The sequence below is a fragment of the Mirounga angustirostris genome, unplaced genomic scaffold (genome assembly GCF_029215605.1).
Source record: "Mirounga angustirostris isolate CCGP_5_RB_7025 unplaced genomic scaffold, mMirAng1.0.hap1 SCAF_1, whole genome shotgun sequence".
Classification (NCBI taxonomy): Eukaryota; Metazoa; Chordata; class Mammalia; order Carnivora; family Phocidae; genus Mirounga; species Mirounga angustirostris.
Window position 1 is genome coordinate 101468753 of NW_026991709.1, and position 65017 is coordinate 101533769.

General features: G+C 38.2%; 1 protein-coding gene across 2 annotated transcripts; it reads right to left on the reverse strand.

The window, feature by feature from the left end:
• Positions 1-27130: 27130 nt before the first annotated feature.
• On the reverse strand, positions 27131-60393 carry NMD3 (NMD3 ribosome export adaptor). Of its 2 annotated transcripts, none has more exons than XM_045903443.3 (16): positions 60241-60393; positions 59645-59692; positions 58621-58755; positions 56133-56229; positions 50001-50081; positions 49109-49237; positions 48746-48836; positions 39694-39772; positions 38912-39008; positions 36712-36829; positions 35468-35613; positions 33058-33170; positions 32219-32291; positions 30225-30331; positions 29198-29268; positions 27131-28762 (listed from the first exon to the last, which is right to left on the reverse strand). In XM_045903443.3, exons 2-16 carry the CDS (start codon positions 59686-59688, stop codon positions 28629-28631), a joined length of 1515 nt encoding a protein of 504 aa, XP_045759399.1. In that variant the 5' UTR covers positions 59689-59692; positions 60241-60393; the 3' UTR covers positions 27131-28628. The 2 variants fall into 2 exon arrangements, with proteins under 2 accessions (XP_045759399.1, XP_064441814.1); XM_064585744.1 differs by lacking the exon at positions 60241-60393 and adding an exon at positions 60080-60145.
• Between the last annotated feature and the right edge of the window lie 4624 nt (positions 60394-65017).

The window sequence follows — 65017 nt, forward strand, 5'->3', positions numbered from 1 at the left end:
AAAGGTAATTCCCCGCAGATTTTAGGTGGCATGTACTGTTTTATATCCTTAGGGTGAGTTCAGAATCAGCGATTAAGAGTCACTTTCAGCAGGGGCACAGCTAGATGGAATAGTCAAAATGCGGAGTAAGAATAAAGCATTATTGGAATCAAATCATCACTCTGTCAGTTCTTAATGGAGCCAGTCCAAATAAATCACAGGTGTTATCATCCAGTTCTCTCCTGACAGCAAAGCAAGGACAGGAAAGCCAGTTATTAATGAGGACATCTTATTTCATGCATCAAAGGAACTCAAAATCCTATGCTTCCTAACACAAAGGCAAGTGTTAAATGTGCAGACCTTGGGGAGAGACACCAGGACACGTGGGGCTCCCACTTAGCACTAATAGTTCCATGTCTGCACAGGCCTCTGCGGTTAGCAGCCATCTTTTCAATCAGTAGAAGGCAATCCAGCAGAAAGAAAACATGCCTCAGAAAGAATAACAGAAGTCAACAGATCAACGAGGTGAGTCAAGCTCCAGGTGGAGCTGGGAAACTTCCCAGTCCCAGAGGCAGATTGACCCGTGTCATCCACTTGTGGTGATAGGCCAAACTCAAGCAGTTGCCATTTCTGTACACCACTTTTTAGCCAAACTGAAAGGTGTGGGGAGGTTTTGGCTTTCCCATGGCTGCAGTATGAGAGCTAAGAATATTTCCATGATAAATGAGATTTCTTTATAAGGTATTCAGAAAAAGAAAGTTGGATTGACTAAGGCCGCATTCTGAGCATTCTGGGGTTGTCCTTATCTTTGTTCATGTCAATTGTGGCCTGAGCACAGACCTCACTGAGGTTCCCAACACGAGAGAGAACTGTGTGGCATGAATGGATGGTTGTGAAAGCACCTTGCTTCACGGCCCACAAAGCCATCCCATGTCCTCAGCTCACACCAGCCCAACCTCTTTCCGCTTGGGCCTCTACTCCAGTCTTCCGACCCTTAGTTCAATTCAACCTCATCTACTCCATTCTTTCTTTTTTTTTTAAGTGTGATTCTTTTCTCACAGCTAAGCTCTATAGCTTAAGGGACAGGGACCTCATTTTACAATTCTTCTCTTGCACCCAAAAAACTGGGCACCATTGCATTAACATAGAACATTAACATAGAACATTGTGAATTTACACATAACATTGTGAATATAACATGTAACATTCAACCATTGAATTAACATATAACATACATGTTATATAACATATAACAAGTTTAAGGTATACAATATGTTGATTTGATACGCTTTTATATACCGTGATGTGATTATATTACAGGAGCATTAGTTAACGCCTCCAACGCTTTTATCTTTTCACAAAAACCAATTCAGTTTCATTGACTTTTTCTATTGTTTTTCTAGTCTCTATTTCATTCATTTCTGCTCTGTTATTTCCTCCCTTCTCCTAACTTTGGGCTTGGTTTGTTCTTCTTTTTGTACTTGCTTGAGGTGTAAAATTAGATAAAGATCTTTCTTTTTTCTTAATGTAGGTCTTTACTGCGATTAACTTCCCTCTTAGAACTGCCTTTATCGCATCCCATAGGTTTTGGTATACTGTTTCCATTTTTGTTTGAAGATTTTTTATTTTGCTTTTGATTTCTTGGATCCATTGGTTGTTCACTAGCATATTAATTTCCATATATTTGTTAATTTTCGTATTTTATTCTGTTGTTATTGATTTCTAGTTTCATACCATTGTGGTCAGGAAAGATACTTAAGATTTCAATATTCTTATATTTGCTAAGATTTGTTTTGTGACTTATCATATGATCTATCCTGAAGAATGTTTCTTGTACACTTGACAAGAATGTGTATTGTGCTTCTGTTGGGTGAAACATTCTGTATATGTCTGTTAGGTCCATTTGGTCTGAAGTATATACAGTTCAAGTTCAGTTTCCACACTGATTTTCTGTCTGTATTCCATTGTCGAAGGTGGGGTATTGAAGTCCCCTACTATTATTGTATCACTGTCTATTTCTCCCTTCAGTAGTATTTGCTTAATATATTTAGGTGCTCCAATGATGAGGGTACATATAATTGTAATATCATGTTGATGAACTGACCCCTTTATAATTATATAATGACCTTTTGTTTCTTGTTACCACTTATGGCTTAAAGTCTATTTTGCTGATATAAGTACAGCTACTCCTGTTCTCTTTTAGTTTTCACTTGCATTAAATATCTTTTTCCATCTCTTCACTTTGAGTCTATGTGCATCCTTAAAGCTGAAGTGAGTCTCTTGTAGGTAGAATGCAGTTGGGTCTTGTCTTTTTATCCACTCAGCCACTCTGTCTTTTGATTGGTGAATTCAATCCATTTACATTTAGAGTAATTATTGGTAGGTAAGAACTTACTAATGCCATCTTGTTTATTACTTCCTGGCTGGTTTATAGTTTCATTGTTCCTTTTTTCCTTTCTTTCTGCCTACCTTTGTGAATTGATTTTCTGTGGTACTCTGCCGATTCCCCTATCTTCTGTGAATCTACTATAGATTTTTGCTTTGTCGTTACCATGAGGCTTACATAAAATATCTTGTAACCAAAACAGTCCATTTTAAGCTGAAAGCAACTTCAATTGCATACAAAAGGTCCACTTTTCCCCCTCCTTTTGTTTTTGATGTTATAATTTACCTTTTTATATTATATATTCATTAACAAATGATAGTAGCCATAGTTATTTTTAGTTCTCTTGTCCTTGGACCTTATACTAAAGTGTTAACATACCACGATTCTACAGTATTAGGAATGGTCTGAATGTGACTATACACTTAGCTTTACCAGTGTGTTGTCTATTTTCATATTACTAATTAGCATCCTTTTGCTTCAGCTGGAAGAACTCCTTTCAGCATTTCTTGTAAGGCAGGTCTATTGGTGATAAACTCCTTCAGCTTTTGTTTGTCTGTTAAACTTTCTATCTCTCCTTCTTTTCTGAAGGGTAACTTTGCTAGATACAGTATTCTTGATTGACCGGTTTTCTTCTTGCACTTTGAATATATCATCCCACTCACTCCTGGCCTGTAAGGTTTATGCTAAGAAATGCACTCACAGTGGGGGGCATTGAAGCATGCAGAGCACTGGGGGTGCCTATGGGCCAAATGAAGGGATCCACTAGCATTCATGTCCCTTTAATGCCCCCCAAGAGTTCAATTTGCTGCCCTCCCAGCTTTTTCCTACCCCCTGCCACCCCCAGTCATGGAGTTCATGACTTAGTACTCTGGATAGGGTGAGAGAGAAATGAGCCTCTGTGGCAGGGTCCCACACAGCTGGGGAAACCAGATGCTCACTCACATATTCCTTTCCCTCCACAGGAGAGATCACAGGCCAAGAAGATCTCTTGGCCCTAAGCTGAATTGCCTCGGGGGAGGAGTGATACAGGTAAAGTCAAACTGTTCCTCTTACCCTTCCAATGCATCCAAACTCCTATTTTGTTTGTTTGTTTGTTTGTTTCAATGCCATGCTGGCACTTCACTGAAACTTGGCTCTTTTGTTTGTGGATGATTGTCAAGGACAGTGTTTTCCAGGGGCTCCTGGACTGCAGCCAAAAGAGGCTAGGTCACTACAGAGTCCACAGCCGGGACCAACGTCCATATGCCTATTACCTGTACACAGATGGGCAAGACTCTTCCCAGATCCCGTGGCATATGGTACTGGGTACCAAAGCTCCTACCAAGGCACTCTGATGGAGGTTAAATTGTTGTTGTTGGGAGAGAGACACAAACGAGGGGGATCTTAGTCAACCATAAAGCTGACATCACTCCCCAAACAGAGCAGCCCTGTATCTCTCAGCAAGCTGGGCAATTCAAGAACAGAAAACTATAGACATCCCAGCTCTCTTTACCACAAAACTATTGGATCCATCAACTACCTAACTCTTAACCTCCAGCTCCATTTCTTCAACTTTCAGCTTCATCCTTGTCCAGTATTTCTTCTAAACTTTGAACTCTGTCCCCTGTTTTCTATCTCATGCTTGCCCTTTGGATTTGAAATGGACTTGGCTTCTCTGATTTGATTCCCTCCTTACTCTCTGCTCCATTCATCCTAAGTATTTACTCTAGGATGTCAAGCCCAGGCTCCTAGGACCCAACCTGTCATTCTCCACCACTCTTGAGCTCATCTAGAGTTCCCCTTGGGGAGAGCTGGGAAGAGAAGACGATGGTTGGACATGCTACAATTATGAACACAGTCAGAAGGGGAGGATACAGTTCTCCTCCCTGTCTGCTGTTCCTACCATCAGCATCAGCAGCACCTTTCCTCGTCCTGGATGAGTGAGAAGGAACAGTGTAGCTGAGCTCACCACCACTGGGGCAACATGGCATGAAAACAGAGAAGACTACAAGACTACAAAAGCTCTGTGTGTCTCATTCCTAATTGCTTCTTCAGCACATGCCAGGGTCTAACATGTTAGTAGGTTCTTGATAAATTTGTTGAAATAATTAATCAGGAAAAGAGTGGTACTATTTTTGATCTCCATCTCATTGTCCTTTAAGAGAATTTAAGTCAATAAACATGTATGTTCCAATCATGATATGAGGCCCTGCAAATACACAAATAGATCAAATGAGTTACATGTGGTCTTTCCTCTCAAGAAGTCTACAACTCCCTTTAAGCACAAAAGTAGACCCATTTTAGACACTGTGTGTTAAGAGTTTCACTAGAGGTATGGATAAAGTACTAAGGGCACACAGATGGCACTGCATGGTATAGTATGCATATGTATGTATAGTAATTTATTCTGTTCAAGTTGGGAGCCTGCAGGGGGGAAAAAAAAGTGACATTTGAGCTGGGTCTTGAAATATGAAGCAGTATTTCAAAGAAACTTAAAATGATGAGATTGAAACTGACCACATTAGGACTGTATGAGCAACAGCCCCACCCTGACAGAAAAGTGGCGTTCAGGGCGGCTCGTGACCCTGTGGCAGACAGAGCTAACTGCTGACAGCAGTCTCTAGCACAGAGAGTCCAGGACACACTTGAGATGTCCTGTCAGAACCATGGGGAGCACAAGGGGACAACTGCAACTCTCCCCAAAGGTCGACTAATGATCCATGCAGCTCAAACTGGAAAATGTCTCAGGACACTCATCAGTTCTAAGGCTCTCTCCAGGGTTTCTGGGCTGTTCTGAACAGTCCCTGGGGATCTAAGTTGGACGAGGACAAGTCTGGTTCCTCAGAGAGTACCTGGAACCATCCGAGCCTCTAGACATGGTTGGCTCTCTACGGTCACTCCAGGAAGGGATCTCCTGTAGCAATTCCTCAGCTCCTGAGACCACCAGAGAATAGAGCTTCCCTGGAGACCCAGACTGGTCTGCACATGTGTAGACATAAACTAGGGGATACCCTCTTACCTGCAGCACTTATACAATCAACAGGATATAGGCTGGGATCCAGATACTGATGCCCATATGGAAAGAAAAAGTCTATGACCAGTAAGAATGTGATGGGGATATATTAAAGCCAGAAGTTTCTCTCTCTTGAATAGAAAATAGCAACTCCACAGAGCAAGAAGCTAATTATACATAATTAAAAGGAAATGAGACCCCAAGCAGCACTGAATGCAGGTGACCTGGAGACCCTAGGAAAGCACCCCAGGCTATGAATCAGGACATTCGTCTATCTCCCCAAACTTCATCAGGGCTCCAGCTGCAGCATTGCTACTTACTGTTTGCCTATGGACAAATCACGTTTTTGTTAAGTAAAAAAGTATTATCTACTTAAAAAGATAAAATCTTTAAAAAAAAAAAAGTCCTGGCTGACTCGATGGAGCGTGCAACTCTTGATCTCAGGGTTGTGAGTTCGAGCCCCATGTTGTATGTCGAGCCCCATGAGAAGTTACTTAAAAAAATAAAATCTTTAAAATAAATAAATATTATCAATAGTATTATCATAACAGAGGAATGAATCCATTCGCAAAGGAAAAATGAGCCTCATTTAAATTATCTCTATTATGAACTAGAATTGATGAGTAACAACAGCTTCTTTAGTAGTATGTAAGTTTCAGTTTTCAAGATACTTTCCCATTCATCATTGTATATAATGCTCATTATCCCTGGTAAGGTGGGCGAGTAAGGCACTAACAGAGAGGCTACCTGGACCTCCCACTGTTTCATAGCAAATCAGGAGACAAGCCCAAGAATTCCCAGTTCCATGGTTTCTTAATCCTGGCCGTGTGGCCACCGAGAAAAGCACTGTGATCCACTCATTTTACTTAGCTATTTCCAGATTTCATCTGTGAGTTGCTTTCCATCTGGTATTTCTCTGGTGACAAATTGCTATTCTCAGCATTCAAAATACCTAACTTCTTAATACCTACTACATACTTTATGAAAATGTTTTGTGGTAGCGTCTGAAACAAATAATACTCACCTTTATTCTGTGTGTTCCCTTTTGTATCTGGTAAGAGGAATATAAAATAAATGATCTTTGTATCAGGCTTGTCTGAAATCACAATTTGGATAAGTGTATGTTTAGGGTAGATAGGACATGCTTGTTCAGGGAGTTCTGAGGAACAATTCATCACAATTCAGACTTGTAAAAAATTCCATATATTGCCTTATTTTAAAATCTGAATTCAGGGAGCACCTGGGTGGCTCAGTCATTAAGTGTCTGCCTTCGGCTCAGGTCATGATCCCAGGGTCCTGGGATTGAGCCCCGCATCGGGCTCCCCGCTCAGCGGAGAGTCTGCTTCTCCCTCTCCCACTCCCGCTGCTTGTGTTCCCTCTTTCGCTATGTATCTCTGTCAAATAAATAAAATCTTTTAAAAAAAATCTGAATTCAGGAATCAGGAAGGATGCCAGTGAAGTCTTTAACTGTTTGCCATTATATGGGAAGTGCCTGGTGCCCACCCCTGAGCAAGCAGGCACTCTGTCAGGGAATGCCCACTGGCCCACAGCACACCTCGCTTCTGGTCACCAGCATGCTCACCATCATCTCCAGTCAGGCTATGTGCCCCCTTCGCCACCTGGTGTTGTACTTGCAGCTTTGTCTTGTCTAAGTTCTGGCTTGGGTCTCTGTAATCAATTAGCACAAGCTTGAAAAGAAGCATCGGCCCACATGTTGGATGGGTAATAAACACAAAATCACAGAGGGATAAATGGAAAGCCCAGCAACACAGCTTCATGAAACTTGGCAGCAAGCATCAAATAAAAATGTCCTGCTCCTCTTTTTAAATCTATTTTTCGTGGACCTTGCTGCTGATATTATTTGGAGTGCAGCCATAGCAACGCCAAAGAGATGAGGAAAGGAAAAGGAAGGAAAGAAAGACGGTAGCTGGCCAGGAGGCTCTAGTCTCACTGTTAGTTTTGCTCAAAATGACGAAGTCTCTCTGTCACTCAGTTTAATACATTAGTCTTTTAAGAATATATGTAACAGTTGAACCCAAAGAAAACTCAAAGGTTTGATATGTTAGTAGATAGAATTTAAGAGACTGTGACACCTAAATAAAGAAACTTAGAGGTAGGAAGTTTCTTGTAAGACCTCTTACACCATGACATTCTTTTTAGATTTAAAAACAAATCTCAGGCACCTGGGTGGCTCAGTTGGTTATGTGTCTGCCTTCGGCTCAGGTCATGATCCCAGAGTCCCAGGATCAAGTCCCGCATCGGGCTCCCTGCTCAGCGGGGAGCCTGCATATCCCTCTGCCCCCCACACCTCTCTCTCAAATAAAATCTTAAAAATAAAACAAAGCTCAAATTTCATTATAAATTCTCAATAAAAGTTCTCACAACTCATCCTATTTATGTATTTATTTATTACATTTTTTTTAAAGTGAACTCTACCCCAGTGTGGGGCTCGAACTCATGACCCCAAGTTCAAGAGTCATATGCTCTACTAGCTGAGCAGCCAGGTGCCCCTTGCAATCCTCATCCTAAAAGAAAACCGTAAGACTCTACCTGTCATGTTCTGACTACACCACAGTCCATTCCTCTTTGGTAATCCATAAACTTTTCTCTGATGCCAGACCGTGCAGATTCCAATTGGTTCTGCCATTTACTAGCTGAATGACTTGGGGCCAAGTACTGACCTCTTTTTCACCACTTACTAGCTATATAACCTGGAATAAGTGATTTAACCCTCTTTCACCTCAGTTTCCTCATATGAATGGAGATAATCCTATTACCCACTTCATAAAGTTTTTGTAAGGCTTACATGAATTAATGTACATAAGGTACCTAGAATGATGTCTGACATGCAGTAAAAGCTGTTTGCCATTATTATTTCCTTTTAAGAACAGACATCCTATAGGCCTGTGATCTCAACTAGCGTCGGTTATGCAAATACCAACCAGAAGCCCTGGGAAGTACAGAAGAAAATAAGAAAACAAATACAAAGCAATGCTGAATCACAAATTCCACACTCCTTCTGCTAGCTTTAACCAGTGAGCTGCAGTTTCACTTTCTCTCCTTTCCTTTGATCACCCTTTTGATCTAGCGATACAAGAAAGGTGATGAACTTGGAAGGCAAACAGCAAGAAGTAGGAATCAGGAAATAAGCTGGAGGGCTTCAGACTGGACAGGCTGCCCTTGGTGTGGAATGCCTCACCTGCCCCAGTGCCCCTCCGACGCAGTTCCACCTCTTTCCTGCCTACTTCCTGCCTACAGAGGCATGGACCGATGGAGAGAGGACTCTGCTAGGACTGGCAAACTTTCAGAGCCATAAGATGCAGAAAAAAGGGCATGGATCAGGGAATCAGGCCTCTCGTCTGTGGCTCTGTCACCCACCTTTGAGTGTCCTGGGGTGAGTCACCTGAATTCTCCTGTTCTATTGCATCTACAGAATGAGAAGACCTATGTTGTAGACCTCATAAAATGTGAAAATAAGTTGTAATAAGGCATGTGAAAGCATTCTGAGAAATATAAGGTACTAAAAAAAGTTACATTAATGACAGGGTTTGCCTTAGTACAGTTTTCCCTAATGTTAACATGTTATACACAAAAAAGGTTCTATTATCAAATTAATTTAGCAAATGCTGGGGTTAAGAAAATTCTCCAGATTTCTCTACTTAGGATAGTGATGCCCAACCCAATTAGATCCAATGTGCCTTTGTTGTAAATAAATTATCTTTGTTAACACCTCCCTTACTACCCTGAAACAAAATTCACAGACATATCCTACATAAACGATTTCCAAAAGGACCACCACCAATAAAATATGTATTTTAATACATAAATGCTTGAGAATAACTAAACCAAAAGACATAAGCAGTGAGACACTTGTAGAGAGAATCATGAATATGACAGCTCAAACAAGGCTACAGAGTTGTGCTGTATCAGGGACTCAATACAACCAGTGGCGTTTGCTCATGATGTGCTTTTCTAAAATAGTAAATAATTCTTGGCAAAGCTCCAAACAAAATACAATCCTCCCTGGATTTACATGGTCGTTGTACTCCTAAGACATTCAGTGTCTATTATAAAAATCACAATTACTTTGTATTTATATGTAAAACAGAGTTAGGACCTACCCTAATTATAAACAGATTTTTCAGCTCCATGGCCACAAGGACAAGAGGAAGCCCCAGAGGGCCAGAGACAGCTCTTGCTTTTGTGGGACTGTCTGTACACTGCAGGCTAGCTAGTGTCCATAACCTCTAGGCCAATCAGTATGACAATAAAATACTCCCACAAACTTATAATTTATAAAACATTCCCTAGGGGACAGTACCTCTCCACTGAGAATCATCGGTGTAGAGCTGCAAGAATGAGAAATGGCAAGCAAGACAGAAGTCACACATCTTTTAACACGGCAATGTGACCAATGAAGAGGAAAATGTTAGAACACTTTAAAACAGAACACTTTTCTTTCCCAAATAGTTTCTAAGAAGACTATGGTTTCACTAATCACACTTTGGCAAATATTGGTATTGATCATTTTTTAAAAAGGAAGATTTACTAGAGAAAGCATACTAAGTAACCTGCCACAGGTGATATGTTTTCCAGGAAAGTCTGATGCTTGGCTGGACCTCTCAATGTGTTACCATCTTGGGTCCTTGGGCTCTCCAAGCAATCGAAATTGACTGGGGCCAAGCAGGAATTTCAGGCAAGACTTTTATTGGGGCCTATGCTCAAGCACAAGGGAGATAGCACAAAGGAAAGGGTCCTTCAGGTTGACTGCTCAAGCAAAGGCCAGGGAAAGTTTTTAAAGAGGCTAAGGCAGGAGAGGGAGGAGTGCCGGTTAAGCACGTAGGGGTGGAGAGAGATACAAAAATTGGATGCACAGGCGCAGTGGACAGCCCATGCTTCCTCATGCATCTCATGTCTCATTAGCATGTTTAAATCCACTTCTGGGTGTGATTTTCAGTATTAAAATGAGGGAAACAGTTGGTGAAAGATCAGCACTGGAGTCCACCTTGGCATAGATTGGTTTGGTCTTCGCCGGTCTTCCTAGTCAAGTCTCCCCCTTGGTAAGCATACTGCTTCCGCATTCCTACAAGATATGCTACTCAAAGGGGCATAGTGTTTCCATTATCAAGGAACCTGGGTTTTGCAGTCAGGATGGAGGGGACCCGACTCCAGTCCCTGCTCTATCTCAAATGTATCAATAACAGGAAAAAATATCATCTCTTCAAACACAAGAAAGATGGAGCTCATAGAAACTTTTCTAGGACACCTAGACATCACAGACACAGAGCCTGAATTTCATTAGTGCCATTCGGGATAAATGGTATGAAAGTTTGATATTTGGAGTCCAGACTTTTGCTTGGAAGTCACTTTTATGGTCCTTGGACAGATTAATACATTAATTTATTTTTCAAGGCCTATACATTTCTCTTCTGTTTATTTCCCAAAAGTAAATGGGATTTCTAGATCAGTCCAGTGAATGAGGCAGATAATGTTAACTATTTTTTCATTATCAATTCAATATATAAAATTAAAACAATGAAATATTTATCTCCATTAGTTCTCCAAACTTGCATTTATAAGCATTGAAAGATACATTTAAATTGTAAAATCTACATTTTAGATTTCACTTCTTCCAAACCTGGCTTTAACTCATAACCTAGTGACTACTAAAAAAATGACAGCCTCACTATTTAGGGCATACTGAGGCTAAAAATGTCTCAATCTCTACCTAAGTGGAAGAAATAGGGGTGGGGCTCCCTGCTCAGCAGGGAGTCTGCTTCACCCTCTGCCTCTGCCCGTTTCCCCCCCCATACTTTCTCTCTCTCAACTAAATAAAATCTTAAAAAAAATAAATAAATAAAATGGAAGAAATAGACTCCAGTACATAATTACAGAGCAATCAGGTGAATGCTATTAGCTACAGGACTCCAGAGGAAAACACCTCACCCAACCAACCTGGAGACTCAGAAAAAGTTTCTTGAAGACTAATTTGTAGGGAGTCAGAATTATCTCCTTAATTACATGGTCAATACATTTTTAGCAGATTTTAAGAGAAGCGTGAGAACAGTACATCTGATTTTGTAAGTACCTAGTGTGCACTGGTGCCATCTGGTGGACCTTTTTTTGAAAGCAAGCAGAAACTATATTTTGCAATATAGTTTATCTTATAGTTTCTGTAACTTGGGGACCAATGTATCAATTTACTTCTAGGTTTCCCTATCAACCTAACTCAGGTTACTTACTACATGACCACATGTCATTTTCATTCAGATTTGTGGATGAGTTAAGTTACATTATATGCAAAATAAGTACTTGACAGTGGTGTAGCAAAGGAAATTCATATGAAATGGGCAACAAAATAATTTTTTTCCATAGTTCTAAACCCACTTCAATTCATCCAAGAGTTTTTAGAGGAAAGACTTAAAAAGTCTAAATTATGGATATCAATGGTCCTACTTAAACAAGATCTAGAGAAGCACAAACCTTAAGGAGAAATAAATTATGATCATAACTACATCAGAGTTAAAGATTTGTTTAATGAAGGACATTTGCAAATTTAACAAATAATAAAATGAGTGAAGATATTTGTAATGTCTGAAACCAACAAGGGCTATTTACACAAGACATTTCTTCAAATCAACACAAGAAAGAGGAAAGAAATAAGCATTGACCAAAAAAAGAAATGAAATACAGTATACATAAAATAAATATAATTAAAATGAGGTATCACTTTACACCTATCAGGTTGGCAAAATATAAAGGATATTAGCAAGTGCTAGTGAAAATGTGAGGAAACAAGCTCTCAAGTATTTCTGTTGGAAAGAAATCTGGCAGTACTTAAGTATGCATATATTCTATAACCCTACAGTCTTGTTCCTGGATATATTAGTCACTTATTGCTGTGTAACAAATTACTCCAAGATTTAGAGGCTTAAAATGACAAACACTTATTATCTCAAAGCTTCTGTGGGTCAGGAATCCAGATGTTTGGCTAGGCACCTGTGAGTTTGAGTTTCTCAAAAGACTGCAGTCAAGGGTTACCTGTGTTACAATTACCACGAGAGTAAGTGGGTAAGTAACTGCTTCCAAGTTTTCTCACATAGCTGTTGGCCAGAGATGTAAGTTCCCTACCACACAGACCTCTCCATAGGGCAGTTCACAACATAGCAGCTTGTTTCCCCCAGAGAAGAATGAGAAATGGCAAGCAAGACAGAAGTCACAGATCTTTGGTAAACTATTCAGAAGTGACATCTCATCACACTTGCCCTATTTTATGCATTAGAAAAGAATCACTTGGTCTAGCCCACATTAAAGAGTAAGAATTTAAACAAGGGCATGAATATCGGGAGGCAAGAACCACTGGGAACCATTTTAAAGGCTGCCTACCACACTGGGTATATATCCCAGAAACTCTCAACAGAAGAATAATAAAACAGGGATAAAGCTGTTCATTGCAGTATTGTGTGAAAAATAGTAGCAGGCAACTTAAATGCCCATCAATGGGAAAATAGATGAGAAGAGAAAATGTGATATAAACATATGGAAAAATACTATGCGTTGAGAAATGGTGAACCAAATTTATATGTAGCAACATGGATCTACTTTAAAAACATAAGGCTGGGGCGCCTGGTGGCTCAGTTGGTTAAGCGACTGCCTTCGGCTCAGGTCATGATCCTGGAGTCCTGGGATCGAGTCCCACACTGGGTTCCCTGCTAGGTGGGGAGTCTGCTTCTCCCTCTGACCCTCCCCCCTCTCATGTACTCTCTCTCTCTCTCATTCTCTCTCTCTGAAATAAATAAAATCTTTAAAAAAAATAAAAAAATAAAAACAAAATAAAAACATAAGGCTGAGTGTAACAGAGGAACGTACAACAGCCTTTATTTAAATTTAATCCATGAATAACATTACATATCTTTCAAGAATTTCCATGTATCTACATAAAAGATGGAAGGCAGACATGTGACGAGGATGACAAAGGGAGAAAAAAAATGGGCATGATGATTTCCATGGACAACATGCCATAAAATGAGCATGAACAATTCAATTCTGTGGTTCTAAAGGCGTGAAAACCAAGGCCCAAGAGACGGGAGTGTAACTAATGCATCCCTCTGTGGTGGTGCTCAGGCCTCCGAGTTCTTCCAGGGAGAGCGAGTTACTGACGATAAAGTCACTTTACCCTTCAATGTGCTATTCTGAACATCTTGGGGCTGGGAGACATCAAACTGTGTTTCTACTGTCTTGCCAGGTGGCTTCCTGTTAGGCAGGGAAGGGAACGGAGGAAGCTGAAGAAAAAGAAAGGCTGGGGCTCCCAGTGTGCGGCAGTTGCTGGCAGGCGCCTGTGCTGCTACGACAACGGGTGCTTCTGGGTGAGCGGCCGGGCAGCTTTGGTTAGCCAAACGCCCTTCGGTTCAGTGACATCTCCGCAGTAGATCAGACCTGCCTCTGAGTACAGCCACAGGTCACCACACAGGGCTTCAGCGTCTGCAGCTCCTCATCTTTTGATTGCTCCAGGCCCACTTGCCGTCTTCCTTTTTTGCACTTCTGGCCCCTTTATGTCAGTACACACTACAAACCAGCTGGAAAATACTGCTTTTCTGGGGCGCCTGGGTGGCTCAGTCGGTAAGCGTCTGCCTTCGGCTCAGGTCATGATCCCGGGGTCCTGGGATTGAGCCCCACATCGGGCTCCCTGCTGGGCGGGAAGCCTGCTTCTCCCTCTCCCACTCCCCCTGCTTGTGTTCCCTCTCTCACTGTGTCTCTCTCTGTCAAATAAATAAATAAAATCTTTAAGGGGTGCCTGGATGGCTCAGATGGTTACGCGTCTACCTTCGGCTCAGGTCATGATCCCAGGGTCCTGGGATCGAGCCCCATATCGGGCTCCCCGCTCCGCGGGAAGCCTGCTTCTCCCTCTCTGGCTCCCCCTGCTTGTGCTCCCTCTCTTGCTGTGTCTCTCTCTGTCAAATAAATAAATAAAATCTTTAAGAAAAAAATGGGCTCTTTTGTGAGACTCTTCTAAATAAATTCCATTAGATAGAACTGAATAAACACACATACACACTCTTTAGTCACTTTCACTTTTCTCTAAGGAACATCTCAGATTATCAAAGATGAATAAATTGCACAATAAAATGTCAATATTCACTCATTTCTTTCAAATAAATCACTTGATAACAGCAAAGAATTCTTTCTTTTCCTCTAATATTAGCTCTGATCATGGCACTGCTTTTGATCTTTAACTTTTAATTCTGAAATAATTATATACTCACAGGAAGTAGTCAAAAAAAAAAAAAAAGTACAGGGAGATCCTGTGCATTTTTCATCCAGCTTCCTACCACGGTAATCTTATATAATTATAGTATAGGATCAAAACTGGGAAACTGATACACAAACCCACAGAACTTATTATTCAGATTTTGTAAGTTTTACAAGCATTTGTGGGTGTGTGGGTGTGTGTATGTGTGCGAACGCATTCACATGTGTGCACAATTTTATCACCTGGATAGTTTCATGTGATCATCACCACAATCAAGAACTATTTCATCACTGGGGCATCTGGGTGGCTCAGTCAGTTAAGTGTCCAACTCTCGATTTCAGCTCAGGTCATGATTTCAGGATCAGGAGATCGAGCCCCAGGTCAGGCTCTGTGCTCAGCATGGTGTTTGCTTGAGAGCCCCCTCCCTCTCCTTTTGCCCCTCCCCTGGCTCATGCTCTCTCTCTGTCTCAAATAAATAAAATCTTTTTTTTTTTTAAAGATTTTATTTATTTGACAGAGAGAGACACAGTGAGAGAGAGCACACAAGCAGGGGGAGAGGCAGAGGGAGAGGGAGAAGCAGGCTCCCCACTGAGCAGGGAGCCCGATGCGGGGCTCGATCCCAGGACCCTGGGACCATGACCTGAGCCGAAGGCAGATGCTTAACGACTGAGCCACCCAGGCGCCCCTCAAATAAATAAAGCCTTTAAAAAAAAAACAAAAACCTGTTCCATCACCAAGAGGCTCTCTCATGCTACCCCATTAGAGCCACACACAACCTTCACATACACCCCCATCCCTAAACCCTGGCCGTCACTAAGCTGTTCTACATCTCTATAAGTTTGTTGTTTCAAAAATATTATCTAAATAGAACCATACAGTATGTAACCTTTTGAGATTAGTTTTTTTCACTCAGCATAATTCCCCTGAGATCCATCCAGGTTGTTGTATCAATAGTTCATTCCTTTATATTGATGAATATTATTCCATGGTACGAATGTACAAGTGTGTTTATAGCAACAGTATTCAATTTCCTAAAAAAAAAAATACTCTTCCTAACAAAATCTTACACGAAAATCAAATATCTACATAAAAATGAAGCTGCTCAGCCTGACACAGAGTCAGGAAAAATTGGAGTTAGGTCATCTTAACCTTCCCCACCTGCCCAGGGCACCTTCCAGAGCACTAGCTAAACCATTAGAACCTATAATACAGAAAGGAGAATATATGGGAATGAAACCAAAATAATTTTTGTGCCTACTCAGAATAACAGTGAAAGTAGGAGTGAACGTCAGGCTGCTCTAAGGGAATCTATAGGAGTACATCGACTGTCACCTGAACTTTAACCCTAATTAAAATTGCAAGTAGGAAAAAAGGAGGTTGCCTATTCCTATAATAAGAAAAAGTATTATCCATTAACTGCTTAATGAAACAAATTTTAAAGATGCAAAGACTATCAGTTATTGCCAATAATGCTGCATAAGAAACCACCCCAAAACTCAATAGCTTAACAATAATCACTTACTCTCACACTCATGGATTTATCAGCTGTTTAGGATGACACTACTTTAAATGTTCCATTCTGAGCCAAGTTGGGGAGGGCAGTGACTACTACCCAGGGATATTCTTCTTACAGTGATGCCAGGACAAGAGCACCAAGTGCAAATAAGCAGAAGCATTTTAATCCTATCCTCTTACCATATCTGCTAACATCCCATTGCCAAAGCAAGTCACACAGCCAAATCCAAAGTTAAGGGGCGAAGAAATACATTCCACCACCATGAAGATGGGGCAAATATAAAGCTATAATATGTTACTACAGAGAAATTAAGAATTGTGACCAACAATTCAATCTATCAGACACAAAAGACTTGCTATCTCCCCAAATATTTCCTCCATCTGAATATGCCTTTGCTTAAGCCTTTGGTCCCTGACAAAAATGAAAATTCTGTCAGGGGTAACATTTTACTCCATAACTTTATTTATCCCTTAGTATCAAAGTATTTCCTATGAAAAGAGAGAAAGGGCAAATGTGACTAGAGAAGGCAAAGAGTAAGAGACTGAGGGAACCACCCCAAACAAACTTTTTGCTATCTTACAAATTTACCTAGGATCAGAGACTATCTATTCTCACAAAATAAAAGACAAAATACCACAATGGAACTCTATAATCAAAATACAAATTTTTTAAAGATCCTCTTTGAAGACAGAATTCCACATCCCAGACCATTCAGAGTTATTACCACCCCAGAAATCTGTCTGGTAACATTCCACGGAGACTTGCACAGCACTTAACAGTCACTCTTGAATCCAGATGAACACTGATTTATCTCAGCCTTTCTCAAGTAGTCAGCCCCTCGACATTATTCTGATCCAAATGTATAAATACAGGAAAACACAGAAAACACATTTTGTACTTGTGGAAGACCACCCAATAAATTCCTTTCTGATTAGAGAACAGCTTCTCTGAATAGGTCCTCTGTCCATGTGGTTATTTATAAATATCATTTGTGCCGTTATATACAGTAAAGTACCCTGGAGGAAGACAACAGTTTACTGTATTAAGCTGAACAGTGTGTGTTACACTACAACATCAAACCTCTGTGGTCACCTAATTAGCACTACTCACATAAAATTTACCGAAGTTTAGAATTAGATGCAGATTCTATTTCTATAAGTAAAATGAAGTCTTGAACATCATGAACAACTCTCCCTATAAATCCCACTTACCATCTCTCCAATGCCATTAAGATCTGCTTGGTTTCTTATTTTATGGATAGACTTGTAAGGAATTAGTTAAAGCCAAACTATACCCAACAAAAATTTCTACCCATTTTTCAAATTATTCATATAAATCAGATAGTACCATTAACTACTTATTTGAGGACCTGTGCATTGTGCTGTATCTGCACTGCCCTAAAGAAATGTATAGTCTAGTTAGAGAGAAAGGCAAATACATATAAAAATAGTAATAATAACTCAGGAGCATATAAAAACTACCAAAGTAGGACAGATAGTAACTGCTATAGAAGTTAGATCAGTGTGGACTGGACCTCACCTGAGTTAAACTAGAAAACATTGAATGTAAAGAGAGAACATGTCAAACATCAAGAATAGTACAAAATAAAAGAGACACTCGCATAAACCGTACCACACGGTAGTTATCTATCTAGAAAGGATTTTGTAATGTCCTGAGATTCTTATATACTCTCTGACAGTTATTTCCTTCCTAAGAAAATAATGAGCAAAATGGCCAGATTTCTTACGGGGGGGCGGGGGGGGGAGGATGGAAACCAACCTGGAAATGCTCAACTTCAGAGACTAGCTAATAAGATATTGGTATATCAGTCTATCAATTGCCTAATGCCACAACAACGCTGTACAATGACCACAAACCCACAGTGGTATTCAAGTTTATTGTCCATATGTCTGCAGTCAGTTGGGGGATTGGCTCGAAGGTTCTGCTGATCTTAGCTAGGCTTACTCACACATCTGAGGGTTAGCTGGCTTCATCTAGAGCAACTGGGGCCATCTGGTCTGTGTGATCTGTATCTCTTCTTCCAACATGCAACCAGGCAAGTTCTCACAGCTATGATGAGGCCCAAGCCATCTGGAGACCTAAGCTCAGAATTTCTACCTCCTTCTAATCATCAAAGCCCAGAGTAAGAGTAAAAGGGCTCTACAAAGTTACATCAGGGGTCAGCAAACAACAGGACTCAGGGAAAATCTGGCCCACTGCTTTTTTTTTTTTTTAAGTTTTATTAGAATATAGCCTCTCCCTTTCATTTACATATGGGCTACGGCTCATTCATGCTACAATAGCAGAGTAGTTATGACAGAGACCATATGACCTGCCAAGTCTTAAATGTTTATTATTTGGTTGTAGGCTGTAGGATAAAGGGAATGAAACACAAGGAAAAGGGAAGAATTAGGGCTTTTTCTGCAATCTACCAGTGGAATGTTGGTTTATTAATTATATATATTTAGATTTTTATTTTTTATTTCTTTTTTGACAGAGAGAGAGCGAGAGAGGGAACACAAGCAGGGGGAGTGGGAGAGGGAGAAGCTGGCTTCCCAAGGAGCAGGGAGCCCGATGTGGGGCTCGATCCCAGAACCCTGGGATCATGACCCGAGCCGAAGGCAGATGCTTAACGACTGAGCCCCCCAGGCACCCCCTATTTAAGACTTTCAATGGCTTAGAAAAGACTTATAAAATAATGCTAAGAAGTAAAAGAAGGTTAAAAAAAAAATTATATAGGCAGTACGATCTCAACTCTACATAATCATGTAGAAGTATGTGTATTACATATAAATAATTCATATACATATATTATTTTCATATATATTTTTAAAGGCAAGCCACAGACTAGGAGAAAATATTTGCAAGATACGTATCTGATAAAAAGGACTTGTATCCAAAATATACAAAGTATTCTTAAAACTCAATAATAAGAAAACAAACAACCCAGTTTAAAAATGGCCCAAAGGTCTGAATAGATACTTCATCAAAGAAGATATACAGATGGCAAATAAGCATATAAAAAGATGCTCATGACATTGGTCATCAGGGAACTATAAATTAAAATAACAATGAGATACCACTACCCACCTATTAGAATAGCTGAAATCCAAAAAACTGACAATGCCAAATGCTGATATGGATGCAGAGAAACAAGAACTCTTACACACTGTTGGTGTGAATGCAGGACAGCCACTATGGAAGACATTTGGCAGCCTCTTCCAAAACCGAACATACTGTTACCACAAGATCAGCAATCATGCTCCTAGGTATTATCCAACTGATTTGAAAACCTATGTTCACACAAAAACCTGCACAAGGAAGTTTACTGCAGCTTTATTCATGATCACCAAAAGCTGGAAGTAACCAAGATGAATGAATAGGTGGATAAACAAAGCATGGGATATTATTCAGCAGTAAAAAGAAACAAGCTAGCAAGCCACAAAAAGAAGAACATTAAAGGCATACTGCTAAGTGAAAGAAGCCAGTATGAAAGGCTACATATTATAGGATTTCAATTATATGACCCTCTGGAAAAGGAAAAACTAATGAGATGGTAAAATGGTCAATGGTTGCCAAGGGTTTGGGGTTCAGGATGAACTGGTGAAGTACAGGGCATTTTTAGGACAGTGTTAAAACTATTCGATATGATTACCATAATGGTGGCTACAAAACATCAATCTGTCAAAGCCCATAATACTTCATTGTACAAATAATGAACCTTCATGTATGCAAATTAAAAAAAACATTTAGGTCAGGGGATTGAATTCAGACTGTGACAAGAGATTCTAACTGCATTATAAATATATAAAACAAGGTCACTGAACGGGATCTGATCACCCTGAAGGTGCTGATCTAAGTAACTCTAGAAATGAGTGCAGTCTGTAAGACTAAGGCAAAAGGAACCGCACATAAGCATGTTGTTTTTCATGGGATACAGGTTAACAATTTTGTATACTAGAATTGAACAATTAAATAAATGGATGGTAGAAGATGAGAACAATGGCTAAAGTTAGAACAATTCAAACAAAATAAAGTAGCATTAGATAATCACCAAAAATATAAAATAAATATTCATGAATCCATATTGCTATAAATAAATGAACAAATTAGTACATGGGAGAAAAGAAACAAATCTTCCATAAAGAAAAATTCCAAATAATTTATAGAGATATCCCACCCTCAAGGAGTGACAGTATGACTCACTACTTCTTAGGTATAGTCTGTGCATAATGACTTCCTTCTAAAGCGTACATTATGGAAAGGGGGGAAAAAAGAGTAACTTTACAGTGGAGAAACCAGACAAATACTACCTCAGTCAGGTGATCAAGGCCAACATCAACAGTGATAAATCATGTTGATAGTATGTGCCTTGATATAATGTCATGAAAATAGCACTTTGCCTGTGGTCTTTCTCCCAATAACCTATAACCTATAACCCCAGTTCCTTGAGAAAAATATCAAATTCCAATAGTGGGGTATCCTACAAAATATTTGACAAGCACTCCTTAAAACTGTGAAGGCCATCGAGAACAAGGGAAGTCAGAAAAACTGCCACTGCCAAGGGGAGACTAAGGAAACATGACAACTAAATTTAACATGGTAACCTGAATGGGATCTTGGCGGCGGGGGGGGGGGGGGACCTACATTAAATAAGAACTAAAGAAATCTAAATAAACTACTAAACTAAAAAAACTTGAGTTAATAATAATGTAACAACACTGACTTATTAAGTAACAAAAGGAGAAGATGGGTGTGGCATATATGGAAAGTCTTTGTACCTTCCCAATTTTTCTGAAGATCTAAAACTATAAAAAATAAAGCCTATTAAAAAAAAATCAAAAACTTTAACAGTGATAATCTCCTTATATTGGAAATATGGGTAATTTATGCCTTTGTCCTTATAGTTCTCTGTGCCACACAGATTTTCTAGGATAAGCTCTGTGTTGCTCTAAAAAGTGTAAACTTGTAAACTAGTGTTCAACTTGTTTAAATAGTAAACACTAGAACTGTGATTATAAATTTTAAAAGCAGACACTATTTATTGAATAATTACAATATGCTATATATTGTAGGCTAAGAATTTTAGCAATACTCTGTGTAGTGAACAGTATTATTCCTTTTTAAAATGTGAGGAAATAGAACATTAGAAAGGTTAAGTCCTACAGCTAATAGGTGCAGGTAAACTGACCCCAACATATCTTTTTATTTCTATATAATACAGCTTCCCCAGAATTACTTGTTCAGCACTTCATAAACTATTGCTAGTACATATAGTATCTTAAATTACTTCACAACAGTGCTATGAAGTGAATTATAAAAAGCCGTATTTATGTGAAACTGTGTCACAAGAAAAATGTGTGGCAGGCACCACTGCAGGGCTAACTCCATCAAAAAAGAAAAGAAAATCTCCATCAGATAACAACACAAGCTGCACAGCTATAGGAGAAACACAGTGGCTACCAAACCTACACCTAATAAGTTTTAAGTATTACAGAGAACTTGTTTTACCAGAAGGTATCATGAATCATACCTTTTCCCTAAGTAATAAAGCAGTCCTTTCAAAATGTGTCAAGTCAAAGAACTAAAATTGAATATTCTCCTCACACTACTTTGAAGTTCAAAGAGATATTGAGACTGACTTCTTGCCTTCATCAAGGCTTACCACCCCACCACTGCTCAAGTTATTTCAACATGTGACAGAATTGATAAACAGAATGAATAGCCTCTATCTGTGCTTTTTATGATGCCATTTCATGATTCCTTAACTCACAGGGTGACTCGACTGAGGCTCCTCTATTTTTAGGTAAATTGGTCTGTATCATGAAAATAAGCCAAGAGCAGAGTGGGGCCTGAGCAAGGGAAACCCAAAACCTGCCCAAAGAGTTACGTTAAAACATCAGTATCCATGAACAAGATCAAATACATGGATAATAATGTGGAGAACAGAGACAAAAGAAAAAAAATAAATTCCCTTACAACTTACAGCATTGACAAGTCCTTGAGACAGGCAGAGTGACCTTCCTCTAGGAACTCAAATGCCTCAATGTTTATACTTTGCTAAGGGTGAAAGGCAATCTTAGCTTGACATTAACCTGACCTCCATAGATCTCCTTTAACATATAATCGGAGGGGTGCCTGGGTAGCTCAGTCATTAAGCGTCTGCCTTTGGCTCAGGTCATGATCCCAGGGCCCTAGTATCACTCCCTGCTCTGTGGGAAGCCTGCTTCTCCCTCTCCCACTCCCCCTGCTTGTGTTCCCTCTCTCACTGTCTCTCTGTCAAATAAATAAAATCTTTTAAAAAAAACCCATATAATTGTAAACTTCTTTTATCTCTACCCCCACCCCCAAACATCCTCCAACCATATGGCCCATTGATATACATCTGAAGGATTTCATGACTAAGGTTTTACTAGACAGTAGTAAATTACACTTTTCCTAATAACAGCTAGCCCCTCAAGGTCCTGGAAGCCTTGCTTCTGAAATTCCTTAGAGACTTAGGCTATCCCTAACCACCTCCCAATTTGAAAGTATATATAATCATTCACTCCTCACAACCCTGGTACAGCTTTTTCTGCCCACAAGTCCTGTCCCCGTGCTTTAATAAAACCACCCTGTTTGCACTGAAGATGCCTCAAGAATTCTTTCTTGACTGGTCACTCCTGAACCCCAACATTTCCACATCAGATAAGAGCCTATCAAAATGACATAGAAGCCAGATTGATGGGGTACCCACTGGCTAATTCTGGGACAACAAGAGCATCAAAATAAAAAATTCAGGGGTGCCTGGGTGGCTCAGTCGGTTAAACCTCTGCCTTCAGCTCAGGTCACGATCCCGGAGTCCCAGGATCAAGCCCTTGTATCAGGCTCCCTGCTCAGGGGGGAGCCTATTTCTCCTTCTCCCTCTGCCCCTCCTCCTGCTTGTGCTCTCTCTCACTCTATCAAATAAATAATATCTTTAAAAAAAATTAAAAATTCGGGGCACCTGTGTGGCTCAGTTGTTAAGCATCTGCCTTTGGCTCAGGTCATGATCCCAGGGTCCTGGGATTGAGCCCCGCATTGGGCTCCCTGCTCCTCGGGAAGCCTGCTTCTCCCTCTCCCACACCCCCTGCTTGGTGTTCCCTCTCTCGCTGTGTCTCTGTCAAATAAATAAATAAATAAAATCTTTAAAAAAATAAAATAAAATAAAAATAAAAAAAGTTTTAAAAATTTAAAAATTCAACCTATAAGGAAACAAACAACCCAATTTCCAAGTAAAGACAAAAGATGTGAACAGCCATTCTACCAATGAAGTTATACGAGTAACAAATAAGCACATGAAAAGATGCTCAACATAATTAACCATTAGGGAGATGCAAATTAAAACTACAAGAAGATTGCAATGACGTGGATGGACCTAGAAGGTATTATGCTAAGCGAAATAAGTCAATCAGAGAAAGACAAGTATCATATGATCTCACTGATACGAGGAATTTAAGAAACAAGACAGAGGACCATAGGGGAAGGGAGGAAAAAATGAAACAAGATAAAACCAGAGAGGGAGACAAACCATAAGAGACTCTTAATCTCAGGAAACAAACTAAGGGTTGCTGGAGTGGTGGGGGATGGGAGGGATGGGGGACTGGGTGATGGACACTGGGGAGGGTATGTGCTATGGTGAGCGCTGTGAATTGTGTAAGACTGATGAATCACAGACCTGTACCTCTGAAATAATACATTATATGTTAAAAAAAAAAAAAAGTAGGAAAGGAAAAATGAAGGGGGGGAAATCAGAGGGGGAGACAAACCATGAGACTATGGACTCTGAGAAACAGAAGGTTCTAGAGGGAAGGGGTAGGGGGATGTGTTAGCCTGGTGATGGGTATTGAGGGCACGTTCTACATGGAGCACTGGGTGTTATACGCAAGCAATGAATCATGGAACACTACATCAAAAACTAATGATGTAGGGTGCCTGGGTGGCTCAGTTGGTTAAGCGACTGCCTTCGGCTCAAGGTCATGATCCTGGAGTCCCGGGATCGAGTCCCACATCGGGCTCCCTGCTCAGCGGGGGTCTGCTTCTCCCTCTGCCCTCTTCCCTCTCGTGCTCTCTGTCTCTCATTCTCTCTCTCTCAAATAAATAAATAAAATCTTTAAAAAAAAAAACAAAAACTAATGATGTAATGTATGGTGATTAACATAACATCATAATAAAAAATACTAATGATGTAATGTATGGTGACTAATATAACATAAAAAAAAAAACTACAAGAAGACATCACCAGCCACCTATTAGGATGGCTTTAAAAAAACCTGGCAACACCAAGTAGTGGTGAGGATGCAGAGTCACTGAAATGTTCACATACTGCCAGTGGAAAAGTAAAATGGCACAAACCATTTCAGAAAAACAGTCTGGCAAACTTTTATAAGTTAAATATACATTTACAATAGGATCCAACAATCCCATCCCTACTTTTTTACCTAAGTAGAATGAAAACTTGTACAGAAATATTCACAGCAGCTTTACTCCTAATCATCAAAACCTAGAAACTCAAATGTCAACAGGGGAATGGGTAACTGGAACACTGTATTACTCAAAATAAAAAGAAACAAACTCTTGATATATACAACACCTTGGATGAATCTCAAGTGCACCATGTTGTGAAAACAAACAGACTCAAAGGCCACATACTATATGATTTCATTCACATATTTTGGAAAAAACAAACCATGAGGTCAGAGAACATCTCAGAAGTTGCAGGGTGAGTGGTGTGTGGTTAAGGATGAGGAAAGGGCTTGAAAACAAAGGGGTAGCAAAGGGAATTTGTGGAGGGTTAGGGGAATGATAAAATTGTTCTGTTTTGATTGTGGTGGTAACTGCGTGAATCTACATGTGTTGGAAGTTATGGAATTGTACATCACAAGACTGAATTTCACTGTAAGTTAAAAATAAATTTAAAAAGAAAAATCAAGCAAAAATAATGATTATAAAGGAATAAATCCTCTAATTCCTTAAAACAGAAAACCAACTAATAACCAAGGAAGCTTAGGGACATCTGGACTAATCAACAGCACAAATCTCCTGATACAAATGCACTGAGAATTTGGTATTACTTCTGGGAATTTGGTATCACTTTTAGTCCTGCTAAAAGGGTTTACCCTAAATCTAATCATGAGAAAATATCCAAGAAGCCCAAATTGATATCATTCTACAAAATAACTGGCTTGGACTCTTCAAAAATGCCAATTACATAAAATGTAAAAACTCAAGAACTGGTCCAGAAGAAAGAAGTCTAAAGAAATATGAGAACCCAGTGCAATGCACAATCCTAGATTTATTTTTTCTATAGTAGACTTTGTAGTTGGGACAAACTGACAAAATTCCAATATGGACCACTGATTAAATATCAGTACTGTGCCAATGTTAATTTTATCATTTTGATCATTGCACTAGGGTTATATAAGAAAATTCCTGGGCGCCTGGGTGGCTCAGTTGGTTAAGCGACTGCCTTCGGCTCAGGTCATGATCCTGGAGTCCCTGGATCGAGTCCCGCATCGGGCTCCCTGCTCGGCGGGGAGTCTGCTTCTCCCTCTGACCCTCCCCCCTCTCATGTGCTTGCTCTCTCTCATTCTCTCTCTCAAATAAATAAAATCTTTAAAAAAAAAAAAAAAGAAAGAAAATTCCTTGTTCTTGGGCAGTGGGGGGAGACACTGAAATATTTGGGGGGTTACTTTAAATGGTTCAGGAAAAATTAATTACGAAGAACGCAAATGAAGTGAGCGTTTGCATTTGGCAAATCTGAGTGAAGGGTATCCAGGAATTCTTTGTAATAAACTTAGTCTGAAATTATATCAAAATTAAATTATTATTTTTTAAGATTTTATTTATTTCAGACAGAGAGAGAGAATGAGCAGAGGAGAAGGGCAGAGAGAGAAGCAGGCTCCCGGCTGAGCAGGGAGCCCGACGCGGGGCTCGATCCCAGGACCCTGGGATCATGACCTGAGCCGAAGGCAGACGCTTAACCGACTGAGCCACCCAGGCGCCCCTCAAAATTAAATTATTAAGAAAAAGTAATAACACCCGTGGGCTAAAAATAACAGATCAAGTAATCTAAAGGACAGAATCAATATGAACACATTTACTAAAATAGTCCAGGGAAAACTTGGCACTTACTCAGTATTGACTACAGAGGAGTAGTGTCTAGTCCTGGCACTCAGCCTGGAGTTCTAGATTCTACTGTGGCAGATTAGCTTGATGCTGTTAAATATCTGAATTACACAAGTAACTCTCTCCCTCAACTGTTTGCTTGCTCATAAAATGACTTTCGACTACAAAACAACACCTTCAAGTGAAGATCTGACTACACAAGAAGCTAACTGACCATATGGCTTAGAAATCACTCCTGTATTATAAATCAGCTTTTTGAGAATTTGATTAATACCAGCCTTCCCAAACTGTATCAACTCTGGGACAACAACAAGAGTATTTGGGAAACCACAGCCTGGGAACTTTAGAGTAACTATACTCTAAAATGGTAGGTTTATCAAGGCTGTGTAACTCTGAGAATTCGGCTTATTAGTTTTTCTATTACCTACATTCCTTCACCTTGTCACAGCCTTCTTTCAATCAACAGGTTTCATTACTCATAAAGACAAAATCAAAAAGAGTAAGACTAGGGGCACCTGGGAGGCTCAGTCATTAAGCGTCTGCCTTCGGCTCAGGTCATGGTCCCTGGGTCCTGGCATGGAGCCCCGCATCGGGCTCCCTGCTCCGCGGGAAGCCTGCTTCTCCCTCTCCCACTCCCCCTGCTTGTGTTCCCTCTTCCACTGTGTCTCTCTCTGTCAAATAAATAAATAAAATCTTTAAAAAAAAAAAAAAAGTAAGACTAAATAAGTTTAGTGGGAAATTATACTTCTCAGTGAGAAAATCATATGACAAGTACTTAAATAACTCCACCTAGGAATACTGCATAAGATACTCTTGTCATTTAAATACAACACTAATACAATCACTTCAAGGACACACAAAAAAAGGGGAGAATGTTTTTATTTTCATGCTTTTTCAAGTCTTGACATAGAAGAGGTAAACACAAACCACAAGTGAAAATTTTAACTAAATATGCAGACAGAACAGGAACGACTATATAAAGTTCAGGCCTTTACCCATAACTTCAGAATTGGGGAGTCTAATCTTAAAAAAAGGAAATGCTCCATTCATCGCTTACTCGATTTCCTTATGTAGTGGTATAGCTAGAGTTTATGAATTAGCTTTTGGTTCTGGCATACTTATTAAGTCTAATCTTGCTTATAGAAATAGGATCTTAAAATTTCATTCTCAAAACACTTTAAAACTCAAGCAAATGCTTTTCTTTTTTTTTTTTAAAGATTTTATTTATTTATTTGAGACAGAGAGAATGAGAAAGAGAGAGCATATGAGAGGGAGGAGGGTCAGAGGCAGAAGCAGGCTCCCCACCGAGTAGGGAGGCCGATGCGGGACTCGATCCAGGGACTCCAGGATCATGACCTGAGCCGAAGGCAGTGGCTTAACCAACTGAGCCACCCAGGCGCCCAAGCCAATGCTTTTCATTCAAGGATGTAGAAGGCATTCCTTTTTCAAGTCTGACTCATGGTTTTATAAAGCATAAAGATCATTTTTATTATTTCATCATCTATGTGCTAGATCGTAATATTCTTTTTGATGGTGATATATTCAATGACAGAAACTTATATAAAGAAAATTCCTTCTCAATTTGTAAACCAAAATTTCAAAAGCAAAAATGCTTGAAGTGATAGGAAGACATTTTTATGACACAAGCAAGCTACTGGTCTAAGCTGCTGGCATGAGCAAAAATAACAAAAGTACAAATTGTTAGTTAACCCTTAAATAATCTATGTTTGCTACAAATCCACAAATACTTTAAATATATTTTCTTCTGCAATAAAAATTAAGATAACCCCAATTTAAGCTTTTGAAGATGTTAATATTATGAATAAAATAGATTAACTTCCCCCTGAATGTCCAGTAATAAACTGAACCCCAAGTTACCTATCCCAATGACATAAAAATGATCTAAAGTGGATCAAAGTGCATTAACAAGTTCATATAAAAATGATTCTTCATATGCTCTTTTACTAAAGCCATCAATGCAAAAAGAAATGTAAAAGCTTGTTTCATACTTGAAGATTTAGGTAACCTCCAAGGCATCAAAACTTTTGAGATTTCAAATCTGGCGCTACAGTATGCAAAAATACTAGGGTATCCTAAAAAGGCAAACTTAAAAAATTCCACACATAAAATGGCCTAAATATCATTAATAATTACATTCTTCATAATCTTTTATCCAAAAACTTCAAAGCTATCAATCTCGTTCAGTGCTTTGAATGAACAATCAAAATAGTCCTATTTATTCAAGTTTAAAACTAAATTTCTCCTTTCTCAATATGGAAGCATAGGCGGAATAGACAATCAAAGTTATTTCATCCAACATCCTGAGTCTACAGACATGGAAATCATCTACAACACAATCTCACTGTGTCATCATCGATTCAGCTTCTTCACCAGTAGCGTCTTGGGAAATGTGGAGGTCTTCAAGCATCTCAGCCAGACTAATTCGAGGGGCTCCTTCATCATCTGTGTCACTTTCCACAGGAATGGTTGAATCTAAAAAAAAAAAAAAATACAAGGAGGATTTCAAATAAATACAAATATGGAAATATGCAAAATGCCTCCCCCCACCATCATTACTATTATTTAACCATATTATATCTGCAGTTCTTGTATCCTATCTAGAGCAGGCATTTAGTCACTAAATGAATGAACTACATAAATGTATCAATAAATATCCATTAGTGTAAGAATCAGGAACTTGAGGGATTATAGCAAGATACAAATAATATCAAATGTGGTAAAACAACATTTCAATAAGTTTTACTGTTCTGCAAGTATTTTTATTTTTTGTAAATGTTTAGTCAAGTTTTAAAAACAAACACAGAAGTCATTAATGGAATGAAAGTTTAAGATACCAAAATATTTATAGTGGGGTAATATATCTATACAAAGCAAAAGATACAACTTAAACACTCCTAAAACACTAACCTCTATAAATGTTTACATTTTTCCTAATTGCCTCATCTTCTTCAAGATCTTCAAGGAAATCTTGGTATTGCCTACAAAAAGAGAAAGAAACATTTAACTATTTGATCTTTACCAACAAAGTATGAAGTTATGTTTTCTTCATTTTCAGCACTATAAGATAAATGTGTTCCAAGTATTAAAATCTTTAAAAATAATATCTGAAGGTCAAATATGGATGTTAAATACTCTGACAAGTTAAAAAAAATCTTTTCTTTCAAAATTACATGATTAAAAAAATACATACTTGAATATAAGGTAATATTAAATATAAGACGAGAAAACGTCCTCCTACTTTACCATCCCCCCCCCCAAAGTCTTGTGGCCAAGTTAAAATACATACACTTTTAAGACCATAGTTGAAATAAATATGTACATACAATATCTAATTAATTTAACATTATATATTTGTAAATACTTATTTTAAATTACCTTATGAGATTGTATTTTGGAAGTATTACTATTTCCCACTCACATTTCATGACATAATTTTATTTAAACTCTTCATTTTTTTAGATATCAGTGTCTTCACCATCATTAAGGCCACTTCTGAATTGTCCAATATACTTTTCTAGAACACAACATCTTCATTTCTCCTTAAGTTGTTTGAAAAATAGCATATTTGATATCAATGGGCTCTTTTCTTTCTATCCTAAGTCGTAAGTACTGACTTGCTATTTGTGATATCCACAAAGTACTTATTTTAGCTTTTCAAATGCACTGTTTACAATAATGCTGCAATTCTCAGGCCAAAACCCAGGAAATAATAATATTAATATATATATATTATATATACATACATATATAATATCATTATATCCCCTTATACTGATTTAATTAACACAACAGCCTCTTACACTGATACAATTAACACAATAAGAATACAAAACTAATACTGAATGCAACAATCGTGTGATAACTATATATAAAAACTATACAGATTTATTATAAGGATTTCCTTTGAGACAATATATAAGGTTTAAAGTAGGACCTTTCATCATCTGTATCCATGTTTTCTTTATCTCTTGCAAGCTCTTTCAGTTTCCAGTTTCTACGACGCTGACGTTTGGTACGGTCATAATTCTTCTTGATTAATACCTAAAAGTAACAGCAGTATTTGCAAAGTTACAAAAAAATGGGAATGAAGTAAAGAGGCCTCAAAGTCCAACAAAGTTAAAAAATGAAAGACTATGAGAAAGCCAGAAAGTCACCAGACTGATGACAGTTGGTTACATCTTAGGAGACAAAAGTAGGGATCAAGAGGCAGTGTCAAGAGAACTTGCAATATTTTTCTACATGTACTTAGTATTTTACGAAAATGCATTCTGCCATTATTTTCATAACTGTTAAAATTTAATAATTGAAATTTTCCAGTGATTCAAATTAAATTGCTTTTTTATACCAAAAACTTCACATTTCTAGTGTCTTTTTTTTTTAAGATTTTATTTATTTGAGCGAACAAGAGAGAGAGGTGGAGAGAGAGTGCGAGCAAGTGAGCTCTAGCAGGGAGGAGCGGCAGAGGGGGAGGGAGTAACAGACTCCCCACTGAGTGCAGAGCCCGATGCGGGGCTCAATCCTAGGACCCCAAGATCATGACCTGAGCCAAAGGCAGCTGCTTAACCGACTGAGCCACCCAGGTGCCCCTCTGTTAGCTTTCTTTCTTTAGACACAGCAGAGAGGGAACACAAGCAGGGGGAGTGGGAGAGGGAGAAGCAGGCTTCCCGTAGAGCAGGGAGCCCGATACGGGACTCGATCCCAGGCCCCTGGGATCATGACCTGAGCAGAAGGCAGACGCTTAACCAACTGAGCCACCCAGGCGCCCCTGGTGTCTTTCTTTATACCAAAGTTCAGTTCTCAGCTACCATTCACATAATCATCCTGAAATATTACCACAGGCAGACATTTTCCCTCCCTTTTATTACTACTAATAAGCAGTTATAGATAAAACTTTATCTTTTACAAATATATGTCCTAGGACAGTTTAAAAAACTGAGTAATAAAAATAATTTTACACAATACAAAATCTTGTATGACTGTCTTGATGGCCTTGACTCTGTTAGGCTTTTATCTAAACTATGCTTCTATTTCCTAATTTACTAATTAATAAAAGCACAAGTGGGTGGTGAGGGGGGAGTCCTTCTTATACCATGACTTCATTTTTGCCCACATCTAAAGAGACTAGTGAAGATTAAGCAATCAGGAATTAGGGTCTTTCACATTCACTCTTGCTTAGGATTCTAATAAACTCATGTTAGAATTTAACAGGCTTACAGGCTTTTTTCAGAAGAAACATTCTTTCTCTAAAACTCAACATTGTAAAGATTATTTTCAATTGCAATTACATGCAAACCTGAAAAATCTGAATAATGGTTTTAATTCTAAACACTTTAACTGAACAATATATGAAATAAGCTGAGCCAAGAAGAATGAACCTAAATTAAGTTCTAATGGTCATCATTTTTAGCTGCAAATTTATTTTTGCTCTACAGATGATATCAAGCATTTTGACAGAGAATGGAAATTCAATTATAAGAGCAATGAAAAACTCAATAAATCTTGGATTTTCCCCACAAAGACACATGATTAAATATGAAGACTTTTGCCATTATACCTTAGCTGCAATTTCTTTTTTTTTTTACTTTTTTTTTTTAAGATTTTATTTATTCATTTGAGACAGAGATACAGAAAGAGAGAGAGTGAGCACGAGCAGGGGGAGAGGCAGAGGGAAAGGGAGAAGCAGGCTCCCTGCTGAGCCAGGAGCCCAATGTGGGCCTCGATCCCAGGACCCTGGGATCATGACCTGAGCAGAAGGCAGACGCTTAACCATCTGAGCCACCTAGGCGTCCCCCGTTAGCTGTAATTTCAAAAGAACCTCTAAATTGATTTGTTACTTTCATAAATGTGAACTCAACGCATCTTACCCATAAGTGTTATTATATCAATCCTCTTTAACACAGGAAAAAAGGAAAAAATCTAAAGCCTTACCACATCTGGGACTCTATCGGAGTTCATTTTGTTGACATACTCATCATTTAAGTTACAGTTGGCCAAATCAAACCTGAAATAAAAATAATTAAACACTTAATGACAAAAACATTTATTTTTTCCACATTCCTTCTTATTTAATGGATGTTCACCCGAAAGTTCTAGAATTAACATTTAATATGCTTTCCCACATTAAAAGTTTTGCAGTTTACTATACAATGAACATGCCTCTACAGATCGGGGTAAAGATAACAACACATTCTGATCTCTAGGTTTCACATATTACCCATCACTGTCCATCTTACTATGTACTTGTAAAAGAGTCGGAACAGACATATATCAGTATAACATTAGAATTCAGTTAGATGGTTCAATTTAATTAAAAAAAAAAAAAAACCCACAAGAGCAAAAGTAATGCCTATGGCATGCTGGTAAGCTCTGTATTAGAATAGACTGTCCAATTCCTGTGAAGGATTCTTACATATATGGCTTCCATATTTTTAAAGTAAAATATTTGAGCAACAGCATATTCATAATAAAAAACTATCCACTCCCCAAAAAAGCTACAAATATGATCTAACCATACAACTTCAGGGTTCAATTACTCAAAATCTTGGATTAAATGATTCTTTAAGGTGATGGCCAAAATGGAGTAACTATGGGCTTTTGTCCAATCTAGTTTAATTTAGTTATCAATAAAGTGAACTGTAAAGCTCCTAAGAACTCTTAAATTCTTTGTGGAAACACATCTTTGGTAGTATTTTAGATAGCTTTGCTGGCTCCCAAAGAAAATTTGCAATGCTAATTGCCAGTTTAAAATACTGTAAAATAATACAAACCCCAACACCAGGTCTCCAGGATTTAGAAGATGTCCCAAATGAGTACGACAAAAATACTGTTTATCTGTATTCATTTCAGAAGTTTTCTGTACCCAGACTTCCCCAAGTGTATGCTTGACAGGAAAGAAAATGCACACTTCAATAATCCAAGCATAACTCAAAATGCATCTCACAGAAACTAATACAATGTTAATTTTGGTTTTCTAATTTTCATTTTAAAGACAGCAATTGTTTTATTTTTCAGATCTCTGAAACACTGTCAAAATTAACAAATTACTGTACTGAGTACAGAAAAAGACTCAATAAGGAATATATAAAATAAATATCTTTATTAAGATTTTGAGACTTTATAAAACATTAACAATATCACCTAAATACAGACATATATAGAATTTTCAAAACAAATGTTTTCACAGGGAGATACATAATACAGACTGAGCAAAAAGAATAACTGAAAAATCTTAACTCCAGGAAATATCCTAACAAGCCCCTGTTTTACACACAGTGTTCAAAAAACCAAGGTTCAGACAAAGCAATCTAGCAATCCCAGTGGCACTACTACTACTAGAGAACCCAAATCTTTATGAAATCAATATTTTGGATGTGGGCTATTTGAAGTATAATCCTTTTTGTCCTGTTGCAGAAACAACATCCCAACTTTGATTTTTTTTTTTTTTTTAAGTAGGCTCCATGCACAGCATGGAGCCCAACACATGGCTTGAACTCATGACCCTGAGATCAAAACCTGAGTTGAGATCAAGAGTTGGACGCTTAACCAACTGAGCCACCCAGGTGCCCCCCAAGTTTGAAATTTTAAATTAGAAAACCATTAAAGTCTCTTTCCAACATAGGATTTTATAAGCAATTATAACTGACATTTCAAATTTCCAGGCTGAATTAAATACAGCACTTGCCAATACTTTTTACTAACAAAAAGAGATGTAAGTAAATGGCATCAAAAGCAAAATACTAAGAGTTATAGACTGGGGAATTAAGGAATCACAAAGAGATAGAGGGAGAAACTGAAATAAATGATAGTTTCCAGATTTAGGAAAGAACGGAAAAAAAAAAAAAGTGAATTACCAATTTCTTCAAAATTAAACATACCTCACCAAATGATACCACAAACATGCTCCTTGGTATTTACTTGCCAAAGGAGTTGAAAGCTTATGTCTCTACAAAAACTGCAAACACAAGGATGTTTATAGCAACTTTATTCATAATTGCCAAAACTTGGAAGCAACCAAGATGTCCTTCACTAGGTGAATGGACAAACTCTGGTAAATCCACACAGTGAAATGTTATTTGGCACTTATAGATTATATGATTCTAACTATATAACATTCTGCAAAACTATAGACAGTAAAAAGATCAGTGATTGACAGGGGTTAGGAGAAAGGAAAGAATGAATACGCAGAGCACAGAGGATTTTTAGAGCAGTGAAAATACCCTGTATGATACTATAATGAAAGACACGTCCTTATACATTGACCAAACTCAAAGAATGTACAACACTAAGAGTGAAACATAATGTAAACTGTGGACTTTGGGTGATTATCAGGTATCCATGTAGATTCATCAATTTTAACAAATGTACCACTCTGATGGGTGGGTACTGATAATGGAGGAAGCTATGGCATGTGTGGAGGCAGGAGGTATATGGGAAATCTCTTACCTCCTCTTAATTTTGCTATTAACCAAAAACTGTTCTAAAAAAGTACAAGTTGTTAAAAAAAATTTTTTTTAAGGCATGGGGGCTCCCAATGATTAAATCTGGGACAATATGAATGTCCCAAAGGAGAGAAGGAAGACAGGCAAGCTAAAAAAAAAAAAAGAGTGAAGGGGGCCATTATTAAGTAAAAGATTTAAGAGGTAAAACATTCACATTCAACATATGGTCCCCAACTGGATACTAGTTTGAATAAACCATAAAAGGCATTTGGGGACAAATGAGGAAATCTGAATATAAACTAAGTTTATACAAATGATAATACTTTGATTATGTAGAAAAACGTTCCTATGTTTTAGAGATGCATACTGAAGTATTCAGTAATTAGTGATAATATAACATATACTTAAATTCAAAATGTTTGAAAATTTTTAAAGTAAAAAAAGGTTTGTCATTTGGTCCTCCTATACAAAGTAACGCTAGGAAATCTTTTTCACAATAAACATTTTTAAAAATGTTTCCAACATTAAAGAGAAAAATGAACTTACCAGATAGTGTAAGTCTAATAAATTTCACCACAATGACCACGTGTTAAAAACAAATAACATACAAACATGGAATGCATTTGTAACCTAATGAGGTGTTAGCTTTATGTGGAACCACATAAAAAACATAAAAATACAAGAGAGGGACCAGAACAGTTAAGTTGGGGGGAAAAAAGATGGGGAGGATGGAACTTACCTTTTTTGATATCATTCCAGCACCTGCATTGCGTTTTGGATCTCGGACTATGCTGCATTCCATCACAATAAACTCCTCTAGCTGTTTGGGATGGCATAAACTATTGAAAGGGTGACTCCAGAAAGTGCTTCCATCAATATCCGCAACTAAGTATAAACATAGAACATCAAGAATGAAGTATTTCAAAAGCCACCAAATATATTAGGAAGAAGTTGATATATATGAACTGGGAAGCATGAGGTCAAGAGACCACAGTGGCAACTCTCTAGAATCATCATTTATTCCTATAAATCAGCCCCAAACTTCTCATAGCACAAGAAAAATTTCAGGTGTCAATATCTTAAGTAGTTACTATCATCAGGACCCCACATAGCTAAGTGCCTTTAGAATAAGATCAGGGCGCCTGGGTGGCTCAGTGGGTTAAGCGCCCTACTCTTGATCTCAGCTCAGGTCTTGATCTCAAGGTCATGAGTCCAAGTCCTACGTTGGACTCCTCAAAAAAGCCTACTTAAAAAAAAATAAAGTAAGTAAGATCAGATCCACTCAGTTATATAGTTGTTTCATGCGCTGGCACTTTAGAAACCTTATCAGTCTTCTTAGCTGCTTAATAAGAAATAAAGTTCTACCTGACAGATATTCATCCCAATACTGCAAAAAGACCTTTGACTTATGAATTCTAATTGACAAGAATAAGTGACTTTCTAAAAAATGTAAACTTGATTTTTTATAACAGAAAACTTACATTACAGGAAATACATAAAAAAGATCAAGAAGTAGATGCTCCTATCAATATGAGATCTTCTTTAAAAAATAGTTTTACAAAGGGAATGTTAAAAATTGTGTAATATGATAAAATGAATTAAAATTCATATTTAAACTAAATGTTTTACTGCATTATAAGTGAAATGTTCTAAACTTCAAATAGTTGCTATACACTAAACTTGGCAATGAACTTAATTATTCACAAAAATTAAATGAGGTAAATAAGTCAATTTCAGTAAAAAGAAACGGACTAACCTAGTAAATTTTTTAAAATTCACAGACTTGTTTCTTCAAATAGAAAATTCAGGGGTAACTTATCAAAAGCTTTAAAAATTCCAGTGTTTTTTAAGAATTAAACAGCAGTAAAAATCTTAACTAGTTTTTCATAACAATATTACTGAGAATATTTGATGAAATTAGCAATATAAATTATTACAGCTTGCTGGACAAAACTGTCAAGGCAAATATTTCCTAAAACTTACCTTGTAGGGTATTTGGATCTATGAGATGAATGGCACTGGTCACTCGAATACACACACAAATCTGGTTCATATTTCCCAGGCTTTGTGCCAGTTTTGGAGACAGACAAACAACATTATCCTAGGCATAAGAACTAACATTTAGAGTGAAGCAAATCCTAAGTAACTGTCTCCAATAAACACTCATCAATATAAACCTGATCCAAAGTATATGTGCCCAAACCAAAATGTTATTGTTAATTCTATTTATTAACAAAGGGCCTAAAGAAAAGAATCAAATCTTGGAGAAACAGAAAATAAGCTATTCCTTCTAACGATGGGAAGATCTGTCTTAATAAAAATGTTTTAAAAGTATTTTTCCAGATCTTATTCACTAAAGTATTAAGTTTATTTTCAATTTTATTGAATTTTAATTGCTTATTGCTCTGTGGTAATACAGTGTACATTCTAAACAAGGTATTGTAAGCATCTGAAGGAGGGTGATTTTCTATATCTACCTGTGACTTCTTTCAATTTCCATAAAAAATAAATTTCAGAGGAGCCACATGTTTCTCTTTCAGGGCTACATGCACCAATAGATAATCAAAAATTTAATGCCCAAAAAGCACGTATGTCCATGTGTACATTAGAGGAGATATTACCAGCAATGTAGTTACCTGTTTTTAAACTGTATTAAAATACAAAAAGATCTGGCTTGTATTTTAAGCTGTATCAATTCACAGTCATAGGCTCCTCCACTGAAGGGGCGTTCTGTGCATCTCTAATAGCACCTAGTCCAGTACTTTGTTTTTCACTTAGGAAGAGTCTCAACAGATTAAATGAAAATACTCTTACATTGTGCATTTATTCAGTTACTTTCATGAATCACTCAAAGCACTTAACCCATGGCCTAAAGATGACATCACACCTAGATTCACCCTTCATACAGGCTTTGTACCAGGAAAATGTTCACTGTTTTAAACCAGGGGTCTGCAAAATATGACCCTCAGGCTAAATTTGGCCCACACCATTTATGTAAATAGTTTTGCTGGAACATAGCCTTGGCTATTCATTTACCTATTATCTATGGCTACTTATGTAAAATAAGAGCAGAGCTGGACAGTTACAAAATAGACTACTGGGCCTGAAAGCAAAACATTCACTATCTGGCCCTTTACAGAAAAAGTTTGCTGACACTGCTTTTTTTTAAAGTAGGCTCCATGCCCAACGTGGGGCTTGAACTCATGACCCTGAGATCAGGAGTCACATGTTCTACCAATTGAGCCAGCCAGGTGTCGCTGCTGACCCTGTTTTATGCTATCATTTCATCCCTGTTAGTATACACTGCACCATAAATTAGTATAGTATTTTTAAAGCTTTAGAGTCACAGACCTAGGCACAAATCCTAGCTTCATTTTGTAGTTATGTAACTCTGGGCAAGTCATCTAACCTCCCCAAGCTTCAGTTTCCTCATGTTCAAAATGATGAAATGATTTACCCTAGGTATAACGAGATATGAAGAAGTGAAATATACTCAAATACTTAGATACTAACTTTATATGGAATGCTCACAATAAATTATGGCACTTATCATTATTAGTAGATATTGACATTTAACTTCCTATATGTTAGAGACCTCTAAATAATAATCCTTAATACACTGCCTTCTCTGTAGTAGATCCTCAGTAACTATGTGTTGCATTTTAATTCATTTATATTTTTGAAGCGGGGTTTTACCTTAATACAATGAAATGAAATGATAATCTACATTTTAAGTTTTATTCAGACTGTTTTTAAATCACAAAATGATTCTACGATTTCATTTCCACAATACTGTTTAATTTTATCATGCCAAAATCCACTTTATACATATTCTACAAAGTGGTTCACTGATATTTATTTTAATGTCATTTCCTGTATTCAAACTTTTTATGTGTCCACCAGGATCACAAATTTTAAGGAATGTGAACATTAAAAAACTGCAACCAGACCTTTAATTAGTATACCAAAGTGAAAGGTATGCCAATTTATAATTTTAAGCATGATTATTTTTTAACATCTTTTTAATATGGCTGAATATGTCAGACAGGAATCCTTTAAGAAGGAAGTTATTCTAAATTTTTAACCAATCCCAGAAGGAAATCAGGAGCTAATAATTACATATAAACCAATTAATTACCTGTATTCTTTTATAGACATGGATTAATTAAATGAGAAAAAGTACCTTGCATATTGGAACAATTTCCACAGAAAAAGTGCTTTTGTAATTGTATGTGTTACTATGGATATCCTGAGAGATCAATCTCTGTGAGGCTTTGTGTCTGTTAAGAAAAAAAGTTTATAGTAATAAAAAGACATAAAGATTCCTACTTATTGTAGTCTAGGGAATATCAATTTTTATCAAATCAAATGATTACTGTCCAAGGTGTGAAACAGCATTCTGATGCCTGCTATGGCAAAGCCTAATTTCATCCACTTACATTTCAAAACCTTCACCAACCCAACTGCACACTACCTCTTTTCAATTTTATCTACTCAAAACCTCTAAAACATGCACTTGGCTCAGACCAATGTAGTCTATATATAGCATCCATTAAAAGCCACACATTGTCCACCACAAGTCTTTGTTCACACTAATCTCTCCTTTCACTATAAACTCTACCTTTGAAAATTTCCCATTTTAGGAAATTTCTTCTTCTTCCATGAAGCTTGTCCCCAAAGCCCTCTACCCCCATCTTTCTTTTGTATTATTTAAATACATTCAAAGGTTTAGCACTATAGTACTTATCACAGTGTGAGGTCTAGCTCCCTGAAGAGATTCTTACATACTCTTTGGCTAATAATTCCTGTAAAGTGGCTAATCCAATAGATGCTTACTAATCATGTAAATATTCCTATTACAATTTTAAACTTTTTAACATAAGAGATGTAGTCTAAGCCTGAAGGATAAGATTTACATTCATTCCCAGCTCTTTGGGTTTAATCATATTTAGGTTCAGAACATACCTACAGGGAACTGTACACTGAAGAAATTCTACCATTTTCTGAGCATGCTGTTTTGAGGAATAATAGAAATCCAGACCATCTTTAAAAAAAATAAGAAAAGCCACATGAAAATAATTCTGCAAAATAAGACTTTCCTCTACTAACATGACTATATCACAAATTAAATGCGTAGTAAACAAATTATTAGAAAACATAAAAAATGTATCAAGACTTAACAAAAAGATAAGACAAATCAGACAAATAATAACAAAAGAAAACAAGATTCACAATTTTAATTTCAGACAAAATAAAATTCAAGATCAAAGGGGCAGAGAAATGGGGCGCCTGGGTGGTTCAGTCAGTTAAACATCCGACTCTTGATCTCAGCTCAGGTCTTGATTTTGGGTTGTGGGGCGGGGGGAGCTACACAGAAGAAGTGTATTTTATATAATAATCTCCCAAGAAGATAATAGGAATGCATCTAATAACATAGCACTGAGATGCAGAAAACAAAAACTATTAAAAAGAAAAAAGAAATTAATAAATGTTAACACATGCACAATCACTGTGGGAGGCTAGTCTGAGACTATCAAAAATAAAATGACCAAGAGGGTATTATGCTAAGCAAAATAAGTCAATCAGAGAAAGACAATTATATGATTTCAATCATATGTGGAATTTAAGAAACAAAACAGGATCATAGGGGAAGGAAGGGAAAAATAAAATAAGACGAAATCAGAGAGGAAGACAAACCATAAGAGACTTAACTGCAGGAAACAAAATGAGGGAAGCTGGAGGGGAGGTCAGTGGGGGGATGGGGAAACGGTGATGGGCATTAAGGAGGGCACTTGAAGTAATGAGCACTGGGTGTTATATGCAACTGATGAATCACTGAACTCTACCACTGAAACTAATGATACACTATATGTTAATTAAATTTAAATAAAATAAAATAACAAAGAAAACAAAAACAAAATGACCAAACTGACTAAAAATAGGAAGGATACATAGAACTTGAATAACTCTCAAGGTTGATTTAACTGAGATTATAGAACACGGTCCCAAGAATACATATTATTTTTAAAAACTCATAGAATATTCATAAAACAATCATGTACAAAGATTTTTTAATTTCAATAAATTCTAAACAGTATGAATTATTAGACAGTATTATCTGATCACAATGCAGTACCATTAAAAATCAGCAACAAATGGATAATTAAAAACACACCTACCTGCTAGGAAATGCTTACAGAAATACTCTTCCAAACAACTCAGCTAACTAAGAAACTAAATAACTCAGAACAGCCGAAAGAATTCCGAAGATGAACAAAGTGGTTGGGAACTTAAACTTCCCAATTTCAAAACCTGGTAACTTTAGTCAAGACAGTATGGTATTAGCATAGGATAGATATACGGATCTATGGAACAAACTTGAGAACCCAGAACTAAACTCTGACATTTAGTGTCAACAGATCTTTGACAGAGGATTCAAAGAATTCATTGAGGAAAGGATAGCCCTTTCATTGGGCAAACAGGATATCCACATGGATAAAGATGAATTTAGACTCTTACCTCACACCATGCACAAAAAACAACACAGAAAGGGTTAGACCCAAATTTAAGAGCTAAAACTATAAAACACAAAAGAAAATCTTTATAACACTGATTAAACAAGAGCTCTTAAACATGACAACAAAAGCATAATGGACAAAAGAAAAAAATTTACATACTGGACTTCAAAATTTTAAACTTTTGCAACTCAAATGACATCACACTTCCCGACTTCAAAATATAAAGCTACTGTAAACAAAACAGTTTGATAATGACATAAAGACGTCCTAATAACCAGTGGAACAGAACAGAGAACCCAGAAACCAATCAACATATCTAGGGTCAACTGATGTCCAAATGCTAAGAATTATACCCTTGGAAAAAGATAGTCTCTTCAACAAATGGTATTGAGAAAACTGAATATCCACATACAAAAGAATGAAGCTGGATCTGTTTTACACCATTCACAGAAATCAACTCAAAATGGATTAAAGAATCAAATGAAAGACCTGAAACTATAAAACCTCCAGAAGAAAACAGAGGGAGAAAAGCTTCGTGACACTGGTCTTGGCAATGATTTCATGAATATGACACCAAAAGCAGAGGCAACAAAAACAAACTGGTACTACATCAAACTAAAAAGCTTCTGCCCAGCAAAAGAAACATCAACGCAGTGAAAAGGAAACCTACAAAAAGGGAGAAAACGTTTGCGAACCGTATGTATCTGACAAGGAGTTAATCTCCAAAATATATTAGGAACTCCTACCACTCAACAAGAAAAAAACTAAACCTGATCAGTTAAAATGTTTAAATTTTAAAAATGGGCAGAGGAACTATACAAACATTTGTCCAAATAAGACATATAAATGGCCAACAAGTACATGAAAAATGCTCAAGGTCAAAATTATCAGGCAAATGCAAATCAAAACTACGAGATATCACTTCATATTCATTAGGACGGCCATTATTGAAACAACAACAACAACAGAAAACAAGTATTGATGAGGATACAGGAAAACTGGAACTCTTGCACACCAGTGGAAATGTGAAACAGTGCAGCCACTATGAAAAATAGCATGGAGGTTCTTCAAAAAATTAAAAATAGAACTACCATATGTTCCATTAATCCCACTTCTAAGTATTTATCCAGAAGAGCTGAAATCAGAATCTCAAAGATATATCAGCACTCTCATGTTTATTGCAGCACTGCTCACAGTAGCCAAGATGATGGGCACTTGGGTTGTTTCCACAACAGAGGAATAGATAAAATGTGGTGTGTACATACAATGGAATTCTATTCAGCCTTAAAAAGGGAGGAAATTCTGCATTATGCAACAGCATGGGTGAACCTTGAGGACATTATACTAAGTGAAATAAGCCAGTCACAGAAAGACCAATACTAGATGACTCCACTTATATGAGGCCTCTAAAATACTCAAATTCAGAGAATCAAAGAGTGGAATGATGGCTGCCAGGGGCTGAGAGGAGGGGGAAATATGGAGTTACCAATTAATGAGCATAAAGTTTCAGTTAAGCAAGATGAACAGGCTCTAGAGATCTGCTGTACATTGTACTTATAGTCAACAATAATGTATAATACACTTAAAATTTTGTTAAGAGGGAAGATCTCATGTTAAGTGTTCGTATCACAATAAAAAAAAGACAACATTAAGACAATGAAAAGACAGGCTATGGGCTATGAGAAAATACCTGCAAATCATATATATGATGAGGAACTAGTATCCAGAATATATTAAAAAAAACTTAAAATTTAGTAAGACAAACAATCCAATTAAAAAATGGGCAAAAGATCTGAATAGTTATGTACCCCAAGAAGATACAGGAAAGGCTAATAACCTCACGATAAGATGATCAACATCATTAGTCATTAGGAAATGCAAAGTAAAACCACAAAATGAGATATCACTTCACACCACCCTCTAGAATGGCTATGAACAAAAAGAGACAATAACGTTGGTGAGGAGATGTAGAAACTGGAACCCTCAAACATTGCTGATGGGAACATAAAATGGTACAGCCACTTTGAAAACAGTCTGCCAGTTTCTTAAAAAGATAAACATAAAAAAAGATGAAAAACATAAATTTACCATATGACTCAGCAAGTCTACACATAGGTATATACCCAAGAGAACAAAATAGCTGAGATGCTGAAAATAAAAGAAATACGCAATGTATAGTGGAAAAAGGTAGCTATAAATAACAGCTACAAAACCAACATGTACTCATGAAAATTTATAAACTTCAGTACATTTATTAGAAACTAAAAATAAAGTAAGCTTCCAATTAATTCAAACAAAATAAAACTTTAAAAAGTAGAAGGAAAGGGCGCCTGGGTGGCTCAGTTGGTTAAGCGACTGCCTTCGGCTCAGGTCATGATCCTGGAGACCCAGGATCGAGTCCCGCATCGGGCTCCCTGCTCGGCGGGGAGTCTGCTTCTCCCTCTGACCCTCCCCCCTCTCATGCTCTCTCTCTCTCATTCTCTCTCTCAAATAAAATAAAATCTTTAAAAAAAAAAAAAGTAGAAGGAAAAAAATTTTGTAATATATACGGTGATGGATGTTAATTTTAAAGCAAAAATTAAGAAAAAAGAAAAGACTTGATTAAAGCTAGTTCTCTGAAAAAACTAACGGACAAAACTGGCAAATCTGATAGATGTAAAGAAGTGAGGGGAGATGAGAAAAGACAAACAACATTAGGAAGAATAAAGAAGATACAACCATAGTTTATGGATGAGATCTAATGTTTTAATACATATTCTAAGTTCGATTTTATGCCAAGAATGTGAAAAGCTAGGTGAAATTATTTCCTTGGAAAATGCTATTAAAATTAATTCAAGAAGCAATAGAATACCTTACAAAGACTAATACCCTAACAAAAGAAACTGAAAAGCCTTTACCCCCTCCCCCATATCAAACTGAATGTCTCAATGGGCAGGGTTTTTTTTAAGATTTTATTTATTTATTTGAAAGAGAGAGAACGCGCATGTGCACACGAGCAGCGGGGAGGGACAGAAGGAGAGAGATAAGAAGACTCCCCGCTGAGCAAGGAGCCCAATGCAGGACTCAATCCCCGGACCCTGGGATCATGACCTGAGCCAAAGTCAGATGCTTAACCGACTGAGGCACCCAGGCTCAATGGGCAGGTTCTTACAAAACTTCAAGAGGTTGATAAACACTAGGTAGAAAGAGGGCAAACTTTCCAATTCTTTCGATGTCACTAACATAACTGATGACAAGACTGGATTGAACAGCTTATATATGTATATAACTATGAATGCATATGTATCAAATAGAAATCTCAACATATTAATATTACACTTAGGGATGAAATACAGAAAGATAATGCCTGACATATGACCATGTTACCATACCATGTAACTCTCCATTCCTAGCCAAAGGGAAAAAGAAAGGAAAAAGAAGAGGAAAAACACTGCAAAAGATGAAATAAAAATACCATTACAGATAATGGTTTACCTAGAAAATCAAGAGTATCAGCTATAAACTATCAATGACATTAAGAAATTTCAAGAAGATCAATATATAAAATCAACAGCTTTCCAATATATTAGCAATAATCAATTTAAAAATGCATGGGGTGCCTGCGTGGCTTAGTCGGTTGGGTGTCTGCCTTCGGTTCAGGTCCTGATCTCAGGGTCTGGGGATCAGGCCCCGCATCAGGCTCCCTGCTCAGTGGGGAGTCTGCTTTTCCCTTTCCCTCTGAACCTCCCCCTCCACCCCACTCATGCTTTTTCTCAAATAAATAAAATTTAAAGAAATAAAAATGTAATGAAATTGCCATCCACAATGACAAATAGTGCAGAAGAGCCAAAAAAAAAAAAACAAGAAACATTTAAAAATCTTTATAAGGAAACTATAAAATGTTTCACTGAAGTACAGAAAAGAACTAAATAAACATGATTATGCACCAGGCAGGGTTCTAAGTGTTCTGCATAGATTATTTGATCTTAAAATAATCCTATGAGGTAAATGCTATAACCATCCTGTTTTATTGATGGGAAAACTGAGACTCAGAGAAGTTAAATAACTTGCCTAAGATCACACAGCAAAAAAAACTGGAGGGACAGAGTTCAAACCCACAAAATCAGTTTCGGAATCCATGTTCTTATTTACTATCAATCAAATCTTGCAAAAAAATTAATAAGGGCATACATATTATAAAGTATAATTCACATACTGTGGTAGAAGCAGTAAGACAAAACAAACCAGAAGTGAGTCATGCATATAAAGGAATTTAGTGTATGTAAGAAAGGCGATCTTTCAAATCAGTGGGAAAGGATAGAGTAACCTAGGAAAAACTCCCAACGGTTAAGATTAAAAATCTAAACGTAATTTACTTTTAATAAAAATATAATGATGGGAGCATAGAAAGCTTTCCTATGTAAGACACAAAAGTTTAAGCCATAGCTATATAACTAAAGAATAAAAAATTTAAATGATAAAAGGCATGTGACAATGCAAGAAGTTATCTGCTCCCTTAGGCTCACACTCAAATGCATGCTAGCTCTCTAAACATACATACATAACACACACACACACACACACACACACACACACGTAATGAGATTGATGTCCAGAATAAGACAAAATAAATGAGGAAGAAATAGACATATGAAAAACAGACAATTCACATCAGACATAAACATAAATGGCTAATAATATATAAAAATGTTAACCCTCGGGCGCCTGGGTGGCTCAGTTGGTTAAGCGACTGCCTTCGGCTCAGGTCATGCTCCTGGAGTCCTGGGATCGAGTCCCGCATCGGGCTCCCTGCTCGGCAGGCAGTCTGCTTCTCCCTCTGACCCTAACCCCTCTCATGTGCTCTCTCTCATTCTCTCTCTCTCAAATAAATAAATAAAATCTTTAAAAAAAAAAAATGTTAACCCTCATTAGTAATCAAGGAAATGCAAATTAAAACAAGATACCATTATTTTCTCTAATAGAACAGCAAAAATCATGAACAGTGTTGGCAAGTGTTTGCGAAAAAATGAAAATTCTTACAAGTGTTGGGACAATACACCGGCACTATTTTGAAAGACAATCTAACAGTACATATAAAAATTTAACAATTGCATACTCCGGTCTAGTCATTGCAATTCTTAAACTCAATCCCAAAGAAAAACCACCAAATATACATAAACATAAGGATAAGTTAATATAGTGCCATTTGTAGCAGCAAAAAATGGAATATCTTATAAGCCAGTCAACAGGCTAGAACTAAATAATTAAATATACATTGATTAATGAATACACACACACACACACGGTGGTTAAAAATAATGGAATAGGACCACATTAAATGACATGACAAGGTTTCCAAATACAGTAAGATGGCAGGTCACAGAATATTACAGAATGATCAAACATATGAGGGGAAACCAATGCCATCACAATTTACATACAGAGTATATATCATAGGGGCGCCTGAGTGGCTCAGTCAGTTAGGCGTCCAACTCTTGATTTTGGCTCAGGTCATGATCTCAGCATTGTGAGACTGAGCCCCACATCGGGCTCCACACTGGACATGGAGCCTGCTTAAGCTTCTCTCTCTCCCTCTCTCCTCACCCCCCCTCAAAAAGAGTACATATTATACTATCTTGTTTTAAGGGGCTACCTCTGGAGATAATAAATGGATAAAAGGGATGTAGAGGTCTTTAATTCACATATACATCTATGTGTGAATTTTTACTACTACTATGATTTTATAAAAAAACAAAGTTACGAATAAACCACAAACAAAAAATTCATTTAAATCAAACCAAGATCTAGCATGTGGAAAAAAAACAGATTAACTCCTCTGGGTGAAAAAAGGGCCTTTAAACTTGCAATATTTTTGGTTTGAATATGATTGCAAAAGCATGTCCCAGGATGTATCCAAGTCTTTCGCTACAAAAAAATTCTTTGAGTATATTCCTGCCATGGTGATAAAAATAGCGGTTTGCTTTCTTAGCTATAATATTTGGATCTACCTATCCCCGAAAGAGTTACTTAAAAGAGAGTTACTCAGAACAAAGGTGTATTTTTGCCTGGTGGCTGGCCACAAGTAGCCAGGCACCATGTTAAATAGACACCTTACCCATAGTAAATATTAAATTGTGTTTCACCGACTTAGGAGCACCTGGTCAGTTGAGCGTCTGCCTTTGGTTCAGGTCATGTTCTCAGGGTCCTGAGATGGAGCACCATCAGGCTCCCTGCTCAGCGGGGAATCTGCTTCTCCCACTCCCTCTGTTCCTCCCTGCCCCCACCCCCACCCCCAGCTCGTGCTTGCTTGCTCTTTCTCAAATAAATTTAAAAAAAAAATTTTTTTTTTTAAAGATTTATTTATTCATTTGAGAGAGCGAGAATGAGAGAGAGTACATGAGAGGGGGGAGGGTCAGAGGGAGAAGTAGGCTCCTCGCTGAGCAGGGAGCCCAATGCGGGACTCGATCCTGGGACTCCAGGATCATGACCTGAGCCGAAGGCAGTTGCTTAACCAACTGAGCCACCCAGGCGCCCCCAAAAAAATTTTTTTTAAATAAATAAAATAAATTGTGTTTCATGGATTTAGACTATTAACCTTATGTCTACCGGTAAGGCATTCAGGTCAGATACAAAGCTTAAAAGATTTTCTCCTGGTGACATCACTACATACATCTCCCCCCATTTAAGGACCCAAGACCACACTTCTCTAAGTACTTTCCCAAGACATACAAGATATGAGTAACAGATCAATTAGTAACAGCAGAACTCCCAGTTTTAAAATGAGGAGTATGATGTAAGAATTTGGTCATTCCTTCAAGAACAGATATCTCTAAACCTATACTTTAGAGACTAGGAAAACAATGTATATAGATGTTCACCAGTATCAAGCACCATCTAAAAATATTAACCTTTAAGTCTGCTTAAAAACATTTATATTTTCTACTATCAATTAGAGAAATATCCATCCGCCATCTAGTACGTATACTATACCAACAGTAAGTGCTACGACAGAACACACTCTAAGGAACCATTATGAAATCATGCAAAAAATTTTGAATTCTACCTTTTAAGAAATCTAACTATATCATTTGTATATCAAAACCAAAAATATTACAAAAGAACTTACAGATCTCAAAAATAATTTTCTTCCAATCAGAAACTGATCTCCGCATGAAACAAGTTTTCGATGAGTTTTCCATCACAGCACTTTACACTGTATTAATGCAGTTACTGGTTTACTCATCTGGTAGCTACTTAGTGTAAATTTAAATTAAAACAAAAAAAAATTAAGAATTCAGCTCCTCAGTTGCACTAGACACATTTCAAGTATTCAATAGCCATATACGGCTAGTGGCTACCATATTGGACAGTGCAGATAAAAAACCAAGATTTTTTTCTTCCTAACAGAAGAAACTGTTCTTTTGGACAGTTATTATTCTAGATATTATCAATAAGGATAAGACTTACGTTAGTTGAAATAATTCTGACATCAATTCAAATGCTTTTAAATTTTAACTCACCATGAATCTCTTTGATACGAAGTGTATTCTGATGCATTCCATATTTTAAAATCAACTGTTCCAGATAGTAGAAAGTTTTTTTGTGCAAAGTCTAAATATAAATGCATTATTTGATTAGTAGAGGAAATGAAAAAAAAGCCATCTATAGGTATAGCACCCTGATTTTTAAAACAAAAATAATCTTTAAAGATTATCTAAAACGTGATAGTGACCTATTTTTAAAAGTGAATGTTTCAGAAACCTAGACTATCGCTGGTGCCTAAAGGATTTGAAAAGGGAAAGGAGGAGGTTTTACTAACTGCTTGTAACTGACAAAAATGAAACACAAGATGAAGGATTCACTCATCATCTTTCTCTCAATACCTTTTGCCTCACTTGAACCACAGCCTTCCAGAAATCCTTAGCTTCTACTCTGTGGCAATCTCCACACATCTGAGGCTGAACAACATAATCCACCACAAACACTTGCTGAAGGATAGCACCATTCATCACCTGATTGGGGGGGAGAAAAAAAAAAAAAATCACACTCCTTCCTTCTTTCCTTTCTGTTTAATAACAAATGTTTTTCTTAAAAGAAAATAATATTTAGTAACTTTAATACTTAAAGTTAATAACTTAAAGTCTTTTTCCATGAATGCTTTGAGGACATCCACAATAAATCAATTAAATTAAAAGTCATAAAAATAAGTAATCCTATTTCAAGAAAAAGACAGGTTTAATTTGTAGGATTAAATTAACATTTCATATTTACCTTTAGTTAAAGTGGTTGTGAAGACAGTCTGAAGAATTTATATATCTATATATGTGTGTGTATATGTATAAAAAAATAAGACAAAGAAAACTCCCAAAAAGACATTCCTTAATTTAATTGTTCCCAAACATAGCCAATCATCAGAAATAACCTGGGCAGCTTTTAAACACAGATTCCTGAGTGTCATATCCAGATGGATCCAGTTTGATTCACTCACTGTGAATTATAATGATGATCAGCCAAATTTGAGAAACACTGTCTTAGCTCATGCTTTTACCTCAATCTTTTTTTCTAATAAAAATAACTGTGAAAAGATGAGCTATAGCTGCTCTTACTAATGACCTGATCATCTGGCAGATGACCCCAAGAAAAAAAATCCAGAAAGGTTAAAATTAAGAGTGTAATCTTTTCCTTTTAAGCTATTCAAATAAGGTAACTTACCAATATCCCTTCATTTTCACTACCTACACTCCAGACATGTTGAGAAAACTATATACAGCTTACCTCTTTCTGAATAGTCAGTTTAACTTTAAGTCTCTTAGAATGGGGCTCAGTCCAAACAAAACCTGCATCTACAAGCCGTACCTTCAAAATAACACAAACAAAAAGAAACATAAGTTCCCACCTGAGAAAAAAGATGAAAGAACAAGTCATTAACAAATAGATTTTATAAGTTTAAGGACTCTGTGATTAGCATGACTACTCAACATCACCAGTAAAAAAAAATTATCAGAGGTCTGGCAACAAAAAGTGCAATGAAAGGACCATCTAAGGACTACATTAATGCAACTGGTGTAATTCAAACAAAAATTAAAGTATTTGCATAGAAAAAAATTATTTTCCCTTAAAAAGTATACTTTATTCTTTTTTAAAGTTTTTTTTTTTTTTTTTTTTTTTTTAATCTGACAGAGAGACAGAGAGAGAAAGGGAACACAAGCAGGGGAGTGGGAGAGGGAGAAGCAGGCTTTCCGTGGAGCAGGGAGCCCGATGCAGGGATCGATCCAGGACCCTGGGATCATGACCTGAGCCAAAGGCAAACGCTTAATGACTGAGCCACCCAGGTGCCCCAGTATACTTTTTTAAAAATGGAAATTATACTTTTTAGAAGAAAGCAAAGATCTGTTGATTCATCATCTACTAGAAATCTCATAAACAAAAGTTTCTACTTGGATTATTCTATCTACATTAAGTATGTGGCTTTAAAAAAAAAAAAGTTCAGGGGCGCCTGGGTGGTTCAGTGGGAAAGCGGCTGCCTTTGGCTCAGGTCATGATCCCAGGGTTCTGGGATCGAGCCCCGCATCGGGCTCCCTGCTCAGTGGGGAGTCTGCTTCTCCCTCTCCCTCTGCCTGCTGCTCTGCCTACTTGTTCTCTCTCTGTGTCAAATAAATAAATAAAATCTTTAAAAAAATAAATAAATAAAAAAGTTCATTAGAGGGCATCTCATGCTGAATACTGAATCCACAATGGTAACTCACTGCTATATCAGCAAAGGCCAAAAAAGTTTGCTACATGTGAGGAACTCAACGTAGCTCCATATAGCTAAAATGGGTGTTTTGAGAAAGAGAGAAGAACAAACAAGGGAGGTTGTTTCAATAATCTGGGCAGGAGTTGTAGGTGATCTGAACTGAGAGGTGCTGGAAATAAAAGAAGCAGAAAGACATAAGAGTTATTTAGGAAATAAGATCTACAGAACTGAGTGACAACTGGATATGGCAAGGAGGAAAAGAACAGAATCTAGGATGAGGTTCAAGTATCCAGCTTGGGCATCTAGGAAATAACTATTTTTCTGAAATAAATAAAGGACAGATTTGATGGAGAGAAGATGCTGCATTTGGTTTCAGACATTTGAGTTTAAGAGGATTTATCTATGATATACCTATATGAAGTTGTTAAGTGGATGTTAAGATACACATTTGGTTTGGAGTTCTATGGAGAAATCAGAGCTGTAGATAACAGACTTGGGAGACATCAGTGGGCAGATGATAATTTTATCAACTCCTGTCTGGTGAAAACTAGACTAGTTGTAGATGCAGGACTCCAGGGTAAAACCCTCCTCATATAACTGGTTCCACTAAAGCAAAACCTACTAGTCAATAAGCCACGCCAGGTACAGAGGGTAACAGGCAGCTTCTTATTCCCTCAGCCACCATCCATCCGCAAGGGTCAAGAAGACCCAAGGGCTCTAGGACTGCCCTTCTCTCAGTTTCCAACCTCATCTACAGGTATGGAGAGAAGACCCTTGACATCTACTTCAACATTCACCAATACAGCCTCACCGCACTATCTGTCCTCAGACAATCAGAACTGATCAACTTTACTGGACCCTTTATCCTTCTTTACAACAGTCCCAGACACTTCAGTCACCCCTCATCCCCCACACTCTAATCTCTATATGGTTGGTTCCACATACTCCCTATTCTGTCCCATCTAACACTCCTTCCAAAATTCTGAAACGCTTTCATTGTTCCCTCTGGAACGCAACATTCACTTAACAACAAAACCTCCTAAATTCTCAATCTCTTTGCTGAACATTCCATTCATCTTCTAATCTCCTGATTATATATATTGCTCCCCTGCAGCTAATTAAAGTAATGACTATTTTTTTCTCATTCTTATCACTGGACCAAGAGCCAGACAGGTGTCCTCCTTGCTCTTAATTGCTAATTCCAAACCACTCTCCTGCCTCCTCCTTAAATACATCCAGTTTTGAATCTTAAGGATATGCTACCCACTCTTTGTGATAGTCATCTGTTAACCTTTGCAAGGTCACCTTCTCAAAGACTTTAGCTCCTGGCTCACTGTTGCTCTTTCCAACAATATTAATACTTGGTGATTTCAATATCTCATATTTATCACCACAATACCCTAGCATTTCCATTTGAGTCTTTAAATTTATAACAGTAACCATACAACATCATTCTAGTATATTCCCTCTCCCACTCTCTAGAGGACTATTTTATACCTTCCCCTCTCTCCTCAAACATCTAAATAATTTTTCCTTCATAACTACTCCCCAGGCTTTTGTTTTCTCAATTATAAAAAGTAATCAGAAGAGTTTCCAGAAGCTCCCACTTACCAGCACGTTCTCTCCTATTACCACAGATGAACTGTCCTTGCCCCATCAAGACCAACCTTAAGAACGCCCCATTAGTGAGCAAAGATCTTTGTTTTGTTGCACAAAATATTCCAGGCTCCGAAATTAGTGCCTGGGAGAGAGTAAATGCCAAATACTTGTTGATATTCTTCCACTAATAGGCTATATTCTCTCTTTTCCACTCCTCAAGGTCATCCCCCAGTCAATTAGTCTGTCTCTGTGCAGTTTCACAGATTTTTCCCTCTGTTCCCACAACTCCCAGATAGCTTATAAATATACTATAACATCTCACGTCTTGAGAAATGGGTCCCTTCCCCTTATTTCCCTCTACCCACTACCCCATTTGTTTCCCTTTACAGCAAAACTCAGAAAAATTATTATACTTGCTATCTCCAATTCCTGTCCTCCTATTCTCTCATTTCAATTCCAATCAGGTCTTTATTTCCACCACTAAACAGAAACTGCTCATCAAAGTCACTAATGGTCTTCACATTACTAAATCTACAGAATTCATTACTTGACCCATCAGCGGCAATTACATAGCCAGTGACTTCCTTTGTAAAATACTTCCCTTGTGTTCCAAGACACAACACTCACCTAATTTTTCATCTACCTCACTAGCAACTCCTTTTCAGTCTCCTTTGATTTATCATCTTTCCAAGCTTTTATCAGTAAAAGACCCCAGGATTCAGTCCTCAAATTTCTTCCCTTCTCTAACTAAACTCCCTAGGAAATCTCATTCAATTTCATAGCTTTAAATACCATCTATATCCCAAATTCATTATCCCCAGTCTGGACCACTCCATTGCTTATTTATACACCTGCCTACTATGTCTACTTCCATGTTTAATGGACACCTAAGTACCACTATGAGATGGCTCATCTCTCCCACCCTGACCTGCTCCTCTTGAAGCCTTCCCTACCTCACTAACAGCAACTCCCTCCTTCTGCTTAATCAAGTCAAGAATCAGAGAAGTCAAATAATCCTTATACTCATCGGTCACATACACACATCCAGCTTCATCAGTAAATCCTACTATCTTCAAAGTAGATCCAGCCTGTCCACTTCTCACCACCACCACTACTGATCCAAATACCACCACTCATGATTACTATAGTCACTTCCTAAAGGTCCCCACTTCTATCCTCACCCCCATTTCCCTCATATGTATTCTAAACACAGCAGCGAGGGATCCTGATAAATCATAAATCATTCATCTTACTACCCTACCCTATACCCTCAATACCCATTACACTGAGAGTAAAAACCTGACCTTCTGGGACTTTCCATGACTGTTGTTTTCATCCCCCACTAGTTTTCCCCTTCCCCCCATTCACGCTAACCACACAGCTATGCCCTTGCCTCTAGCCTAACACTTGTTTTCTCTATCCATAATTCTTCTCCAGATTTCTGCACAGCTCCCTTCCATACTGCCTTTAATGTTTACTCAAATGTCACCTTATCAGAGAGGCCTTACCCAATCACTCTATTTCAATTATTTATTTTGTTTGAGTATAATTGACATATAATGCTAACCACTCTATTTTAAATTGCAACTCTTCCCTATGCAGTTCTTATCCCCTTCCTGGTTTTTCCTTCCACAGAATTTAGACCCTTTTAACATACTGTATAATACACCTACTCCACACCCTCCCCTCCAACTAGAATAAAAGTTACCTAAGACAGACATTTTTGTTTCTGTCATTCACTGCTATATCCCCAACACCAAAAGCAGACTGACACAGAGTTGCTACTTAATCAACATTACTGAATGAACTAATGAATTATTAAGACTCACCAGGCATTTGACAAAAGCCTGAAAGCCAGAGTATGAAAGTGAAAGTTACACAAAAAACTGACTCCAGAGACAAATTAGGGAACAGAAGGAAATTTTTTAAAAACCTATTATCAAACCTTCAGAAAAATTCAAAAGAAAGCACTGCTGTTGGTGGGAATGCAAACTGGTACAACCACTGTGGAAAACAGTATGGAGGTTCCTCAAAAAGTTAGAAATAGGAATACCGTATGATCTAAAAATGCCATTACTAGATATTTACCCACAGAAAACAAAAACACTAACTTGAAAAGATATATGCACTCATATGTTCACTGCAGCATGATTTACCATAGCCAAGATATGGAAACAACCTAAGTGTTAATCGATAGATGAATGGATAAAGAAGATGTGGTATAGAGAGAGAATGGAATATTACACAGCCATAAAAAGGATGAGAGCTTGCCATTTGCAACAACATGGATGGACCTAGAGGACATTAAGCTAAGTAAATAAGTCAGACTGAGAAAGACAAATACCATATGATATTACTCATACGTGGAATCTAAAAAACAAATGAATAAACAAAAGGCAGCGTAAGACCTATAAATACAGAGAACAAACTAATGATTGCCAGAGGGAAGGGGGCTATGGAGACAGACAAAATGGGAAAGGGAGTGGGAAACGAGCTTCCGGTTATGGAATGAATAAGTCACAGGGATAAAAGGTATAGCACAGGTAATATAGTCAATGATATTGTAATAGTGTTGTATGGTAAAATATGGTAGCTACATTTATATGCACAGCATAATGTACAAAGATGTCAAATCACTATGTTGTATGCCTGAAACTAATGTGATACTGTTTGTCAACTATACTCAAATAAAGAAAAAATTTTAAAGAAAAATTTAAAAAAAAAATTTTTAAAAAGAACAGAATGCATCAAAACATTGAGACTATGGTAAAGACTCTGGAACATAAAAATATCACTGCTGGAACAAAAAATCAATACAGAAACCAGAACATAAAGTAACTCACCAAGAACACAGAAAAAAAGACAAAAAGATTAAAAACAGTAAGGGGAAAAAGACAGTTTTAAGCCAGTAGGGCCAACACAGACTAACAGAAATTCCAAGGAGAAAAAAAGAAAATAAAGGAAAAAATTTCAAAGAACTATTACATGAAATTTTATCAGAGCTTAAAAGAGAATCTGAAGACTTTCAAACCAAGAGTCCACTTCAATTAAAAATGTATCTGGTGGAAGTGAGTCAGTCATAAAGTTTAACACAAAGACAACTGAAAGTGTTATGCAGAGAGGTAAACTAGGCTAAAATTCTATTTGTTTTTTGGAGATATTAATGCAATGACTTTAAGTAACAGGCACAAATATTTTCTTTCTAGAGTAATACTGAAAATAAAGAGAGACTGAATACCATAGCCCTAATACCATAACCTTCTAAATTATGTTTAGCGATGGTTTTATATATTTTCAGAAAAAAATCTATTGCACATAAGAGGTTCTCAATAAATAGTGAAAAAAATGATTCTACATTAAATCTTTTAAAGCAAAAAGATTTTCATTTCCATAAAAAATATATATGTATATATATAACTTTAAAAATGAACATAGTTTTGTAGTAGGATGCTTACCAACATTTAAGTTATTTTGGGGAAACCTAATCATATAGGATCTTCTGAAAATAAGAGATTAAAATATAAAAACAAAAACACATACCTACAAAAACTGATTTTAACTGACTGACCTACCTTACTCAGAGGAGCTTTGATTTTTTTCAAACACAAAGCAAGAAGCTCCCTGGATTCTAATGCACACTGTATCCAAGTTCCAGGTGGCTGGAAATATCTGAGAAAAAAAAAATACTGAAACCCAGCATCTCTCAGGAAAAACAAAAATTTCAATGTGAATCTGCAGATATAACACTGATTACTAATCAGACAATAATTCCCAAGGTTGACATGAAGCATTTAACCCAAATATATTTAATAGTTTCAGAAAACTTTCAATTAGATCAGTAGCTTTAGTTTAAAAAGTGAAATCCTAAGTATATTTGAAAAAGCCAATCTGATATAATCTATTAAAGAGGTCTTATTACTTCAAACACCAGCAAAGAATTCCAGTGAGGTCTGACAAAATGCCTAAGAGTTCCTTGAAGCTATACTTTGAAAAACAGGTAAGAAATCATCTTAAAATGGCATTAAAATGGTTAAAATAAACACCTAAAATGCTTAAAAACTGCGGATTTCTCACACACAAAAAAGGTAAATTAGTACCTCATACTATGTATCAACAGTAGTTCAGACTATTCATCTATTTCAAGTCCCTTCCCAACTTTTAAATTGTAAAACTTATTTTTAAATTTTACATAAAACCTAATTAAATTAAAATTTCGGGCGCCTGGGTGGCTCAGTTGGTTAAGCGACTGCCTTTGGCTCAGGTCATGATCCTGGAGTCCCAGGATCGAGTCTCGCGTCGGGCTCCCTGCTCGGCGGGGAGTCTGCTTCTCCCTCTGACCCTCCCCCCTCTCATGTGCTCTCTCTCATTCTCTCTCTCAAATAAATAAATAAATAAATCTTTAAAAAAAAAATTTCAATCCCTGGGTACATGAGGCTCAGTCGGTTAAGCATCTGCCTTCGGCTCAGGTCATGATCCCAGGACCATGCCCCACATTGGACTCCCTGCTTAGCGGGCAACTTGCTTCTCCCTCTCCCTCTGCCACTCCCCCTGCTTGTGCTTTCTCTCTCTCTCTGTCAAATAAATAAAATCTTTATTTTTTTATATTTATTTATTTGACAGAGAGAGAGGGAGTGAGCACAAGTGGGGGGGGCACGCACATAGAGGGAGAAGCAGGCTCCCCACTGAGCAGGGAGCCAGACACGGGGCTCGATCCCAGAACCCTGGGATCATGACCTGAGCTGAAGGCAAACACTTAACCGACTGAGCCACCCAGGCGCCCCTAAATAAAATCCTAAAAAAAAAAAAAAAAAAAAAAAAGACTTAGGAGAGTGCCAAGCACATAGTAAGTGCTCAATAAATGTTTGTTAAACACATAACACTTCTAAATATGTTATATGAGTGTTTGTTTTTGCTATATTTGTTAAGTGAATGTTCTGATTTTCACTTTTATTTATTTTTAAGATTTTAAGTAATATCTACACCCAATGTGGGGCTCAAACCAACAACCCCAAGATCCAGAGTCAAAGCTCTACCTACTGAGCCAGCCAGGTGCCTGATTTTCACTTTTAAAGGTTCATTCAAAAACCTTATACAGGTTCCTTTATTATAAGCATGCTTTTGGAGTCAGAAAGGGCTTCATCTATCACCTAATAAAGCCCTTTCATTCTGATGAGGAAATTAAGGCTTAGAGAGGTTAACTGGCAGAGTTTCAAGAAGCTAGTCTGTGAGAAATCCAAGACAAACCAGGTCTCCTGATTCTTTGTCCTGTGCTTTTTTCACTCCACCACCCTTTTAAGAATAGCAAATATCTGTAATTGATCAAGCCTCATACTTGCCAAACTGGCAACCTGTAAACTCCTTGAAACAGTACAGAAAACTTTCATGTGTTTGTATATATGTACATTTTAAGCATTTTTCTGGAAAGATAGTTTTCAAATTCCCAAAGGGATTCATGAGCCAACCCTCTCACCCCCCCCAAAAAAGTTAAGAACCATTAGAGTCCTAACCCACTTAGGAAATCACAGGCAATTAACTTTATCTGGGCAGTGTCACTAGGCAGTTTTGTGTTACTCAAAGCTAACCATAATCATTTTGTTACACTGGCATTTTAATAGATTTTTAAAACACCTTGCTAATCACTTAAAACATTAAAACTTAAGAGGTTTTTTTTTTATCATACATAGCTTCTCGTGACTAAAATGAAAAAAAAAAAACCCTCATAATAACAATATTATGTCCTTAGTTATCTGCTTTCACTTACCCTTACAAACACTAACTCATACCTATTAACTGTATACATCAAACCTATTAAACCCTTACAAGAGAAAAGGCAGATTCAAATACCTTTACACTAACTTACCAGCTTACGAGGGCAAACTAGAAAAGTACACTACAAAACTGCAAATCCTAAAATCTTTGGCGACACCAACATAAATAACAATTATATCTCAATTACTTGTGCTTTATTCTATGTACCTTGGTGTCATCTCAGCATATCCCACTGGCTCTCCTATATAGAAATCTCAACTTCGAGTAGAATAAAATAGTACTGCACCATACCTTTGACATTGCTTGCAGAAAGATACAGAGACCTGTTTCGGGATGCCTTGGCTGATGTCTACTTTACTTCGCAAACAGGCCACACAAATATTGGCAGGATTTGGACTAATTGGGACACCACACTCACAGCACAAGCTTAAACAAATAAAACATAAATTTTTCAAATTAGGTTTCACAAATGCACTGGTTATCAAACAAACAAACAAAAGCCTTCAAGGTTAGGCCATAATATCTCTGCTTTAAAACAACAACAACAACCTGGCAAAGACATCTTCAAAGATGCTGTAGATAAAGTGTCACCTTGGAATACTAAGGCAAGAAAAACAAGGACGGCTATAATTCCAAAAATCTTCAAAGTATGGTGTTGTCCAAAGAGTCTAGAGAGTCTAACAGATTTCTAAGAGTAATTAATCAGACAGCTTTATAGTCCAAAGACATTTTTTTAAGGTGCCAGTATAAGACTGCCAAAATGCAAACATTTAACCGGAGTAGAAAATTTTTCAAAGGATGAAAAGAGTATCACATCTAGTGATTCAGTATAATGGACTGGTGTCATAACTCTACGTGCACTGGGGACAAGAAATTTTTAGCAATCACTGATGTTGTCCCAAAGAAATATTCTCTAATCTATGATGTTCAATAAGGTAGCCACCAGGCACATGTGGCTACTGAGGACCTGAAACGTGGCTAGTATGATTGAAGAACTTAATATTTAGTTTTATTTCATTTTAATTTCTTTAAATTTAAATAGCCACATATGGCTAATGGCTATCACATGGACAACGCCAATCGAGAAGATATAGGGAATAGTTTAACACTCTTAAAGCAAGTATTTACTACAACAAACTTTCCAACTAAAAATGAATTTGATTGTCTCAGGAAATAAAGCTTTCCACTTTCCCCACTTAAGAGAAAGAATTCCCCTCCGAAAAAAAAAAAAGCTTTCCCCACAGGCAGTAAGTTTCAAAGACTCACTTTAGTATCTTTAAATTTAAAGGGAATGGGGGAAAGAGATACGACTCACATGTGTCCAGGGGTGCGGTCGGTGGATTCTGTCATATACTCCATTTTCCTGTATGTCCGGATTTAAGAGAGAGAATGAATTGTGGGATTTAAGTCATTTGTCTATTCAGCTCTATACAAATCTTCCTTCTCCTCTTAATAAGGCAGCCAAGCCTCGTAAAGCAGTAAATAACAACCAATTCCACGTGGCAACTCCAAGAAATAACTTCCTTTAATATCAGAACCCAGGGAATTCCGGAGTTTCCCGTAAGTAAGACCCTCGGGCCCTTAAACTCGGCCGCTGACCGGGGCATCACCTCGGCGCCAACCCCTACCGGCCCAAGCAGGGGTCTGAAAGGCTGGGGCCGCCACCCTCACCCTCACGCCGGCAGCGACCGGGCCTGGGACCCGCGCTGCAGAAATCGCCGGCGGTGTCACGGCGCTGCGGGCCACCTACCCCGACCCCACACCCCGCGGGTGGGACCTCACGCAGACTCCTGGACGGCGGAGCACGCGCGGCACGCACGCGGCCTGAGGCCTGCCCCAACTGGGGGAATCGCCCTACTCTCTTCAGGGACCCCGCGCGACAACAGGCCGGATCTCCGCCCCAGAACCTACTTTGCTAGTCTGGAACAGCCCCAGACTTGCGGCGAAACAGCAACAGAACAGCCCCTATGGCCCCCTTAGTGCCGACCTCAGCCTGCTACGATACAGCGAAGATCTCGCGAGAGAAGAGCTCGAAATCCCGCAGACGGGGAGAAGGGAGTTAAAGGGGCGGCGAGGGGGCGGAGGAGGGGAAGGCTTAGGCGAGCAGTGGGGGGTGGGGATGGAGCTTAGAGGCGGGGCAAGTGGGGAGGCGTGGGGAGAGAAGGCGTGGCCTCCCTCGTGCGCGGTGCCCAGACTCGCACAGACTTCCCAACTCTTCTCTTGGGTTATCGTCCTTTCCGATTTTCCCTGGCCAGAATTCACTCCAGGCTAACCTCGCCCATCAGATATCCTGATTGGGAGCTTGCTTGCTTCTTGTTAAGTGATTATATAAAAGTTATCTGTAAACAGTACCACACACAATACACAAACAAATTAAACTTCATCGAGGGCAGTGTCTTTGTCTCTTTTGTTCCCATCCTGTCTGTGCCTAATGCCTGTTACATCCTAACTAAAATGCGTATTTGTTGAAGAGATGAAAGAAAGAAAGGTAAGACCCAATTATTTGTGAAGTCTGTTATTTTTAGTCCACTAATTGTTAGAATGTGCTTCCCTTAGTGCATTTAATATTTCCTTATGACTTTATACCTTCATCTTAGAACAGCACAGACCATGCCTAACCACTTCTTCTCATGACAGAATTTCAAATATTTAAAGAACACAATCATTTTTTCTGTCTTCTCACCCCAAATTTCAAGGAATAAGCAAAGTCATCTTATAGAAGGTGACCAAAGTAGGCCTCTCATTTCTTGCCTCGGGTACTTAAGTAATCTTCCATTCCTTCTCCTTACTTCCAGACTCCAATCTATCCTTCTAAGTGCAAATCTGATTTTGTCACATTCTCCTGCTTTGAATCCTTCAGTGGTCTCTGACAACTTTCATATTCTTTCCAATTTCTCTGCATGGAAAGAAGACCCTTCAGGATCTAATCCTGACATACCCTGTCACATTCCCAAGCATGCCCTGTCACATTCCCAAGCATGCAGCCATACAGACCAGTTGGCAGGTCCTACAGGAACTAGTCCACCTTTGCTTATGCCTGGGACAGTCTGCCTTAAAGATTAAGCTATAGTATCATATATTAGTTTCCTATTGCTGCTGCAATAGAATAACACAAATTTATTATCTTACACTTCTGGAGGTGGTAAGTCTAAAAAAGATGTTCTTCCTTTGTGTGTGGTCCTACAACATCTTTATAGAATGGTGCCAACAACATTAAATTGGATCATAAATTTTCTACTCTGCATGTTCCACAGGTTCAGCTGCTGGAGAGAAGTCTGAGTCTCGTTCTTCTCCATCTTTCCTGCACCTAGCACAGTGCCTGGTGCAAAACAGACCCTCAATGTATTTTGGTGAATTAATTATTCATTTGATACAACAACTCTGAAGAAAGAGCTTATCTTCCCACTTTTTCCATTCATATTGTCATTTCTCTTAAGCCAAATACCACTAGGAACACAACTGTAGTTAAACAGATTGTGTTTATTACTCACTGAAGTGAATGCAAACATATTGTGAGGAATCATGGAGTGTCTCATTAAGAGGGTGTTACAAAAAACCCATCATAGAGGCGACTGGGTGGCTCAGTTGGTTAAGCATCTGACTCTGATTTTGGCTCAGGTCATGATCTCAGGGTCATGAGATCAAGCCCAGCGCTGGGCTCTGTGCTCAGCGGGAAGTCTGCTTGAGATTCTCTCCCTCTCCCTCTACCCCTCCCCCAACTCATGCTTGTGTGCACGTGTGAACGCGCTCTCTCCCCCCTCAATAAATAAATAGGGGCACCTGGGTGGCTCAGTTGGTTAAGCATGTACCTTCGGCTCAGGTCATGATCCTAGGGTCCTCCCATGGAGTACCCCCTATCCCCATCAGGCTCCCTGCTCAGCAGGGAGGTGTGTTTTTCCCTCTGCCCCTCCCCTCCCACCCCCTTTCTACTTGTGCTCTCTCTTGCTCGCTCGCTCTCTCAAATAAATAAATAAAATCTTTAAAATAAAAAAGAAATAAAATCTTAAAAAAAGAAAACGAGCATAGAATTTGGACTTTCTTGGGTAACTTGAGAGAGTCTCTAAGAAAGCAGGGGTCTGCTCTAGATTAGATGCTGTCAGAAAGTAGGGGTAATTCTATGAATGGATATCTCGACAAATTCTATGTATAGGAAGAGAGGCAAAAGATAAAACTGCAGTTGGTAAAGAAGTAGCCATTACTCATTTTGGCCAAGAGAGGGAGTATTTGGTATTTTGTGGGTGGCACAGTGACCTTGTATTTATCTATGGTTATACAAAATTATGCAGTGGCCTTGCTTTGTCTCATTTTAGTATGGTGTCAGAGTAACCTTGGCAGAGGTGGATGTTCCGTGAAATTGTTTTTGTCTAACAGGAATATAATGTGGGCTACCTGTGAGTACAGGGCAGCTTCTGAATGTCAGGGGCAGTTCTTTTCTTTCTCAGTATAGTCTCTTAATAGCCTATTCGATTTGGCACCAAGTGCCACAGTGCCAGGCTTGTTAGGCATCGGATATACAACAGCGAACAACACAGACAGCACTTGTGGAGCTTACACTTTACAGACAAGGTGATATTCCAGAAGCTTAGGCAACTTGCTGAGAATTCTATAGCAACTTAAGCGGCTGGGACCTGAACTACAGTTAATCTAACTGTACCCATGCCCTCAACACCACACCAGGCTGCATGCCTTTCTGAGGCTCAGGACATCTATTATTCACAGACTTTCTTCTTTTCTTTCTTTTTTAAGAGACTGTTTATTTTCCATTAACCTTATTTCCTTTTCAGGAGAGATCCACTTTCTGTTTAAGAGTCTATGGAAGAGGGGTACATGGGCGGCTCAGTTGGTTAAGCATCGGACTCTTGATTTTGGCTCACATCATGATCTCTGGGTCATGAGATCCAGCCCCACATTGGGCTCCGTCCTTAATGTGGAGTCTGCTTAAGACTCTCTCCCTCTCCCTGTGCCCCTCCCCCGACTTGCACACACGAACGCACTCACTCTCACGCGCGTTCTCTCTCTCTCTCTAAAATAAATAAATAAATAAAATCTTAAAAAAATAAAAAATAAAAGAGTCTGTGGAAGAGCAGCTTAGGATCACGCAGGGGTTGTTCCTACCCACCGAGGGGCCTGAGCAGTGGGAGCTGCAGAGCAGTCCTGAGCCGCGGCTGGGAGCTCCAGTCTTCCGTAGGGAACTGCAGGACACGTGCGCACCAGCTGAGACCTCAGGCTGAGCAGCAGTAAATTCGGGGTCTGGGGCAGCCCGTTCGCCCGGAAAGTCCTCCTCGGTCACGGCCTTTCCCGGAGAGATGAGGGGTGGCCTCCCCTGGGGGTTCACGAGCGATGGTGCCACGCGTGTGCAGAACTTCCCGGGCCAGCATCCCCCGCCCCCGACCCACTGCGCGAGCCCCGCCCTGTTCGGGTGGCCGCGTCCACACAGCGCCGAGGAGAGTCCGGTTACCCAAAGCGATAGCAGGCCGGTTAACAGAAGACCTCTCTGTGAGGGGCTGGTGGTCAGCCCGGGGATCCCTAACCACCGGGAGACACAGCCCCCTGCAGGCCGCCAGCCCCTGGTTAGCGAAGGTTCCGGGAGCCAAGCGGCCACAAGCAGAGTGGCTCCCGCGGCAGCAGCTGACTTGAGCACAGCCCCCGGGCCCCTGGGCCTGGCGGATATGACACTGACATCGGCCCGGTTTTTGATGGCAACAACGGCACCAGCTGCTGGCAGAAGCTTCTCATAAGATCTCTCCAGATTTGAAATACGCCATCGCTTTTCCTTTTGTGTATGTGCTGTTCCATTTGGAAGTCAGGGTTGGTGCCACCTAAGTGGGTTCCTGCTGCAAGGAATTACAGGACATCCTCCTCCCATCGCAGGAGGATGCCAAGGGCTCTGAACATTGTGGAAGTTTCCCTTTAAGTTCCATGGGGACCCAGAACAATGTGGACCCTCATATGGACCCCTCTCTTGTTAGCACAGAAAGGCCACAGGCTTTTGACAAATGAAATACTTATGTGGCAGAAAGTACCTATATCTCTCCTCACACTTCTCTCCCTCCAGATAAGATCTCCAGATGTCAGAAGTGTTTGGTCTCAAATGTCTCAGCCACAAGCCTAAGATGAGCTTGCTAAGATTGGCCTCGGAATGAAACAATACAGGCAAATTACACCAGAGAGAAATTTGTTTTGCACTCTTATTTAATTCTCAAATCTCATCTTGGAAAAATGGGTCATGATTCCAGGGTCTGGGATCCTGGGATGGAGCCCCACATCAGGCTTCTTGCTCAATAGGGAGCCTGCTTCTCCCTCTACCTGCCGCTCCTCCTGCTTGTGCTCTCTCTCTCTCTCTCTTTCTCTCTCTGTCAAATAAATAAATAAAGTCTTTAAAAAAAAAAAAAGAAATGTAATCACCGAATGACCTCTAGCTTCAAGATGTTAATGATGGAAGAGAACTACTACTACAGTAGTAGATGAAGAAATATTTTATAATGATATATTTTATAGGCTTCATAAAAGAGAAGATGAACAAAGAAAAAGCCAGAAATGAACAACTTTAGAAACACCAAAATATATTTCAACAAAAAAACTTTGTATGTGCTGGGTCCAAAAGAACTAAGAGTCTGGAGATATGAAACTGACATTTTTGCTGTAATCCTTCTTTTCAGTAATTGCTACCATGTCATTGCCCCATGAT

What these genes read in the sequence shown, in the direction of transcription:
- NMD3 (XM_045903443.3), bottom strand. Translation starts at nt 59,688, where the DNA reads ATGGAGTATATGACAGAATCCACCGACCGCACCCCTGGACACAT. An exon ending in TGGTTCAAGTGAGGCAAAAG is followed by an intron (nt 48,837 to 49,108) that starts GTATTGAGAGAA and finishes ATTTATATTTAG; the next exon opens with ACTTTGCACAAAAAAACTTT. An exon ending in TCGTATCAAAGAGATTCATG is followed by an intron (nt 39,773 to 48,745) that starts GTGAGTTAAAAT and finishes TTTTTTTTAAAG; the next exon opens with ATGGTCTGGATTTCTATTAT.